Consider the following 72,089-nt stretch of genomic DNA (forward strand, 5'->3'; position numbering starts at 1 on the left):
GGCATGTGGGAATCTTCCTGGACTGGGGCACGAACCCGTGTCCCCTGCATCGACAGGCAGACTCTCAACCACTGCACCACCAGGGAAGCCCTACTTCACATTTCTTATGGAAAAATGATGAGTTAGGGTTGTAGTTTATCTGTTAATGTTTTAGGTTGACCAAGGAGACTGTAAAAAAAATGATGTAAATTAAGAAAAATCTTGCCATCAATTTCAGAATGAAAACCATGTTCCTCCTGATGCAAATCTCTGAAGGGTGTGTGTGTGTGTGCACGCGAGTGTGTCAGTGTGGGCAGCTCAAAAGCCAGCAGCCAAATAATAAAACTAAAAGGAATATTTACAGATCCATTGCATACAGATTTGTTGTCTAGGTTTTTCAGGGAGTCTTACTTAACTTTATTATTTCAGGGCTTTTGGCTCAATTTTGAATAAACAGTGCACATCCATGTGGGAGCAATGAGGAGGAACTGTAGCATCTGCTATGACTTTAAAAATAACTTCCTACTTATATAACTGAGATTTCACCAAAGATCAATGAGATTTTTCAAGTCTGAGACCTAAGGTTGTATAGCATGAAATAGTTCCTTTAGAAGCTGTTGATTCATGTAGCACTGCTATTTTGAAAGAAAAACATTCCTACCCAAGAAGCAGATGTTAACAGACCACAGCCCTAGAGTCATAACTACAGGTTACTGAGATCCGAGTTTGTGTTCTCAGCTTCATTTACAATCATTAAGAGTCTTTTACTTTTAATTACTTCTTTATTGATTTCATATCGCACATTTCTACTAGTCTGTACAAAACGTCAGCTTCAGTGGAATGGGCAGGATGGCATTCGCAACTCACTATCAAGCCGGCCTGCTTAGATACAACACAGAATGGTGCCTACCAGTCATTGTTTCTGGATGACAATGTTATTCATGATGCTGTATGCTTCTGAGACAAAAACCGCTTTATTGCTTTAGCAGCTAAGCTCTGTACTGTTTTTGAAATATGATATTGTAGAACTGTCTTTAGCTTTTTAGCTCTGGGGAGATGTGGAACATGTTGAAATCAGAACTTATTTGTGCCCCATCTAAAAAAAATATTCATCTGGGTTCTCTTTTAAACTTTCTTTGGAGGATGTTTTTCTTCAACATGAAATGTATCTGTAAGTGGAAATCATTTCCTGAAGAGTTCTGAGCTTTGACAAGTCACAATAAATGTCCCACTATCTCTAAGTAAGAGCTTTCTAAGTGTTACGTTATAAAGCCCAGTGTATAATAATGAATGTTAATCCTAGGCCCTTAAGCAATATTTTTTAGGGGAGATGGATTAAAAAGTGGGTACCCATCATCATTTTTTGACAAATTGTAAGATATTTCTGTGACTTTTCCCCTTTTTCTGTGTTCTCCTTTTCAGTTCTCTGTCAATGGCATAAGAAGTTGCTGCTCTCACGAGCTGAATCTGAGGTTCAGGGGAAACTGAATTAATGATGTATATTTTAAAAGAAAGGTTTGTAAAGGTCTTCCTGTATAAACTATCAAAAAGAAAGAAAAAGAGAGAGTGCACATATTTTGTAGGCTGTAGTATGCCTAGCACATATTTATGGTCTGTCATTCCATCATCTGGTCATTAGCAGTTGATTTAGCTGTTATGGTTGCTTTTAATAATTCCTGTCTCTTTTGAGTTCTAGAAAAATAATTTGTGTATCCTAATTGGCCATCTTTGCCTTATTTCTTTGAATTATGAAAATTTTAGTCATTCCTATACCCCAAATAATCAAATTACTGTGCTAATAAAAACAGATTGCATATACTTAGGCCACAGACTCTACTATCATGTGCTGCAAGAAACACTGTTGCTTTCCTAAATCACATTAAATGTAATAAAGAATTTCTTTCATGCATAAAGAAATAGGTCCTGAACAATGTTAGAGAAACATTATGCAATGTGGAAAAGAATGGGGCAAGGAATCAAGGAAATAGCTTGATAAAGTACTGACAGGAGTAAATTTAGAAAACTTCTACTTCTTTTCATTGAATATATAGATATATAAATTTAAACACTTCAATAAACATCAGATAATACTAGCTTACTTTTTGGTTATTTATTATACCCCTAATGTGTGCACAGAATTCTGCTGGAGGAACTCAGAAACAGTTAAAACTAAGACCTACAGTGTAATAGTCAAACCGGTGCCCAAATGTACATGTTTTCCAGGTGATTGGCTATACAAAATATTGTTTGATTTGGCAGATTTTCTCCAAGTTCTCTTAGAACCTTTACAATAGCTAAATGATGGGATATTTCTATTAGCTATCTATGAAGCTGACTATGAGGTTATTGTGACAGAAATTAAGTACTAGGAAATGACTTGCAATAACCTTATCATTAAACTGAGTGTGAGAACTGAAATTCTCCATGCTGACCCAATCCCAATCTTTGAATGGCCTTTTATTTAATGAGTGGTTTGTCTTCTTGCTTCATCTTTTCCATTGGTTATCTGATGCCTTCTCTAGCAGCAGCCCTCCGAGCATTGCAAATCAATATTCTGTACTCCCATTGTGTGCAAGGCCTCCTGTGTTAACTTTGAATCCACTGCTTCCACTTTGTGCCTTTATGGAGAGAAAAATTGGAGACAAAGTGTATTCTTTTTTTGCATCTTATCATTTTTATATTTTCTCTTTCTGTTGAAAATTTGCCATCCTATCAAATAAAATACAATACAATTTACAAAGTCAAACCAAACCCAGCATATTCACATATGGTAATTCCTTTCTGAATATTTCATCTATCCTTCAATTTGTAACAAGGCATTCTGGTTGTCAGTGCTGAGACTTATCAATGCAACTGTGTGCAGTTTAACAAACTCAGTCTCTCTAGTGCCTATCCCAGAGGTATTTTTTGTTTTTTTCTTTCTTTGTGCTCTGTGCAGGCAAAGACTCCTTTGCCGCCATAGAATCCTTGGGGATGTGATCGGCCTCTTGAGAGAAATATTCCTTTGTGTGAAGAAATGATCTGTCAGGATAGGCTAGGCTAGCAGCAAGTCCTAGTAGTGTTTGAACCATCACATCAAGAATTTTAGCAGCACCTGTATGCATTTGGAAGGAGAGAAAAGGGGATAAGTGTAAAAGAACTGTATTGCTAGGTCTCCAGCCCCTCTGTTCTTGTGCTAAAAAGAGACTAGATGAGGAGCCCCACGAGTGCTTTAAATTTGCTTCTCAAACTTTAGCAAGCATGAACATCATCTGGAAAGCTTGTAAACCAGAATTCTGAGATTCTGATTTGGTAAATTTAGAGTGTGGCCAGAGATTTTGAAATTTAACAAGCCCCCAGTTCATCTGATACTGCAGATATATGGACCACATTTTGAGCAGTTCTGCTGTAAAGCACAGCCTGTCAGATTTTAGTGAGCATCACAGTCAATTAAGATTCATTAAAACACAGATTGCTGGGCTCTGCCCCCAAGGATTCTGACTCATAAGTCTCAATGAGGGCCCAAGAATTTGCATTTCTAACAAATTCCCAGGTAATGTTGATGCCACTGGTCCCGGGACCACACTGTGAGAACCACTGCTCTAAAGAATGGAGGTAAATAGTCACTAGCACTGTGTGGGGGGGTCTGAGGAGTCTTAGTAGCAGCTTTGGGACAGAGCCAATCTGGAGACAGATTGAGGTGCTCTAAGTGACAGCTGTGACATTAAGGTTCTAGCAGTCCACAGGATTATTGGAGACATTTTGGAGACATGTTGCATTTTGTTCAAACCAAATTTTATTTGAATCTCAAAGAACAAGTATTGACCTAAAACAAATAGACTGCCAGTTATTTCTCTAGCCAAAAAATGTGTTGTTTTTTTTTTTAGGATTAGCAGAGAATTGCAATTTGGCGTCTGCCAAATTGGTAAGCCACAAGAAATCCCCCTGTACAGTAAGAGAAGAACTCTTTTACAGAGAGGAAAAAGGAAGTTGAGAGAGCTATAGTAAACACAGAGTCCACTTTTCATTGGCTGATTTGTTGTCAGGAAAGAGGAATCTTTCTTCTTCCTGTTGGGCTGTTATCTTCACAAGGCGTGAGAGCTCCTCCTTCTGGTCTCCCAACTCTGTTTAAATGAGGTTTCTGTTTATTAATTTTTTACTCAAGATAACTTCACCTAACACTTGGTTCGTAAAATTTAGAACAAAGAAAGTGCAGTGTTCCAGGCATGACTCTAATTATACTTAAGATAGTCTCCCTTTGGGGGATTCGTAAAAAGGTATAAGAAGAAAGAAGGCTAAGTGAAACACTCGCTTTGCCAGTATGAGTGACTAGATGGATGGGATGGGGGACAAACTTACCTTACTTAGGCCATGTGAGTAAAATAAAAGAAGGAAGGCTTTGGCTGTGATACTTTAATGAGAGTAGTTATGCTTAAAACACCCCCAAAGAACCCCATTTTCTTTATTTTTGAAGTGGAATACTTACCTCTTTACACCATAGTGTCAAGGGTAAAGTGTTTTCATCATATCAGGAGAGTCTCTCTCAGAATACTTCAAAGTATCAATAACTCTCTTAATAGTAATCTATTCATATGCATTTCTGTTCAATCTCAGAAATCAGTGTCTCTAAGGAAACCCTATATCCAGTGCTCCATTGGAATAAAACCTCTTTCTGTGACAGGGATATTCTCAACAGAAGGCTGGGAATCAGCCTATCATGGGGATGCTAGATCAGAATAACATGGTAGGAAAATGCCACACATCCTCCTGATGTTCTGATGTTGCTTCTTAGGTGAGAGACTCCCTCCCCAACTCTCTTCCCTCCCACACTGAGAATTCTAGCCAGCTTTATGGATGAGGAATATGTGAGAATCCTTAGGGATGTTGAGGTAGAGAAAAAGTAATTAAATACTGTATTTGAGCCTGGTGCATTAAGATTATGTTCATAGATTCCATCCACTGAGAGTTTTCATCAAGTCAGACTCTGCCTTTCCTTTAAGCCATGTATTTTCCTCTTGTGGGAAACTTGAGGAGATAGCTAAATGGTTGAGCAGAAAATATTCCTCCTTGCTCTAAATAACTCAAAGTGGAAATATGCCTATCAACTGTGGGTAAGTTGGGCTAACTTCTCGTATACAAAGAATGCGCATATCCTCATCAATACCTTATAGAGAAAGACACAACTACAATTTGACCCCCATCTGTAAAAATCCTTCAGGATACAGGGGGGACAGGACAATTGCAGCTTATGTATGTTTGCTTGAAGCCAGTGATTAAAATTCTTTCCCAAATTTGGGCTGATTCCTACTAAGTCAAGATTTGGAATTTGGGAACTGGAGAGCTAATATTCTGCTTCTCAAACATGCCCAAGTAATGATTGCTTGAATCAAGTACATCACTATTAAAGTTATGACAATCCTGCCTTTTGGTTCATTACCTTTTAAGAAGGTAATGAATTTGAAAAACATCCCATTGAACTTCTTTTAAAAAAAAATAAATTTATGTATGTATGTATGTATGTATGTGTGTATGTATGTATGTATGTATGGCTGCGTTGGGTCTTCACTGCTGCCCACGGGCTTTCTCTAGTTGTGGAGAGTGGGGGCTACTCTTTGTTGTGGTGCGTGGGCTTCTCATTGCAGTGGCTTCTCTAGTCGTGGAGCACAGGCTCTAGGCACACAGGCTTCAGTAGTTGTGGCTCGTGGCTCTAGAGCAAGCGCAGGCTCAATAGTTGTGGCCCACAGGCTTAGTTGCTCCATGGCATGTGGGATCTTCCCGGACCAGGGCTCGAACCCATGTCCCCTGCATTGGCAGGCAGATTCTTAACCACTGCATCACCAGGGAAGTCCCTGAACTTCTTTTTAACAATCTAAAATGAAGATAAATTTAGATAAATACCAAGAATTAATCATGAAAAGAAGATAGAGCAATATTGAATAAAAGTGATATGGTTTGCATATAAAACGCAGTTCACCTCAGTTCAACAAACATTTATTGAATGTATATTATATTCCAGGTACTGGTGACAGAGATGAATAAAGTACTGTTCCTGTTTTCAGTTAATCCCAGATAAGGGGTAGGGGGAACTGATATAAACAAATAATACAGGCAGAAATAGGAGGTAGAATGTGGTAGTGGGCAATGTATAGACTTTGGAGATAGACAGGTCTGGAGTACAATTCTGGGTCTTGCTTTAATTTTGTGGCTTTGAATAAGCTACTCTACTCTTCTAAAGTAACCTTTGTTATTTGTTTTATCATCTCTGGAACAAATGGAAGCTAATAATAATAAAAACTATGTATAAGGTACAAAGGTAATACAGTAGAGAAAATGATTTTGGTGAACTGATCAGGGAAGACTTCAAAGAGGAGGTTGTACCTCCAAAGTGTTTTGACACATGAATAGGAAATTTCCAGGTAGACAATATTTGTGAAAGGACTCCAGGTAGAGGAAATTACACTTTCAAAAGCATAGGAAGTGGAAACTGAAAAATAATAACAGTTTAATATTGCTGTTGCTTATTTGTGGATAGTAATTTGAGATGGGGCTTGAGAGGAGGCAGGGGCTAGTTCCTCATCCCAGCCTGTGCTCTGATAAGAAGTTTGGACTTGATCCTTTAGATCAGAGATGGAAGCTGTGTTTTTTTGTAAAGAGTTTTCTGTTTTGGTTTTGCTTGAGTTTTGTTTATATCACCCAAGGTTTAAAAATAGGGATATTTCATTTAAAATCCCAGGTTTTTTCTGACTTCTCTTAGAAATTTGCCACATCGAATCTGCATTTGCTCATGGCAACAACTGGGTGAAATAGAGGCTGCCCCCACAGGGGGGCATGTGCTTTCTTGCTATTGATGGGCAATGAGGAAACTTGGAGGTTTTAAGTAGGTTGGTTATATGGCAGGATATGTCATAGGGCTGTCTTTGTCTCTTCCTAACACAGTTGAGGGAGAGGAGGCCAGGAATCGAGAAGAGGTGATTGGACATAACACCTTCCAAGGACAGGTTAATGGAAGAGGGATTTGTAATGTTATTCAGGTTGGTAAGGACAGACATACTTTTTAAAAAAACAAAACAAAGTAAGGTTAAACATTACTCTAGGAGAGGGGATATGAATGTCATACATAAACCCTCTTGACTGTTACTGGCTGGAGAATAATCCTTGCAGGATAAGATCTCTGTTTTTTTTTTTTTTTTTTTTTTGGAGATACCTCTTAAGAAAAACAAAAATAAAAATTAAGCTGCAATACAAAATGGTGATCACTCCTAATGTCCTTTCTCACCTCTTGTAAGAACTGGAAGTTCCCCTTCTTCCCCTTAGTCAGCAGTAGAAGTAGATAGAGAATGAATGGTTATGGCTGACTCACAACTCAAAACCAGCAACCCTCAGCATACAACTTGGAGACCATAAAGATTTCCAAAATCCAAGAAGATGCCAGAAACCTAATAATTGCTGGGGGAAGGTTCACTATCCATGAAGGGAGGAGGAAGAAGAAGTTAAAAACTCCAGGCACAGGGGAGTCAAGAAGAGGGTAACATGAGGAAGAGAGAGGAAGTGGTCTGTGGGGAGACACTCTGCGATTGAAGGGAACATCCATGTGGACACATGCTGAAGGTCTAGGAAGGGACCTTCAAGAATGGGGATTAGATAAAATAAGGATGCAAAGCTATCCAAAGTCCACCCTGACCCCACCCTACCACTCTATACAATTTGTATTTTATCCTCTGAAACCTCAGGTAAATAGCTCTTTGGATCTTCTTTAGATTAACTGGTCAGAAAGACGAGAAAATACTCTCCCTCCAGCCCAGAATGACAGGCATCATCATCTTTCCTATTACAGATTGGGCAGCAAGAGGAGCCCCTTGTGGACTTCACACAACCAGAGAAGGAGGCAGAGTGCTTCGCTGACCATCTTCTTCATTCCCCAGAGGAGCAATACACACCTCTCCAGCTGTGGGCTGAAGATAAAGTGCCTGGGTTACAGATAAGATACATCGCTGGCTGAAGAGTACTGAGTGATTTGGTATGTGCATGTACAAGATTGGAGACAGCGGTTTAGAGGCTATCAATTAGAAGATTTTTGAAATAGTTTAAAGAAAGAGGAGGGCCTGAATTAACCTTAGGTATATGAATAGAAAGGAGATGGCTTCATGATATCTCATATCTCTGGGGCTTTGCATGTTCCTCTTACTTCACCTGGAGTAGATTGCCCTCACTCCCTTATCCATTCAAACTCAGTGCTACCTCCACTGTGAAGATTTCCTTAAGAATACTCAGATATTTCTTCTCTGTATACTTTCTACCCTATAAATAACTTAATTTTAACAAGGAGGTATTTTGTTGAAACCCTGTTTGCCTGCTCACCAGAATTTAAGTTTCTTAAAGCTAGGGCAGAATGTCTTTGAGAACTGTGATCACCTACATCAGCGTGACATAGTTACTAGGACTGAGAACAGAGACCACCTTTGTCAATATGAGTTAGTGTTTTGCGCCAGGAAACATTTGCCCAAAAAAGATAAGACTGTAAACCAATAAATAGTCTTACTATTTGCGTCAGGTAATTCCTGCAAATCAATTTATCTGAGACAACAGTCTGCTCATCTAGACAAATAGCTCACTTATCAAACAGCAGTTTATGATGACCAATTGTAAACTATTATGTCATGACCACTGCTCAATCCCAATCAGCTTTCTGCTTTGAAAGACCATTTTTCAACCACCTGAACCTAGACCCCTGACCCCTTATCAATATCTTCTCTTCTGTGACCCTGCTAAGACTGTCAAAGAGATATTCTCTCTTACTATAGAAAAGCACATTGTCTGGTGGTGATATTTTGGGGTATTCAGCACCGTTAGTCTTAATCCAGACTAGACTAGCATATAGTAGTGCTTAATAAATACCTGTTGAAAGAAGTATTGAACAGCGAAAATCAATATAACATGGTGCTTTGACTGGATGGGGGCAGGTGGGGAAAGAGTCAGGGAGTCAGAGATGCTTCCAAAGTACTAAGTGTTAACTTGCACCATCACTTAACATGGCAAAAACACAAGAGCAGATATTCAGTGAAAAGATGGTGATTTCAACTCTAGACATGTCGACTTTGCAATTCCTGTGATGTGGAAATAGAGATGTTCGATTCAGTGCTCATTGATGGAAGACCCCAGATATAAGTTTTGTGGGGGAGACAGGGAACTTGTTTTCTTAATCATTGGTTCTCAAAGTGTGGTCTTCAGACCAGCAGCAGCAGCATCACCTTGGGACTTGTTTGGAAATGCAAATTTTGGGGCACCACAACAGACCCACTGAATTGAAAACTGTGGATGGGGTTCAACTATCTGTGTTTTAATAAGCCTTCCAGGTGCTCTGATGCACCATAAAATTTGAGAACTATTGCCTTAGAGATTAATCACAACCACGAAGATCTAAGACAAGATTTTACCCAAACTTCTGATGATGTGCTTGCTAAGGCATGGTAATCCTGTGTTCTTTGCATGAGCAGGTCTTCTCTAACATGGTGGCCTGAGAGGCTGTATAGCAAAGCAATTAAATATCTTACTTACTGCATCTGAATCTGGCTATACTACTTTCTTCTTGTGTGCCTTAGGGAGTCAGTTACTTAACCTTTCTGAGCCTATGTTCCTCATCTGTAAAATGGGAACACTAATGATACCTACCTCATTGAGTTCTTATAATTAAATGAGTTAATATACATAAAGTGTTTAAATCTATAATAAGTTTAGTGCTTTTAAAATCTTTACTTCTTGAGAAAGTCACTGCCCTTTTATCTACTTAACTAAATATTTTCTGTCTTTACATGTTCACCTCAAAGCTCTCACCTGTTGAAAGCTTCTTTCTACTGGTTAGCCATAGCATTAATTATCTTACTTGACCCGTGGGAGGTGTTCAATAAATTATTAGTTGAGTGAATGCACAGTCTAGTCCTCATTTCCTTATTTCTTCTCTGAGTTTTATAGTTTTTATTATCAGTACTCTTGTTTTTGCACTAAATTATACATTGTTGTATTTATGCCTTGCTTCCTGATTATAAGCTCTTGGAGGGGAAGTATTATGTCTTGCTTCCTGATTATAAGCTCTTGGAGGGGAAGTATTATGCCTTACTTACCTTGTCCACCTACACAGCACCTGGCACAGTGTTGACAACATAAATGAAATTCAGTAATACTCTGTGAAAAATAAAGAACTGAATTTATTTTGGTCTCAAATCCATTTACTAAGTTTTTTGTAATTTCCTATCCCCCAACCCCTCCATTACAATTTCAAGATCTTAAATCTCTACTGTCACTTTCTCCCAAGAATCACAAGATGAAAAGAACAGGGATTCTTTTCCTATTTCTGTTGTCATCCAGTAAGATGACTCATTATTTTGAGTCTCCATGTCAATGTCATGTCTCTCTCTCTCTCTCAATACACCTGTAAGACTAAGATACACCTTTAAGACTCAATACACCTTTAAGACTAAGATATGCTGTTACTTACCTTTTATATAGCCTTATTTTTACCAGCAGCTTCCGTCAGCTTTCCTTTAACCTTTTTTTTTTAAACATCTTTATTGGAGTATAATTGCTTTACAATGTTGTGTTAGTTTCTGCTGTATAACAAAGTGAATCGGCTATATGTATACATATATCCCCATATCTCCTCCCTCTTGCGTCTCCCTCCCACCCTCCCTATCCCACCCCTCTAGGTGGTCACAAAGCACCAAGCTGATCTCCCTGTGCTATGCAGCTGCTTCCCACTAGCTATCTGTTTTACATTTGGTACTGTATATATGTCAATGCTACTCTCTCACTTCGTCCCAGCTTACCCTTTCCCCACCCCGTGTCCTCAAGTCCATTCTCTACGTCTGCGTCTTTATTCCTGTCCTTCCCCTAGGTTTGTCAGAACCATTTTTATTTTTTAGACTCCATATATATGTGTTAGTGTACGGTATTTGTTTTTATCTTTGTGACTTACTTCACTCTGTTTGACAGACTCTAGGTCCATCCACCTCACTATGAATAACTCAGTTTCGTTCCTTTTTATGGCTGAGTAATATTCCATTGTATATATGTGCCACAACTTCTTTATCCATTCTGATAAGCTCACTGCTTTGTGTAGCCCTGAGTTGAAATTCTGCTGGCATGGAGGATTGAAAATGTCCCTTCTTATATAGTTATGAAGCTCCTTTAAACATATAGAAAATTAGTATAATGTATATAATGAAAGAAGGCACACTTTGGAGGCAAATAAATCTGAGATCAAAATGTTAGCTCTGTTACTAATTTGCCATATGGCCTTGAGTAAACTACTCAACATGTCTGGGTCAATTTACTGGTCTATAAGCAGGGATGTAAATATTTACCTTATAGTGTTATGTGAGGAGATTAAATAAGGTAAATTATATATTGTACTCAGCATATGGAAGGTATTTAATTAGTGGTGAATATTATTACAAAGCAAAGGAAAAGAGCAAAATACTGTAAACTTCAGAAACAGAGTCTACTTTAGAGTCTATACATTGTCATTATCTATAAAATATGATCCCTGATATTGTGGACATTAGTTCAATTCTGAAATTCTATTTAATCAAGCATCGCCCCATCAAATCTCAAATCACTTTGCCTTTGACAATTGATCCTCAAATAAAGTTTTCTAACTAATTATGTAACTGAAGGGTCTCTCTCCCTAAGTGTGAAGGGAACCTACCATACTTTACCCTGAAAACTGTTCACTGCTCACCTTAGGCAAAGGCTGGCTACAGTTAACTGCTTATTCACTAACTAAGTCTGTTTCCTCCCCTGGGAAACCTTCAGTGTCCTTCCTTTAGGATCTGTTAGGAATAGTTTTTCTCCCCAAGGGCTCTTCCAATCATTTCATAAGACTCTAGTGGAGACAGTGAGAAACTGGAAATCCAATGTCATACTTTTTTTCTTCTCTAGAAGCACGTATATATTCAAAAGAAAAACAGAAAAGCTATTCTAGGCAAGCAAGGTCCAGTGGTCCTGGGTGACTGAGAGAGTTCTGAAGGGCTGTTTGGAGATAAAAATATAGTGAAATACAAACATGTCACATGGTTTCTAGGGATCTCTATCTATATTTTTTTCCTGCAACGTACCTGGAATAAAATTCCTGATTAAAATTCTGAATCCAATTGTAAGTACCACTAACTGATAGATAAGAATAGCTATCCTCATTCCTGCCCTCCTCCATCATCTCCTGCAAGGACCCACCAAGAGGGAAACGGAATTCTTAAATAACTTGGGGTTCAGAAGTGTAGGCAGAGAAGAGCTAGGGCTGGTTTATAGAAGTTGACTTCAAAGAAGGACTCATGTCTAGACAGAGGGCAGACTTTGCTGCAGGCCTTCTTCACATTTCTTCTTCATATTGCCAAATAGAGCTTCATTTTTATTAGTAAACTTTCTATATTTTAAAAGGGGTCTAGAAACTCAAGTCATTCACACACAGACATGAATTACTTACTTGAATTCAATTAAGTTATTACTGTCTGGTTGTCTACATTATGAAACCTATCACAGATGTGTGATAGTTTGAATAGAAGAGTGAACCATTGACACCTATAAATAATGGTTAAACTGATTAAGTTACAGCTAAATATACTTTGTGCTGTAATTAGTTTTTGTTCTCTGTCCCTCCTTCTCCTATGGAGAAAAGTGAAGGAGTATTTTTCATTTTCATATAAACATGGTTCTCAGTCCTTTCACTTATGACTATAAAGAAGTATGTGTGGAGTCAGGAATAGTCAGAATGTTCTCACTTCAAATTTAATTTTCATTTATGAAGGTGCCCTACTGGCATTTGCACTTCCAAGTTATTTCCATGCTCTTTCCCTGTCATGGTTTCATCTTTTGCCTTAACATCCCTTTTAATATCTTGAAAAATTAGCCTACATTTACTTCTACTTCCTCTCCCTCATTTGTTTTTCAAATCTTTGTAATCCAAATTTTGACCCCACCATTTTACTAATGCACTTCTCAGAGCAAAAAGTATCCTCCTGTTAGTTAAATTGAAAGCCTCCTCTCTGTTCTCATTCATTCAATTTTACTGCAGAATTGAATCATCTTCTCATAGCTTCAATTTAGTGGTTTTTCTCCCATCTCTTAGAACATCTGATTTACTCATTTCTCTTCTAGTGCCCATCCTTCAACGTTCTTTCACAGCTTAAACCAGTGGTTCTCAGCCTTGGCTGCACATTTTAAACATTAATGATGCCTGCATCCCCCTCCCAGAGTTTCTGATTCAGTTGTTCTGGGGCGTAGCCTAAGTACTGGCTGTTATTAACAGTTCCCCAGGCATTTCTAACACTCTGCCAGGAATGAGAACTGTTTTAAACTGTAACTCAGATTTCAGGGGAGCCTCTTAACTATCTTGGAGGCTCAAACAAAATTGGCTCAAGCTCTCATCCCATGGGAAGGCTCAGGACCTCTTTAAGATAACTGTAAATCCTGAGGGCTGACATTCTCATGGCCTTCTGGTTCCAAGTTCCTAACCTCCTGAACGTTTGGTATCATTTGCATCTCACCTTCTAAATCAACTGGTCCTCTTGCCTTTGGCTCTACACAAGTCATGATGTAGAACTCAGCCTCCTTTCTTTGCCATCTCCATGAACCATACATTGAAGACAGTTTTATGGTGGCAGACTTTACTGCAGGTTTGTCAGTGTCAGGATTTGGGGTCAATGTAACAGTTTTACATTAAAGCAAATAGACAAGGGCAATTTCTATGTAGACTCCAATCTCCAGCCATATACCTGAGTTTTCCCTTGCCTGCAAAATCCTTCTCACACTTTAATTATCCTCATAATAGTATGAGGATAAGTAATTTAATTAGTAATTTAGATTTCCATTCCTTTTGGTACCTCTTAGCAGGAGTCTTCTCTTACTACTGTTTTAAAGTGGAATGGGGTAGTATGTAGATTAACTTTTACTCTGATATAAATAACATCTCCTCATGCCTCTTTCCTTACCCCTACCTTCCTTAGAAGACAGAAGTTCCTACATTCACTTCTGGTTTTAAACTTTTTTTTTTTTTTAATCCAGCAGCACATGGCTTAGTGATCCATTACTATGGTAGGCAGAATCCTAAAATGTCCCCTCAAGATTCCCATCCTCTGGTTATTCAATCAAACACTTATGTAGGTACTGCTGTGAAGGAACTTTGCAGATGTAATTAAGATTATGGACCTTAAAATAGGGAGATAATATTGGATTATCCATGTGGGTCCAATCTAATCACATGAGCTCTGAAAAGCAGGGGTCAACAGACCAGAAAGGCCTGCCAAAGACTCAAGAACATGAAAGATCTTTATGTGTGATGAAGACATTTCAATCAATGATATACTGGACTTCTAGGCTAGGTTGCATAGTAAATGCATGATTTGTTCACTCACTCCCTGTGGTCCAAATGTATAGCAGCAATGGAACATAAAAAGAAAGAAGAGAAAGATCCAGTTTCAAAAACAAAATAATCATCGCTATGAACTGAGAAAGTAATAAAGCACAATACAGTGAACAGGGCTAAATCTCCAGCTTATTGGTCTCTTGAGTCATTTGTGCCTGAGATGTGGAATCTTGTAGGGTAAAGGGTGGAGGAAGGTAAGTCAGAAGTCAGATGTTGGGGTTAGATTGTCTCCCTTATGAAAGGAACCTTAAAAATAACACACTATACCTGATCTCTGCTTTAGGCTTTGAGAAAGTTGTGGGCTTAGGGAGGCAGAACGAAATAGACATAAGACATGGGACCAATAAATGAGGCAAGTTATCCCTTGTTCTGTGACCAAACCGGCAAAATCTACAATATTTCCATAAACAGGACCCCAAATCACTGTGATAAGGTCCTGGTTGTGGTTCTGGAGGGCTGCAAGAGGCAACTGCAAAGTCAGTAGACTGCCAGGGATATTGCAGACGGGGTGAAAAATGAAAAGAGAAAAAGCCTCTATTCACAATGTATTTGTAATTTGTCTCCACCTCTTACCTACTCCCCGCCCCCACCACCAAGTAGTCTAGAAGAAATCTAATGCCAGGACAGATAGATGACAAAATCAATGGTCAAAGCAGAAATTTACTCCGGATTAAAAATAAAAATTTTAAATAAGCATGCTTAGAATGTTCAAAGAGATGAATGAGGCATAGTTTCCATTTTTAAAAGACAACAGATTATTAACACCAGACAAAAATGAAATAAAATAGGTAAATATGAAATAGAATTGATTATAAATCTTAGAAATGAAAAATACAGTCATTGAAATAAAAAAGTAATTACTTCAGTTATCTGTTATAGTGTAAAAAACTATCCCCAAATGTAGCAGCAGTCTTCCGATCATTTTGGGTCTGGACCTTAGGCAGTGCTCAATTAGTAGCATTTGCGGGGGTGACTTAGTTGGCTGCAGTCAGCTGGGCTATAGGGTTCCAGGAGCCTTCATTTACAAGCCTCAGGGTTTTACCATGTGGCTTTTTCTCTCCCCCTTGTGTCCTTTCATTCATTAGTGTAGTCCATGCTTCTTTAAAGTATGGCGGCTGGTTTCCTTGAGAGAGTATGAAAGCAGAAGCGCCAGACCTCTTAAAGGGCTGGAACTGGTACATGCCTTTTGGGCTACAGTCTACTGGTCAAACAAGTCATAGGACTGATGCAGATTCATGTGGAAGGGACACAGACTCAATCTCTTCCCGACAGGAATAGCAAAGTCTCACAGCAAAAAGCATGTATACATATATACTACCAAATGTAAAATAGTTCGCTAGTGGGAAGCAGCAGCATAACGCAGAGAGATCAGCTCCGTGCTTTGTGACCACCTAGAGGGGTGGGATAGGGAGGGTGGGAGGGAGGCTCAAGAGGGAGGGAATATATGCATGCATATGGCTGATTCACTTTGTTGTGCAACAGAAACTAACAGTATTGTGAAGCAATTATACTCCAATAAAGATCTATTTAAAAAAAAAAAAAAAGAACGTGGGATGGGAGGTAGTGTGTGATCATCTTTGGAAACACAATCAACCACAGCAGTAGATGGGATAAACTTCATAGAGAAAAAAATTAGTGAATTGGAAGATTGTATTGAAGAATTAACCCAGAAAACAGCATGAAAAATAGACATAAACAAAATGAAAGGGCAGTTAAGAGAATAGATTGATGGTTAGAATAGTGTTGAATGAATGACAAAGAAGCAATATTTGTTGAGATACCTGCTAAAAATTTTCCAAAACTGAAGAAGTAATGAGACCTAAGGTCAAAGTAACTGGATAACAAGCAAAATAAATGGTGATAAATCTATACCTAGATATACTATAATCAAACTGCAAAATGTCTGAGAAAAAAAATGATTTAAAGCTCTTGGAGAGTTACTCTACAATGGAATGAAAAATGAAACCTAGACTGTTACATTCCAGAATGCAATGGAATGTATTCAATGTACTGAGAGAGAATAATCTTCAGTCTAGAATTTGTATCTAATTAACTATAAATCAAGAATGCTGGCAAATATAAGACATTTTCAGTCATCGTTAGCCTTAAAAAATTTATGATCCAGGCTCCAGTTAACTTTGCAAGACAAAAAATGAACTGAAAGCAAAGGATACAAGAAATAATAGAAATCACAGAAATTGATAATATATGTTGGTAAATTTAATTATATACAGTTAAAACAAATAATTGTACTCTTGTGTTTTGAAAATTGTTGATATTAAAATTTTAAACAAAATAATAAGATGGGGTGGTGTTGTAAAAGACTGCCAAGGTTCTTGTCATTGTCGGGAGAATCAAAATGTGGAATAACTGTAGGCTTTGTGAGAACAATTTATGGTTAATTACATATGTTAAAATTTAAGATTAAGATCTAAGATTAAAAACCAGCAGAGTTTTGTGCAGAAAATATAGAATACTTTATCAAATCAACCAAAGATAAAGAATTAAAAAGAAAAGATACAGGAAGTTAACAGAAAAAAATAAAGATGTCAGAAATAAGTCCAAATATATCTGAAATCACAATAGTAAAATTAGATTAAACTCATTTATGAAAGAAAGATGGTCAGATTAGATTTTTAAAAATCTAACTGTATGCTGCTTACAAATAAAAAGCTGTGTAGCAAAAAATATAATTTAAGGCAAAAAGGGTGAATAGACATAGTAGCTCTACATAGTAATACAATGAACAGTCAATCACGAAGACATAATAATCATAACTCTTTTTTCATTCACATCAAAGCCTCAAGATATATAAAACCCGGGCTTCCCTGGTGGTGCAGTGGTTGAGAGTCCGCCTGCCGATGCAAGGGGACGGGGGTTCGTGCCCCGGTCCGGGAAGACCCCACATGCCGCAGAGCGGCTAGGCCCATGAGCCATGGCTGCTGAGCCTGCGTGTCCGGAGCCTGTGCTCCGCAACGGGAGAGGCCACAACAGTGAGAGGCCTGTGTACCGCAAAAAAAAAAAAAAAAAAAAAGATATATAAAACCCAAACTGACAGAATTAGAAAGACAACTGGATAGGTCCTCAATCAAAATGAGATTTTAAAGGTATTCTGTTAGAAGTGGGTAACTTATGATGTCACAGACAAAAAATTAATAATGGTGTATAGCAGAACTTTTGTGTGCCCCATGGGTTACCAGTATGCTAATATATTGTCCTCACCTTGTGATTGCTGAGTGGCCCTGGAGCACCTGGAACATCCCTCCACTCCCTAGAGTTATGAGCTTCTTAAAACATTTATAAAACTGATCATGTACCAGCTCAAACTGGTGAGAAAACATTAAAAAAGAAAACATAACATCTAGCATAGGAAATGGAACCAGAAACTTAGTACATTCATACACAGTTTCTAGGTATTTAAATTGGTATAAACTCTCTGCACTGTAATTTGGCAATGCTTTTTAGGAGCCGTGGAATTTTGCATATATTTTGATTCAGCAATAACAATTCTAGAAAGTTTTGTTAAGAATATAATTATACAAATGGGCAACTATATATGCATAAGGATGTGCATCATGGTGTTATGTGTAACAGGGAAAAATCAAAGATAACCTAAATGTCCAAATACATGAGATTGGTTTAAATATATATGCAATTATATGATAGAATAACATGTGGTATTAAAAGAGAGAAAGAAATGAACCAGCAAATATACGGTGTTTGTAGCACAGATCCCCTAACCTGGACTTGTGGGGACATTGCTAAATGGATCAAAGCCTTCTTTCTCACTTAGAACATGGTCTCAGAATCCTCAGTATCAAACTCTAAGCAGCCATAATCAGGACCAGAAATAAAAGGAAACATGAAACATATGAGCCATACCTATGTTAGAGTAATAGCTAATGACATAGAAAAATGTTCATTGTGTATTGTTAAGGGAAAAATGTAGTCTACAAAGGAGTATGCACTGATGATTACATTTCTTTAAGGAGTATTCATGCTTACATATGTATAGATAAAAATGTTGAATGTTAAAAGTAATTATTTTCAGGTGATGGGATTCTGTGTGATTTTTATCTTCTTTCCTTTATTTTCCACAGTGAAGTAAGAAAAGTAAAAGAGTTTTACTCATTTTTTAAGCCCAGCCTCTAAAAATCCTTCCTTATATTGAATCAATTTCTCCCTTGACTCCCTTAGGTTTCTGAGCCTCTTTCATCACACTTATCACAGTTTGACCTTTGCTAGAGTAATCTGTGTATGTGCCTCTTTCTCCTCAACTAGATTGGACACTCTTGAGTGTAGTGATTCATTTAACTCAACGAAAGTGTATTGCTCTTAATAGGTGGTAGGACACGTTTTGTTGAATTGAGTGAATGAACCTTTGGAACACATTTTCATCTAAGTCAGATAGCAATAATTCCTTATACCCTATGCTCAAGTACAGAGTCAGTAATTGGAAACTCTGATTCCAAGGGTCTGTGGAACCTTGAGAGAGGAAAGAAACTGGCTTGTCAGGCTTAGTGAACTTGAGTCCCTTTGTAGAGCTCTCCCCATTCAATATTTTCATCTTGTGCAAACAAAGTCGGATATTTTATTTTATTTTCACTGTGTGGAACTTGGCAGGATGAATTATTTAGGCAATAATTTTTCAGTTTTCCATCTGTAGCTGAAGAAGAGTTCACCTTTTCAAAGGTTCTTAAAGACAGCAAAGGTAGACTGTTTTCACCTCTGAAAGACTAGGGTGTGTTACTGTTAAGAAAGGTTGAGCTGGAATAATTTCTCTACAGGGCAGAATACTCAGTGATGTGGTAAAGCAGTTCCCTACTCAGATGCCTTGTCTGTATCTTCAGAACTAATTTTTGGTAGAAGGCACGTGAAAGAGGAGGTAATCTAAACTCAGGACCAAGTAGAGTGGGGGAGAGAAACTTCTGGTTCCTATTTAATGGAACAAAGAACTTGGGAAGCTAACCTGGGCCTGAAAAAAAGGTACTGGAGCTGAATAATAGAAGTTCAAGAGAAGTAAACTATTATTATCAGCTAATTTTTTTGTAAGTTAAGGCTTAAACAATGACAACAAATCATAATGCTGGAGTCCATCTTGTTCACTGTTTTGCTTTTATATTGGTCATTGACAAACCTTTTCAAGAAAGAAAAGGCCTTCTTTTTAATGATCTTCAAAGAAGAAATGTGTGTAACCTTTCTTGGTAAACTATTCCAGAATTGAGCAACACATACTCTAAACAGGGAAGGGCATTACATGTATAAATAACTGACAGTAAAATGAAAGACTAGGCCCTTTTGTTCTATGCTTGGTAGATATGGGATTAGTGATCCTGGTTCTCAGTATTATCAAACTTCTTTTTTTTAACTTTTTATTTTATATTGGAGTATAGCTGATTAACCATGTTGTGATAGTTTCAGGTACACAGCAAAGCGACTCAGCCATACATACACATGTATCCATTCTCCCCCAAACTTCCCTCCTATCCAGGCTGCCACATAACATTGAGCAGAGTTCCCTGTGCTGTACATGACAACTGATACCAGCACCAGAGTTATAATTATAAGGGAGATAGCAGTAGGAGACTTAGATGTGCCTAAAGTTTACTGCAGTCTTTCCAATTACTTGTGGGTGGTTAAAGCAGTTATTTGACAGGCATGAATCATTATGCCTAAGTCCATAAGTAATTTTGTGTAGGTCATGGAGCTGCGTCCAAGCAAATACAATAATAAATTTTCCCACTTTTCTCCACGTTAAATAACCTGGCCCATTTTTCTTCAGAAGTCTTCACTTTATTTTTATTTATTTATTTATATAGAATACAATTGACTTTTACATATGGCTTTTGCATCCCACCAAATAACTAAAAAGCCTCGATAAATTTGCTTTTTAGTTATTTTTGTTCTTTTGTCCCTAGATTATTTGATTGTAGAAAGTAAATTACAATATAATCAATGAATAAAGACAGTTTTGCATCTTCTTTCAGGTATTTATGCCTTGTGTCTTTTTCGTACCTTAATTCACTGGCAAGCATCCCTCGTACCAAGCTGAGGTAAGAGCAGGCATCTTTACTTTGTTCTTTATCTTAAGGAGAACATATTATGTGTTTTACAATTAATTGTGACAGTAGCTGCATTTTCTGCAACAATTTTGACTATGGCATTTCTCCTTCATTCTGTTAGTATGGTGAATTTCATTGTTAATATGTGGATTTCATTTGCATACCTGGAATAACCCCATTTGGTCATGATGCATATTTCTTTCACCATAATGCTGGATTCAGTTGGCTAATATTTTGTTAAGAATTTTGGCATCTGTGTTTATAGGAACTATAGGTCTTTAATTTTTCCTTTTTTGCTTTGTTTTGTTTTATTTTTGGTCTGATTTTTCTATCAGGGTGATAGGGTAAAATGTCTAATACAATGTACCAGTAAACCCTTCTGTGCATGCTGTTTATTGAGTGACATTTTAAATTGTGAATTCAATCTAGTAAATATAAAACTATTCTGGTTTTTTAATGCTTCTTATTTCTGTTTGTGTCTTAGGAAGAATTTGCCCTTTTGGTTATAATTTGCCAAATTTCTTGGTGTAAAGTTGTTCACGATATTACTTGTTATCCTTATAAATTGTGTAGTGATATCTTCTATTATATTTCTAATATAAATCATGTGTTTTCTAGCTTTTGTTCTTAATGTGTCTAACAATATGTATATAAATATTATGGACTGTTTTAAAAACCCAGCTTTAGTTTAGTTGATGTACTGTATTTTTTCTCTGTTTTTTACCTCCTTGGTTTCCACTCATTTTTATTTCTACTTCCTTGTATTTACCTTGTGTTTAATTTACTCTTTTTCCCCCAGCTTCTTTTTTTTTTTTAACATCTTTATTGGAGTATAATTGCTTTACAATGTTGTGTTAGTTTCTGCTTTATAACAAAGTGAATCAGCTGTATGTATACATATAACCCCATATCTCCTCCCTCTTGCATCTCCCTCCCACCCTCCCTATCCCACCCCTCTAGGTGGTCACAAAGCACCGAGCTGATCTCCCTGTGCTATGCAGCTGCTTCCCACTAGCTATCTATTTTACATTTGGTAGTGTATATATGTCCATGCCACTCTCTCACAGAAATCTTCACTTTAAAATCTTTAGTTATAAAAACATGAGGTTTTAGAGTTGGACAGGAATGCTAGAATCATTTACTAATCTCATAACTTTCCAGGTGAGGAAGTTGGAGGACTAGAGAGTTTCAGTTAGTAAAAGAGCTAGCATAGAATACAAGGTTCCTGATCTTCGATCCTGGGCTTTTAACACCACATCATTATATTGCTCTGCCTCTTCTGCTCTACCACGGGTTTTCATTAAGAGATATATGTACACCAGTGATACACCAGATGTTGTTCATGGACCTGTGTTGATTGAGGAATGTTTGTAACTGGTTCATGATGAGACAAGTAAAGAAATTGAAAGTAAGCATTTAGAAACTTGTATAAGCAATTTGACAGAATAGTTTATGTCTGTTGAATGTAATAATAAACAACTTGGACTTGTTTTTATGTCTGGTTTTATAATTTTGTTTACCTTATAATTTATTTTAGAGTATCTTCTAAAAGCATCGTTCTTCAATGGATTACAAATAAAAATCAGTCTTTTCACCACAGATGGATTGAGAAGCACTGGTCTAAGTAGGTCACTGGGTTTTCATAACAAATAACAAGACATTAATGAACAGGATGCTTATAAACTTATAAAAGTAACCAAAAGAAGTGAGTTTAGTATTTCTATTATGGTAGGATCTGGATACTTTGAGTAGTTTACAGGAAATAAGACAGGAAAAGCTGAAGAGCACTGAGCTATGTATGACACATTTTCATAGCACTATTCTAATTACCCTTCAGTTTTTAAAGTTCTTTTAGAAATGTGATTTTTTTTGCAAAGGTCAAAGGTCAAGAAATCTTTTAAAATTTTGTAGCATATAGGACAATTATTACATACTGTGACTCCAATAGATTTTCCACTATATTTTTTAAAATTAATTTTTATTGGAGTATAGTTAATTTACAATGTTGTATTAGTTTCTGCTGTACAGCAAAATTAATCAGTTATACATATACATATATCCACTCTTTTTTAGAATCTTTTCCCATATAGGTCATTACAGAGTATTGAGTAGAGCTCCCTGTGCTATACAGTAGGTCCTTATTAGTTATCTATTTTATATATAGTAGTATGTATATGTCAATCTCAATCTCCCAATTTATCCCTACCTCTGCCCCTTTCCCCCTTTGTAACCATGTTTGTTTCCTACATCTGTGACTCTATTTCATTTGTACCTTTCTTTTTAGATTCCACTTATAAGCAATATCATATGATATTTCTTTCTCTGTCTGACTTACTTCACTCAGTATGACAATCTAGATTGTCCACTATATTTTTTAATATAGAATCGTCTACTCTCTTTTTCCTCAATCTGACTTTTCTTCCCACATATGTTAGTACCTGCCCCAACTTACTTAACCAAGTTTATTGTAATCACTAGTCAAATTTTATCCTGATTGTAAAAGTTCTAATTCAGTCTTCTGGGCTTTCTTTCATCTCCAGATTCAGTAAGCGTAATTGTCTCTATAATCTAGGTCAAAGAAAAATGCAAGGATGCTTGAATGCAGTATCAGTCACAATGAAATATTCTTGGATAGCTCCTCCAGGGTTGATAATGACCTACTGATAACTGGTCCCTCAGATACTCTAACCATTTATTAACCCATATAATGCAGTAAAGGCAGACTCCCAGCAACCTTAATTACCTGACACAGCTTAAAACTGTGAGTGGTGGGCTTCCCTGGTGGCGCAGTGGTTGAGAGTCCGCCTGCCGATGCAGGGGATGCGGGTTCGTGCCCCGGTCCGGGAGGATCCCACATGCCGCGGAGCGGCTGGGCCCGTGAGCCATGGCCGCTGAGCCTGTGCGTCCGGAGCCTGTGCTCCGCAACGGGAGAGGCCGCAGCAGTGAGAGGCCCGCATACCAAAAAAAAAAAAAAAAAAAAACTGTGAGTAGTGAATGAAAGCTATCATAAAAGCTGCACATGGTTCTAAATACCAGGTTGGAGCCTGGAGCTGCACCAGGTCAGAGTGTAAAGTCTTGGTATACACTCAGGCTGGACACTGATGCTATTCTTTTTGCCCTGAATAGCCTAGTCACCCTGTACACCGACCCCTCAAACACCACTTCCTCTATCAAGTCCACTCTGAGACCTTCATTCTCAGTGCGCTAACAAGGTTTGCATGTATTTCTATGTCTCTGATCTTACTTTGTTGTACTATTTTGTTTACATATCTGCCTGTCAGTCCTTTCCAATGAACAGATAGAAGGCAGGGACTATGTTTTATGTATATTTGTATCCTTAGCACTTGTACATAATAAGCATTCCACGGTGTTGAAGGAATGAAATCTGATTTCACCTTCAGTTCTGAGGTATAAAAACACTCATACAGCCCCACCTATTGTATTTTTCCTTAGTAAAAAGCAATCTCTCTGACAAGTCTTTACTTTTGTGTGTGTGTGTGTATGGCTGCACTGGGTCTTTGTTACTGTGCACGGGGCTTTCTCTAGTTGCGGTGAGCAGGGGCTGCTCTTCATTGCAGTGCATGGACTTATTATTGCGATGGCTTCTCTTGTTGCGGAGCATGGGCTCTAGGCGCACAGACGTCAGTAGTTGCAGCCCATGGACTCAGTAGTTGCAGCACGTGGGCTTAGTTGCTCCGAGGCATGTGGTATCTTCCCGGACCAGGGATTGAACCCGTGTCCCCTGCATTGACAGGTGGATTCTTAACCACTGTGCCACCAGGGAAGTCCCACGTCTTTTACTTTTATAATCGCATTTACTTGTCATTAAATGACACCATTATCATTCCCATTTCACAGATAAGAAAAGTGAATCTTGGGGAGATTGTGTAAATTGCCCAAGATTCCACTACTTGTAAGAAACAAAATGAGGATTTAAACTTAAGATGTTTGAATACCAACTTTGCACATGTAACTGTGCCTTAATGTCTCTCTATGGATGTTTGGGTCCCTTCCCAATCTCCTTCCCTATGTTATCTACGAAATTCACTGGTGGGAGAAGAGTAGATCTCATTTTCCAGCTAGGTTTGTTAAATTAGCAGGTATTATAGCTGACATGTGTGGATTTGTTTTCCTATATTTATGGAGAACATCATGCAGAATCTTTTTTTCTTATTTTTATTTTTTTTGCAGTAGGCGGGCCTCTCACTGCTGTGGCCTCTCCCGTTGCGGAGCACAGGCTCCGGACGTGCAGGCTCAGCTGCCATGGCTCACGGGCCCAGCCGCTCTGCGGCATGTGGGATCTTCCCGGACTGGGGCACGAACCCATGTCCCCTGCATCGGCAGGCAGACTCTCAGCCACTGCGCCACCAGGGAAAGCCCCCATGCAGAATCTTTTAAATAAATTTGTAAGAGATTACAATCTGTATCTCTGCCCTAACATATTAGGCCTGTTACCTTAGCATAGATTAGATTATTATTTTAAAATTTATTATTTAAAAAAAGCAGGTTAATACCCATTGCCCTGTTCTCTATAAGGATCTTGCAAATCATTTTGGCTTTGATTTCTTCTCAGTATTCTTTTCAGCTAAGCTAATAAGTTTTTTGCTCTAATTATGCAATTTTTCCTTTTTAAAATAGAATCACCTTTTTTGTCTTCTGAAATCTGTTCAATCTTGTTCAGATGCTCAAAAACAACAGCTAGTTGACCCATAAGGACCCTGATAATTTTATAAACAACTCATTATGAAAGTAATCAGGCACTTCAGACTTGAACCCATTTAATTTACTCCTAGGAATCCTCCTACTGTGGCTTAATTTCTTGACCTTCTATCTTTGGTAAATCTGTTCTGTTTCCAATTACAGTTTATTTTACTAACATGATTTTTTAGTGTTTCCTATGATCAAATCTCCATTGCACTATAGCAGAGAATAAACTATGTACCACTTTGTCATCCCTGTGGTAAGATATGACCTATTGAGCCAGAGTCATGTTTTCCTATAAGATAGCAAATCCTTGTCTTTCTTATTCTTCAGGTGACTGGAACTGACTACAGAGTGGAAAATGTCTTCTCTATTTTATATGTTAATGCTTCTCTGATACATTTTTCCCCATGAAGACAAAACAGAAACCCCATAATGTGTTGAAAAAACTAGGTATTGGTAACTCACTGGTGAATGAATGTATAAGTGAGTGCTTGATGTGAAGTTTTGAGTTGTATTTTTATTTAAATTACTTTCTGCAATATTTGAAGCTATTTACTTACCTTGATAATCCTGCTACCCAAGAAGAAGCAACAGTAAATTCAGTGTATTTAAGTGGAAGCAACAGATTGAATTTTGCCAAATATTTGATTATTAATGCTGCAATTAGCCTTTTTTATTCCTAGTGGAATTTAAATAATGAGAATTATGTTGTTGATATGTTATCAAATCAAGAAGCGGAATATTTCTTGAGCATTTCATAACGAGAGGTTTCGGCATTAAAGATGTTTATTTTATCATGTAGGTTTACTCATACAATATAGTGTGATGCATTAGCCAGGGTTCTCTTGAGAAACAGAACCAATAGGGTGTGTGTGTGTGTGTGTGTGTGTGTGTGTGTGTGTGTGTGTATGTATATATATATATGTATATATATGATATTTATTTTGAAGAATTGGCTTACATGATTGTGGAGGCTGGCAAGTTTCAGTTCTGCAGGGCAGGCCAGAAGGACACTCAGGAAAGAATTAATGTTGTAGCTCCAGTCTGAATGCAGTCTACAGACAGAATTCCTTCTTCCTTTGGAGACCTCAGTTTTTTCTCTTAAGACCTTCTGTTGATCAGATGAGGCTCACCCATATTATGGAAAATAATCTGCTTTACTCAAAGTCTACTGATTTAAATGTTAATCACATCTAAAAACTACTTAAACAGCAACGTCTAGACTGGTGTTTGACCAAATATCTGACCACCATAGCTTAGCCAAGTTGACATGTAAAATTAACCATCACAAGTCGTCATGTTTTTAACCTGTTCTTAATTATTTCAAAATTCACCACAAAATTTAAAGACTCAAAATAATTAAAGTAAGAATAACTTTCTAGAATGGATACCAGAAAATTTTATAAAATCCCATATAAGAAAAGAGACCAAACTGAGGCCATTTTTCTCTAGTCCTCCTACTTCAGGCACAAGTGTTTACGAATGTGGAGATGCAGTTTGAAATTAAGAAGTTAGGTGACTGTAATGAAGACTGTCTGAGCTAAACATCAACATGAGCTAAATAACAAAGGTTATTGTCATTTCCCCAAAGCAGGAATAAGCATCCATCTATGAATTTCTTGCCTTCCATATTAAGTTGTAAATGGCTTATGGACAGGGATTACATATCACTTTTTCTCTGCAGCTCATAGATCCCAGCATATGGTTGGGCAGTTTAAGTGGAAAAGTTAATCTCTGAAAAAGTTAACCCACGGATTCAGTAAAGCCAAAAGGCCATCAAGGGCAGAGTGAAGTGTAGGAAATTGAGTGATTGTTGGGCTAGTGAGGGAGGAGATCAGGTACTATGAGTGGTGATGGAATAAGAGATGTTTGGAAAAGAGGCTGTTGTTGGAAAAAAGGCAGTGAACTAGACACCTTGATCATAGAGTAGTGCTTTTTGACAATGTGATTCCCCTTAAAGTGCAAATGTCCTGAGGTAGAGGTAAGTGTATATCACTGATGTGAGGAAGAGCAAGAATACTGTGACGTTCAGGTGGCTCAATTCATGCATACATCGTATGTTACTTGGGATGATGGCAGAGGATATGGATTGGGAAGAAAAATGTGAGCCAAGCACCATGTTATCTAGAAAGGTGGGAGAAGTTCATGAAAGTTATCTATGAAAGCAGCATTGTCAGTATTAAGGTAATTGACGGATGTTTATGAAGGTGATAGAAAAAAGCAGCACTTTTGGAAGGCATTAAGGCTTTCAAGAATGGGAAGCCCAGAGAAGGTGTTTTTTTATGATTCTTAAATGGCACCGGGAATGAAAAATTATGTCAGTTCAAGGGCTGGTTTGGAAGAAGCAGGACTAAAGTAAAATGTGTGTGGACTGTCTTGAATGAGTGTTCAGGGAATGCAACTGAGCTAAAAAGTCTGGATTAAGACTAGCTGGTTTCAGGACTTCCCTGGTGGTGCAGTGGTTAAGTATACGCCTGCCATTGCAGGGGACTCGGGTTTAATTCCTGGTCCGGGAAGACCCACATGCGTCGGAGCAACTAAGCCCGTGCACCACAACTACTGAGCCTGCGTGCCTAGAGCCCGTGCTCCACAAGAGAAGCCACCACAATGAGAAGCCCACATTCTGCAATGAACAGTAGCCCCCACTTGCTGTAACTAAAGAAAGCCCACATGCAGCAATGAAGACCCAATGCAGCCAAAAAAAAGACTAGTTGGTTTGGAGAACAGCATTTCAGAAACTATGAATTGGGAATAACAAAGGTCATATATTAAAGACACAATCTTCTTTCCTAGAAACACTGGGAGATTTAATGCTTTATGAACCTTGTTAGATACACACACACACACACACACACACACACACACACACACACACACAAGCATACACACATACTCATCAGCAGTGCCTCAAATTCTATAAAAAAATTTAGAAGTAAAGTTAAAATTATGAAGAACAGCAGAATGTCTCATTATTTGCTAATTTTAAAGGACATTGATTTCAAACAGTATTTGCATATAAAATATTTTAAAAATTTAAATCTTTGTTAAAAAGAGTTCCAAAGAACGTTGTTATATAATGCTAAAATATGTACAAAGTATTACACAGCCTTTAGAATCAAATTTCCTGTCCCGTGGATTAAAAATGTTGTCATGATAGATAAGATTTGGGAAATAGGATGCAGAGTAAAAGTGAAAAGAAAGTGGGGAAAAAACCCCACGATATTCTCTAATGTAGTAATCAGATACCTTGTATCCTGGTTTGGATCCTATATGAATAAGTCATCTCAATCTCAGTACACATTTTAAAAACTATCTCATACACAGGGAACTATCCTTGGGTCTGAATTTCCATAACGAATATTTCCAAGTTCCTCTACCTTCCTTCCCCGCCAGCTCAAACAATTCTACAAATGTGTGATTTTAATATTTTTGTTCCATTATTTAAAACAACCTACGGTGTATTTACATATGTTGCAGTTGTAACCATGAATGAAAATTTATTGTATCAGGAGAGATTATTACTGTCTATAGTCCCCCAAAACAAAAACAAAACAAAACCAATGGGTGTGTCCATTCCATTCTTGACGTCATAATTAGACATAGGGAGGATAAATGAGACAATGAAGGGAGATCTTTGAGCTCTGAGGACAGCTGCTCCATGCAGTCAAGACATCATTATTATTAATTACCTGTATTCATTTTCAAACCATCTGTTTTCAAACATGAGCACTTGTGGCCTGATTCTCCTCTGTTAGTGCCCACCCCCCAGCGTGTTTCAATATTTTGAAATATTCAGCTGATTTCAAAAGAAGCAACATCTTGTAGAGATGGATGGTGCTGGAACAAAGGAAAAACATAACCCATTTCTTTGATGATTCTTTTAAGATTATTCACTCATATATTAAACTATTTTGAATACTTTGCTGCTGGTATTATGTTAGGTTTTTTTTTAACTTAAAAATAACTAAATAATGCCATCTGCTGGTGAAAATAAATACATTAATATCTGGACAATATTTCTAGAATTTTTCACATTTCCTTCTTGTATTGTAATAGCTTTATTGCTGTAATAATTTTTAATGAATTGACTGAGATCTTTGGGAAGTAAAATGAAGATTTGACACATCAGATACCAATAAATAGTTTGGAATATATCTAGCCAGATACAAATGTACAGTGACAAAATTCCCAACTCAGAAATTCTTTTCTCCCATAAAGAGTGATGAGAAATTGAGATGATTGTATAAAGCTGTGAAGCTGGTTCTCATCTTAAGTAATTAGGGTGATAATTTTCTGGTATCTGATGTTATCATTTACTCTGTGGTCACATATTAAAAAAAAAAAGAGATCCACCTATGAAATTCTTGTGGGAGATGGGTCAACTGCCTGAAGAGATATGATGTTTTCCTGATTCCCTCTGAATTTTGCTCACTCCTGCAATCCAGTCATGTCTGAAGCCTAGTGGGGTAGACTTGCTGGAAGGTTTTTTTTGTTTTGTTTTGTGTTTTATGCATGAAAGTCCAAGGAACCTGCTGTATGAACCCAATGGGGTTGAGGATGAAACTGGAGGCCAATGTAAATGAAAAACTATATTTTACTTATCTTTTCTATCCTTTAAGAACTAAAGTATGTCCTAAGAGAGAACTTATCGAAATGGGAACTGTCTCCAGGCAACAAAGTTGATTCCTCTTTCTATTTCACTGAAAATTGGATTTTTCTGGGAGGACAGGGAATAGGTCTGGCACAAAGACAGTGTTCAACAAATGTTTGTTGAATTAAATAAAAATGAAGAATGCTTCTTCCCTTGTAGCCCTCATAAGAGGAGACTTCAACCAAAATGAAATTTCTAGTATTCCAATCTACCACATCACTTCCCTGCTTAAAAATCCTTCAATGGCTTCGTAATCAAGTACAAACTGCTTCCAGAATCATTTGCAATCTTGTCCCTGCGCACTTTGCTTGACTCATCTCCTCTCACTCCTCACACCCTCACTTCACTTCTCTGTCCTAATACAAATGTATATCCATGTACATGCATGTGCATGTACACACACACACACACTTTGAATAGATCTACTCATATGAGACTACTTGCCATTCCCCAAGGCCACTACATTCTGCCAAGCCTTTGCTCACCAAAGCACCCTTTTTCACTTTACCTTGTGAACTCTTTTTTTTTAAACACTGTGATTTTTAAAAAATATTTATTTTAATTAATTAATTTATTTGGTTGTGCATGGTCTTAGTTGCGGCAGGTGGACTCCTTAGTTACGGCTTGCCGGCTCCTTAGCGTGGCATGTGAACTCTTGGTTGCGGCATGCATGTGGGATCTGGTTCCCTGACCAGGGGTCGAACCCAGGCCCCCTGCACTGGGAGCGCGAGTCTTAACCACTGTGTCACCAGGAAAGTCCCTACCTTGTGAACTCTTAATCATTTAAAAATATTTAGCTCAAATACTACCTCTGCTATGAACTTTTTCTTGACTTTCTTTTGTGGACAATAGTGGTTTTTTTCTCTATGCTCAAGAAACCTCATAACACACTCCAAAATAATACAGTTGCTCTGCTAAAATTGTTTCCATGGACATCGTCTTCGCTATACTGTGTGTTTCTCAAGAGCAGTAACTGTATTCTATTTTTAAAAATCATATTTGCTGTTTTGAATGGTAATTGACCCCATTAAGCACTTATTAAATGCTTGTTAAAGGCATGTATGATAGCTGGTAAAAATCAAGCTCCAATATGCAACCTCTCTTACTTAATAGAACAACCCACTGCATAGCTCTTCATAGCTACCCAGGTTGCTATGGTCCTACCACTAAGTTCTTACCAATAAGATGTGACTGAACAAAATATGTTTTGTTGCTACTTCCTTGCTACTTCCTTATTAGGATACTGCTTGCTCTTCATTTCCTTTGTCTTTCCTGCTTCCTACTAACTGAGAAATGGTGACAACTGAGCAGTCTTGAACCCAGAGGTGAAAACTCATGTTGAAGTTGGCTGAACTTCCCTGACAGCCTGGGAACCTACATAACTAGGTGACCAGACCACCAGACCACCCTACTCTGGGTTGTCATTTTAGAGAAAAATAAATTTCTGCCATATTTAAGCCATAATATTTTGGGGTCTCTTTGTTAGAGCAATTCAGCTTTTACCCTAAGTAATATGGTTAAAATGAAAACTATTTTCTATGATGCTGAAGCCTTATTTTCTTTAGTTTTGTACCATAAAAAATAGTTTCTGTTTTTATTTTGTATTAGGGTACAACCTGAAAATATACCATGAGAAACATTTAAATATTACTTTTAGTGATGAGCTTCAAGATTTATCAAATTTCTCAAATCATACTCTAACATTATCATTCATTGTCTGTTGAACTCAAATCATAATATAAAATGAAAGCAAAAATTAAAAAATCCAATTCAGAGTACAGAAACTTTCCTTATAATCTTTAAAAAGGCCCTCTATTCTCAAGACTCTGCATTACTCTCAACTTCTGCATCTTCTTTCCAGGCTTAGGGACTAATAATCAGTTTCAGGCTCAGCCTTGCCTCATGTTCTAGGAAAATCTTGACCTTAGGTAGGAGAGTTGATGGAACTCCAGACCAAGAGTCAGGTGTTAATTGCTAGCATGGTATTAATACTTGCCCTCAGCACCAATTCAGATTCTCATACTTTTTATTCTGAAAACACAATATCCATCCTTCTTTCTGTCTCTGATATCTGCAATCATGTTTTAGAAAACTGAATGGTAACTCAAATACTATAAGACCAGAGTCCCTTCCTTGCAATTCCCAGGGACCTTTGTCAGGATACAGTCCATCGATCCAGATCATATGACAGTGCTTGACCTGCTTATTAGAAATCCCCACTCTTTGGTGATTTTCCTCCAGTAAGGACCACTAGATATCTATTGGTATAGTCTGTACATATCATCCTTTGCTCATCATGAGGCTATCATTATACCTACAGTCTGGTTTTGTCTCCTATCCCACCCCAGTGTACAATGCTTTCAAATAAAAAAGTCCTTATTTTAGTATGCCGTTGTTCACTGGAGTTAATGGTTCAGTCATGATAATGTCCTGACATATGATGCTGTTGGTGAATTGCTTTAATTTGTCTCTGCTCTGCATTTCTTGCCTTTTTTTCCTCATAAATTACTCCTTTTTTCCCCTTTTATTACCAGATTCTCTTAACATCCAGCAAGGCTAGCAATCAAATGTCTCTCTTCTCACTCCTTTTGCCTTTTTACAGGAGTGGGCATGTGAGGTATGCTGAACATTAAGAGGCCTCCTTTCGCTGGCAACATCAGTTGATCCAAAGATGGGAAAATGGCTTAAGCAAAGCCCCAGTATCTTTTCAGGGACTGATATATTTGCTAGAGGAGACAGAGTTTTTCCTCTCTCCTTCTGAGATTTCAAGCAGTAAAGGCATTTAAATGTGGAGATGCTTGATGGCAAAGAAATGAGGAATGGGTACCTCATAACATCTTTTGAACAGACTAATATTTTTTGCTGTTGCTGCCAATAAATATCCAACAGATTTGAGCTGGATTTCTTTTATTTTCAAGGAAAGTAGTCTAGAACAAGGGTTGCAAACGATGACCCCACCATCTGTTTTTGTAACTAGTTTTATTGGAACACAGGTACATCCATTTGTTTACATAGTATCTGTGGTTTCTTTCTCGCTACAATAGCAGAGTTGAGTAGTTGTGCCAGAGGTTGTATGGCTCACAAAGCCTAAAATATTTACTATAGGGCCCTTTACAGCAAAAGTTTGCCAACTTTGGTTGCCTTTAAAATAGACTTTCTTAAAGGAACTTTTTCTTTTTGAACGATTTAAAGCATTTTCAAATAGAACTTTTTTTTCTTTTTCCATAAGCACTATGTTTTTTCTGAAGTGGGCAGGATAAAAAAAAAATTATAGCTTGAATGTATGATTCAAAGTGTGGCACCAAATAGTAGGCAATTTTTGTATTGTTGGTTTATGCTTGCATATGCTTTGTTGATTTCTAAGTGACTTCTATCCATTTGCCTTAGGTATAATCAAGTTAGGTATGCCTTAAGAATTCTATACATTATAACAAGGCATGTACTACAGGTGCAGTTTATTTTTGAGGTGATATTGGCACTTTTTGAAACTTTTAATTAGTAAAACCTATTTATAACTTGTATAATGCATAATGACCTGACCCATCTAGGGCTGTCCAGTATGGTAGCCACTAGCCACATGTGGCTATTGACACTTGCAATGAGCCAGTCTGAATTGAAATATGCTAATGGTGCAAAATACATAACTGATTTTAGAGTTACCATGAAAAAAAAGGAATGTAAACTATCTCAGTGATAAATTTTTTAATATTTATTAAATTTTGAAATGAGATTATTTTGGATATATTGAATTAACAAAAATATGTTACTGAAACTATTTTTTACTTATTTCTTTCAAACTTTTAAAAAAGGGATACTAAAAAATTAAATTTACATTTGTGGCTCACATTATATTTTTATTAGACCATGTTGATCCAGAATTACAGAAACACTTAGAATGACTGAAGATTAAAATAAACTCTTATAACTTTAAAGTATTTTAAATGTTTTTTTTAAATGAGTATTTTTGTAGGATAGCATCTTTTTTTTTTTTTTTTTTTTGCGGTACGCGGGCCTCTCACTGTTCTGGCTTCTGCCACAACACAGGCTCCGGACGCGCAGGCTCAGTGGCCATGGCTCACAGGCCCAGCTGCTCCGTGGCATGTGGGATCTTCCCGGACCGGGGCACGAACCCATGTCCCCTGCATCGGCAGGTGGACTCTCAACCACTGCGCCACCAGGGAAGCCCTAGGATAGCATGATAGCATCTTTAATGTTATTATTTTCTATTCTCTGGAGAATAGGAAACAATGAGTATGTTATGAATATGCATGTACTGTTGAACAAATATTTACAGTTGACCCTTGAACAACACAGGGGTTAAATGTGCCAACCCCCCACACAGTCCATGTATCCATGTATAATTTTTGACTCCCCCAAAACTTAACTACTAATAGCATGCTGTTGACTGAAATCCTTGCCGATAACATAGTCAATTGACATATATTTTTTGTGTTAATATGTATGATATACTGTATTCTTGCAATAAACTAAGCTAGAGAAAAGAAAATGTTAAGAAAATTATAAGGAAGACAAAATATGTTTATAGTACTCTACTGTATTTATTGATATCATAAGTTTATGTTGTCTGTTTTCAAGATAGTCTGTCAATGTCTACATCAATATTGTCTTATATGATACTGTAGATGTTATACGTATTACTAACATTAGATATCAAAAATTAAAAGATAATGTGAAAAAGAAATTCACTTTATTTACAGTTATAATGATTCATGCATTGATAAAGAAGAAGCAATATGATTGCTTTATGGTAGCCAGTATAACTGATACAATTGCTTCACAGTAACCTAGCTTATACACTAATAAATGAATCGTTATAAAAATTTTACGGCAGGGACTTCCCTGGTGGCACAGTGGTTAAGAATCCACCTGCCAATGCAGGGAACACGGGTTCGAGCCCTGGTCTGTGAAGATCCCACATGCCGTGGAGCAACTAAGCCTGTGTGCCACAACTACTGAGCCTGTGCTCTAGAGCCCATGAGCCACAACTACTGAGCCCACATTGCCACAACTACTGAAGCCCGCGTGCCTAGAGCCCATGCTTTGCAACAAGAGAGACCCGTGCACCACAACAATGAGTGGCCCCCCGTTGCCGCAACTAGAGAAAGCCCATGTGCAGCAATGAAGACCCAACACAGCCAAAATAAATAAATTAATTAATTTAAAAAAATTTATGGCATACAGTATTAGTCATATGCATAATACAGTATTGGAAATATTGTCACTTTTTTTAAAAAACCACTTACCTTTGATGATAGGCTGATAAGCAGTTTCTCCAATTATGAGAGAGAGGCATACTATACAGTAATGTAATTCTTGGAAAGCAAAGTTTTAAAAGAGTAAGGGACTTCCCTGGTGGCACAGTGGTTGAGAATCCACCTGCCAATGCAGGGGACATGGGTTCAAGCCCTGGTCCCGGAAGATCCCACATGCCTCCGAGCAACTAGGCCCGTATGTCACAACTACTGAGCCTGTGCTCTAGAGCCTGTGCTGCGCAACAAGAGAAGCCACTGCAGTGGGAAGCATGCACACTGCAACGAAGAGTAGCCCCCGCTCACCGCAACTAGAGAAAGCCTGCGCGCAGCAACGAAGACCCAATGCAGCCAAAAATAAATTAATTAAATAAATAAATTAAAAATAAAATAAATGAGTAAGAATACTAAGACATTATTAATTTTATATCACTCACCTTAAATATCACTCACCTTAAATCACTTAAAAATCACCTTAAAAATCACTCACCTTAAAATGTGCAGAAAGAGAAGATGCACTCAGGCAGTGTTTCTAGGATGATGGCAGTATGGGAGGAAAACTGAAATGTGCTGGTGAGAGAGAGTAAGAGAAAGATGTGCTATGTGGGAGAACAGCCATAATAATAACAACAACAATAGTAATTTGGAAACTAGAACCAGTGTACAAAGTATACAAATAAAACCAATGATGCTCCAAGAGTTAAAACCACCAAACCAGAGAGAGCAGAGTCACAGCAGATGTTTCACATGACGACTCAGAACAGGATGACTGACCAAGAGAGCAGAACAAGTGTGAGGTGGAAAAACAGCCCAGACCTGGACCTTTTGGCTCCTGAACTTGAGTCCACACCTTGTGTCAGAAGAATTAGTGAGGAGATTGGTTCAAGATTGCGGAGTAGAAGGACATGCACTCACTCCCTCTTGTGGAACACCAGAATCACAACTAACTGCTGAACAATCACTGACAGGAAGACACTGGAACTCACCAAAAAAGATACCCCACATCCAAAGACAAAGGAGAAGCTGCAATGAGATGGTACGTGGGGCGCAATCACAATAAAATCAAATCCCATAAGCACTGGGTGGGTGACTCACAAACTGGAGAACAATTATACAACAGAAGTCCAACCACTGGAGTGAAGGTTCTGAACCCACGTCAGGCTTCCCAACCTGGGGGTCCAGCAACGGGAGGAGGAATTCCCAGAGGATCAGACTTTGAAGGCCGGCAGGATTTGATTACGGAACTTCGACAGGACTGGGGGAAACAGAGACTCCACTCTTGGGGGGCACACACAAAGTAGTGTGTGCATCAGGACACAGGGGGAAGGAGCAGTGACCCCACAGGAGACTGAATCAGACCTACCTGCTAGTGTTGGAAGTTCTCCAACAGAGATGGGGGATGGCTGTAGCTCACCACAGGGACAAGGACACTGGCAGCAGAAGTTCTGGGAAGTACTCCTTGGCATGAGCCCTCACCGTGAGCCCTCCCAGCGTCCGCCATTACCCCACCAAAGAGCCTCTAGGCTCCAGGGCTAGGTCTCCTGGGTCCAAACAACCAAAAGGGAGGGAACTCAGCCCTACCCATCAGCAGACAAGTGGATTAAAGTTTTACTGAGCACTGCCCACCAAGCAACACCCAGCTGTACCCACCACCAGTCCCTCCCATCAGGAAGCTTGCACAAGCCTCTTAGATAGCCTTATCCACCAGAGGGCAGACAGCGGAAGCAAGAACTACAATCCTGCAGCCTGTGGAATGAAAACCACATTCACAGAGAGATAAACAAAATGAAAAAGGCAGAGGACTATGTACCAGATGAAGGAACAAGATAAAACCCCAGAAAAACAACTAAATGAAGTGGTGATAGGCGACCTTCCAGAAAAAGAATTCAGAATAATGATAGTGAAGGTGAGCCAGGACCTTGGAAAAAGAATGGAGGCAAAGATTGAGAGGATCTAAGAAATGTTTAACAAAGACCTAGAAGAATTAAAGAACAAACACCCAGAAGAATTAAATAACAAACAAACATAGATGAACAACACAATAACTGAAATGAAAAATACACTAGAAGGAATCAATAGAACTGAGGCAGTAGAATGGTTAAGTGACCTGGAAGACAGAATGGTGGAATTCACTGCTGCAGAACAGAATAAAGAAAAAAGAATGAAACGGAATGAAGACAGACTAAGAGACCTTGGGGACAACATTAAACACAACAACATTTGCAATATAGGGGTCCCAGAGGGAGAAGAGAGAGAGAAAGAACCTGAGAAAATATTTGAAGAGACTATAATAGAAAACTTCCCTAACATGGGGAAGGAAATAGCAACCCAAGTACAGGAAGTGCAGAGAGTCCCAGGCAGGAAAAGCCCAAGGAGAAACATGCCAAGACACATAGTAATCAAACTGACAAAAATTAAAAACAAAGAAAAATTATTAAAAGCAACAAGGGAAAAATGACAAATAACATACAAGGGAACTCCCATAAGGTTAACAGCTGATTTCTCAGCAGAAACTCTACAAGCCAGAAGGGAGTGGCATGATATATTTACAGTGATGAAAGGGAAGAACATAAAACCAAGATTACTGTACCCAGCAAGGATCTCATTCAGATTTGACGGAAAAATCAAAAGCTTTACAGACAAGCAAAAGCTAAGAGAATTCAGCACCACCAAACCAGCTCTACAACAAATGCTACAGGAACTTCTCTAAGTGGGAAATATGAGAAGAAAAGGACCTACAAAAACAAACCCAACACAATTAAGAAAATGGTCATAGGAACATACATATCAATAATTATTGAAATGTGAATGGATTAAATGCTCCAACCAAAAGACACAGGCTTGCTGAATGGATACAAAAACAAGACCCATCTATATGCTGTCTACAAGAGACCCACATCAGACCTAGGGACACATACAGACTGAAAGTGAGGGGATGGAAAAAGATATTCCATGCAAATGGAAATCAAAAGAAAGCTGGAGTAGCAATCCTCGTATCAGATAAAATAGACTTTAAAATAAAGAATGTTACAAGAGACAAGGAAGGACACTACATAATGATCAAGGGATCAATCCAAGAAGAAAATATAACAATTATAAATATATATGCATCCAGCATAGGAGCACCTCAATACATAAGGCAAATGCTAACAGCTATAAAAGAGGAAATCAACAGTAACACAATAATAGTGGGGACTTTAACACCTTACTTACACCAATGGACAGATCATCCAGACAGAAAATTAATAAGGAAACACAAGCTTTAAATGACACAATAACCCAGATAGACTTAATTGATATTTAAGGACATTCCATCCAAAAACAGCAGATTACACTTTCTTCTCAAGCACACATGGAACACTCTCCAGGATACATCACATCTTGGGTCACAAATCAAGCCTCAGTGAATTTAAGAAAACAAATCATATCAAGCATTTTTTCCGACCACGCTATGAGCTTAGAAATCAATTACAGGGAAGAAAACGTAAAAAACACGAACACATGGAGGCTAAACAATACGTTACTAAATAACCAAGAGATCGCTGAAGAAATCAAAGAGGAAATCAAAAATACCTAGAGAAAAATGACGATGAAAACACGATGATCCAAAACCTACGCGATGCAGCAAAAGCAGTTCTAAGAAGGAAGCTTATAGCAATACAATCCTACCTCAAGAAATAAGAAAAATCTCAAATAAACAATCTACACTTACACCTAAAGGAACTAGAAAGAGAAAAACAAACAAAACCCAAAGTTAGTAGAAAGTAAGGAAGAAAGAAAGAACAGAGCAGAAATAAATGAAATAGAAACAAAGAAAACAATAGTAAAGATCAATAAAACTAAAAGCTGGTTCTTTGAGAAGATAAACAAAATTGATAAACCTTTACCCAGACTCATCAAGAAAAAGAGGGAGAGGACTCAAATCAATAAAATTAGAAATGAAAAAGGAGAAGTTACAACGGACACTGCAGAAATACAAAGCATCATAAGAGACTGCTACAAGGAACTCTATGCCAATAAAGTGGACAACCTGGAAGAAATGGACAAATTCTTAGAAAGGTATAACCTTCCAAGACTGAACCAGGAAGAAATAGGAAATATAAACAGACACATCACAAGTAATGAAATTGAAACTGTGATTAAAAATCTTCCAACAAACAAAAGTCCAGGACCAAATGGCTTCACAGGTGAATTCTGTCAAACATTTAGAGAGGAGCTAACACCCATCCTTCTCAAACTCTTCCAAAAGATTGCAGAGGAATGAACTCTCCCAAACTCATTCTGTGAGGGCACCATCACCCTGATACCAAAACCAGACAAAAATACTACAAGAAAAGAAAATTACAGACCAATATCACTGATGAATATAGATGCAAAAACCTCAACAAAATACTAGCAAGCAGAATCCAATAACACATTAAAAGGATCATACACCATGATCAAGTGGGATTTATCCCAGGGATGCAAGGATTCTTCAGTATATGCAAATCAATCAATGTGATACACCATATTAACAAATTGAAGAAGAAAAACTATATGATTGTCTCAATAGATGCAGGAAAAGTTTTCAACAAAATTCAACACTGATTTAGGATAAAAACTCTCCAGAAAATGAGCATAGAGGGAACCTACCTCAACATAATAAAGGCCATATATGACCCACAGCCAACATCATTCTCAATGGTGAAAAACTGAAAGCATTTCCTCTAAGATCAGGAACAAGACAAGGATGTCCACTCTGACCAGTATTATTCAACATAGTTTTGGAAGTCTTAGACACAGCAATCAGAGAAGAAAAAGAAATAAAAGGAATCCAAATCAGAAAAGAAGAAGTAAATCTGTCACTGTTTGCAGATGACATGAAACTATACATATATAATCCTAAAAATGCCACCAGAGAACTGCAAGAGATAATCAATGAATTTGGTAAAGTTGCAGGATACAAAATGCACAGAAATCTCTTGCATTCCTGTACACTAATAATGAAAAATCTGAAAGAGAAACTAAGGAAAAAATCCCATTCACCATTGCAACAAAAAGAATAAAATACCTAGGAATAAACCTACCTAAGGAGACAAAAGACCTGTTCTCAGAAAACTGTAAGACACTGATGAAAGAAATCAAAGATGATACAAACAGATGGAGAGATATACCATGTTTTTAGATTGGAAGAATCAATATTTTGAAAATGACTATACTACCCAAATCAATCTACAGATTCAGTGCAATCCCTATCAAATTACCAATGGCATTTTTTACAGAACTAGAACAAAAATCTTCAAATTTTTACAAGAAACAAGAAAGATCCAGAATAGCCAAAGCAATCTTGAGGGAAAAAAACGGAGCTAGATGAATCAGACTCCCTGACCTCAGACTATACTACAAAGCTACAGTAATCAAGACAATATGGTACTGGCATAAACAAATATAGATCAATGGAACAGGATAGAAAGCCCGGAGATAAACCCATGCACCTATGGTCAACTAATCTATGACAAAGGAGGCAAAGATATACAATGGAGAAAAGACAGTCTTTTCAATAAGTGGTGCTGGGAAAAGTGTACAGCTACATTTAAAAGAATGAAATTAGAACACTCCCTAACACCATTCACAAAAGAAACTCAAAATGGATTAAAGACCTAAATGTAAGACCAGATGCTATGAAACTCTTAGAGGAAAACATAAGAAGAACACTCTTTGACATAAACCACAGTAAGATCTTTTTTGACCCACCTCCTAGATTAATGGAAATAAAAACAAAAATAAACAAATGGGACCTAATGAACCTTAAAAGCTTTTGCACAGCAAAGGAAACTATAAACAAGATGAAAAGACAACCCTCAGAATGGGAGAAAATATTTGCAAATGAATCAAAAAACAATGGATTAATTTCCAAAATATATAAACAGCACATGGAGCTCAATATTAAAAAGAAAAACCCCAATCCAAAAATGGAAAGAAGACCTAAGTAGGCATTTCTCCAAAGAAGACATACAGATGGCCAAGAGGCACATGAAAAGCTGCTCAACTTCACTAATAATTAAATAAATGCAAATCAAAAGCACAATGAGGTATCACCTCACACCAGTTAGAATGGCCATCATCAAAAAATCTACAAACAACAAATGCTTGAGAGGGTGTGGAGAAAAGGGAACCCTCTTGCACTGTTAGTGGGAATGTAAACTGATACAGCCACTATGGAGAACAGTATGATGATTCTTTAAAAAACTAAAAATAGAATTGCCACATGACCCAGCAGTCCCACTACTGGGCAAATTCTCTGAAGAAAACCATAATTCAAAAAGACACATGCACCCCAGTATTCACTGTAGCACTGTTTACAATAACCAGGTCAAGGAAGCAACCTAAATGCCCATCGATAGACGAATTGATAAAGAAGATGTGGTACATGTATACAATGGAATATTACTCAGCCGTAAATAGGAACAAAAATGGGTCATTTGTAGAGATGTGGATGGACCTAGAGACTGTCATACAGAGTGAAGTAAGTCAGAAAGAGAAAACCAAATATCGTATATTAACGCATATATGTGGAATCTAGAAAAATGGTACAGATTAACTGGTTTGAAAGGCAGAAATAGAGACACAGATGTAGAGAACAGATGTATGGACACCAAGGAGGGAAAGCGGGGTGGTGGGATGAACTGGGAGATTGGGATTGACATATATACACTAATGTGTATAATATAGGTAAGTAATAAGAACCTGCTGTATAAAATATAAATAAATAAAATTCAAAAACAAACCAAAAAAGAATTAGTGACCAAAGGAAACTATCTTTGGTTTAACTAAAGAAGTAGAAATATACCTAATTTTATATTTAGCTGCATATGTTTAAGATCTTAACATTTCTGTAATCAAAATCATAATGTATTAGGTTTAATCTCTTGAAATTGCCAATATGCACTGATTTTTTACCTATAAAAACTACTATTTCACATGGTTCAAGCTAATGAATATGAAGATATTCTCAAGCAAACGCTTTTGTTTTGTTTTAAAGTCCATGTTGGAGATGCAGGGAGAACTTTGGTCTTTACTCCTGGAATTTGTGACTTATGAATTTGGTGCCATCTGGGGAAGTGACAATCCCTGAGGTGTCCAGCCTGCCTCTGGCCCAGATGTGAGATTAAACTGGGGAGAAAGAAAAGTTCCAGAATTTCATAGGCTGAGGGAGGTCGTTATAGCTTCTGTACATGTTTATTTCTTCTTATTGCTTCGTTTTTTATTTCCAACTCATTTGAGTTTGGGTTCCAGATTTGTTTTTCTTTGTAAACTACACTTTGAAGTTATTATCTGACCTATATGTTTGCTTCTCTTAAATGAAATGTAAATTGGCTTATTGTTAATTTCAGGTAATTTGTTTTGATTCTACTTTTCATCTCTGTTTGGCCATGTTTTTTGCAGCTAGGAACAGAGAAGCCTTGATGTTTAGAATCTTTTTCTTTAAATAAATATGCATTTTAGTATTATAAGTAAATAACTAAATAGATAAATATCACTCACCTTATGCCTCTGTAAGAATAGGCTATCCACTTTAATAAAGTCTTGCTTACAATGTCTACATGATAAATACTTAGGCAATGATGATGTTGATGACAAAAACTTTTCATAGAGTTAAACTGTATGTCATGATGATGATTTACCATTCATTAAGTGGAAGTGGATCATTGTAAAAGTCTTCATCTTCATTGTCTACATGTTGAGTGGGCCGATGAGGGCTGAGGAGGGGTGGTCTTCCATTTCTTAGGGGTGGCAGGCATGGAATTGGTGGAGGAGGTGGAAGGGGAGGCAGCAGAGAGAGGCACATTTGGTGCAACTTTATGGAAATAACATTGTAATTTCTGTCTGACATGTTTGCTTTTTTATTTCTCTAAAAATATTTCTATAGGTACCAATCCTTCTTCCACTCTTTGCTTTAGTTTTAGTGCCTGCATCATAGAAGCATCCATGTCATAAAAGAAGTCAAAAGCAGTCTTGAATAACTGGAAACCTTCTGCCATATTGTCTAATGTCACTTTGTTTCCTGGCACTTCTTCTTCTACATCTTCTTCCTCCTCGTCTGGCACTGGTTCAGAACACTCACCTCCATCAAGTCACCTTCTGTTAATTCCTCTGGTGTTGCTCTTTTTGCTCTTGAATTCCTCCAAGATCGATATCTTGAAATCCTTCAGCTCCCAACTTTTTTTTTGCAATATCCACAATCTCTTTCATGATTTCCTTGATTGGCTCTGTCATAGATCCTGTGAAGTCATGCACAACATATAGACAAAATTTTCTACAACAGCAATCTACTGATTCGGACCTGATGGCTTTCACAGCTTTTTCTAGAACAATGATGGCAATCTTCAATCTTGGCAATCTTCAATCTTCAATAGTGTAATCCTCAGACTTTCATGATGTTCTCTTTATTGTTTTTTTTTTTCCCCTGTAGTGTTGACAATCTTTTCCATAGACTACTATATGTAATGAGCGTTAAAGGTCTTAATGATCCCCTGTTCTAGAGTCTGAATTAGAGATGTTGTGTTTGGGGGCAAGTGGACCACTTGAGTGCTTTCAGTGTTGAACTCATGGAGTTCTAGGTGGCCAGACGCATTGTCCAATATCAAAAAAACTGTAAAAGGCGGTCTCCTACTGGCAAAGTATTTCCTGACTTCAGGGACAAAGCATCTGTGGAACCAAACTGGAAAAAGGGTTCTCATTGTTCAGGCCTTCTCGTTGTACACCCAAAAGACTGGCAGCTGGTGTTTATCTTTTCACTTCAAGGCTTGGGGTCTAGCAGCAGATAGATAAGGGCAGTTCTGATCATAAACCTGACTGCATTTGCACAAAACAGTAAAATTAGTCTATCCTGTCCAGACGTAAATCCTTGTGCTCACTTCTCCTCCTTATTAATAAATGTCCCTTGTGACATTTTTTCCAAAGTAGGGCATTTTGGTCTACATTAAAAACATGTTCAGGCACATATTTGTTCTCCTCAATGATTTTCTTAATGGCATGGGAACTTGTCAGCTCCCTCTTGGTCAGCTGAAGCTGCTTCTGCTGTTAAACCTCTTTCTAAAATTATCAAACCATCCTTTGTTGGCATTAAATTCTCCAGCATAGATCCTTCACATTCTTCTTGCTTTAAGTTGTCATATATGACTTTGCTTTTTCTCAAATCATATTAGTGTCTATAGGTATGCCTTTATTATAGCAACCTGCATGAGATAAAAAAGGTATTTCACAAAAAGTGCAACGTTTTCATGCCTGCTGGTGTAGCTGCAGTGACGGCTTCACAAATATTTTTTCTCTTTTTTTTACAATGATCCTTACTGGATTTATTTATCTTGAAATGGCAGACAACTGTGCTGCAGATCTCAATCTATTGTACACATCAAGCAATTCAAGTTTTTCTTGTAATGTCATAATTTTTCTCTGCTTCTTAGGAGCACTTCCAGCATCACTAGTGGGGCTTCATATGGGACCATGGTGTTATTCAGGGTTTACAGTATTGTACTAAGCATGATGAAAAATATGAGAGAACCGCAAGAGATCCCTTTTTACTGCAACATGCAATTTACTGGAGAGATGAACTGCTCACACGATGACTAGCATCACCTGGCATTTTAAGCCAATACTAGCAACACTTGAGCTCACTGCATGAGCAACAGGAGGTGGTTATGAAATTATTACATTAGTGCAGTATGTACTGCAGTTAATTTTGTGCAGTTGCAATTTAATACTGCATCTTTATGTTTGTTTACATTTCTCTTGACTGAAAATGGCACTATGTACAGTCTATCAGTGTTTTCATGTGTAAGTTTTGATAAATTTTAACTTTTTGTAATAGGTTTGTGTATGCTTTATAGCAATAAATGATAAAATAGACTGGTACCTTCAGATATTTTATGCATTCATAACATATCTAACTTTTTCTTAATTTTTTCAATGTTTCTAGGCTATGCGGTTCATCTGCAAGTTTTTTAAATTGTCATCAAAAATCTCCACAAAAATTGTCAAATATGTTTATTGGAAAAAGATCCATGTATAAGTGGACCTGTGAAGTTCAAACCCATGTTTTTCAGAGGTCAAATGTAATTTGTGTATCATGTTGATAAAATGTGAGTCCATGAAAAAAATCATTACATATGTAGGATTAATTATTAGATACTAATAGCTTCTTATTCTTCAAACTAACTTTTTAAAAAAATTATGCAGAGGGCATAGAGGAGCATGCAGAATGTTGGTTAGATTCTTTTTTTAAAAACCTTATTCTGTTTTTTATTCAAGTAAGTCTAAATATATACAAATGTCTGAACATTGTAAATATGTAAATTAACTTTTTATTTTATCTATTTCCAAAAACTTAGTTCTGTGAAATTTCTTATGATGAAAATATAGATGGACTTTTCCTTCCTATTCATTTGGTGTGTTGCCATACTAAAATTGATATCTGTAAAATGGGGATGATGGTTGAAATGGAAGCTGTTCAGAGATTCCAACCAAATGGCTCTCTTCTAGATTTGTTTGATTAATTTATGTTAATTTCTATTTTTAATTTAAATGTACCAATAATGCCTGAAGTGAATAGCAATGCACCTGCTCTTTCCATTCTAAGTGAAAGCAGAAGTCTGGAAAGCATAATGAGTTCAGTACACATTTTATATATTCCATTCACATCTGAATGGATTTAGCGTGTGTTTTGTCAGTGAGTCATTTCTGAGAAAGAAAGGTAGCTGTTAGGATATGAAATCATGGCTTCAAACTCCATATACCTCACTTACCATCTCAATATGAAAGCAGTATTTTTAGCTTCCTATTGAACCTCTGTGGCTGTGAAAGGTGTTTGCCTATTAGAGATGAACAGAAATCTAATAGTCATTAGATGGTTTTCCAATCATTTCTCTGCACCATGACCTTTTGTTGAACAGATAACATATAGGTCATGAAGTTTTACTTGAGTTTTAAAATAGATTCATAATACAGTCTGTATGGTTTAGACATTGATAGGTCCCTGGCTAAACAAAGGCCATGGGTATTATTCATGGGTATTGTGCAAAATTTTTGACTATTTACATTTTAGTCTGTATAATTTAAAATTTGAAATTCCCAGTCAATGATCACAGAGAATGTATTGAAAATTTTTAATAATAAATTATATAGATTTGTTTTAGATAATAAAATACATATCTAGATACTGATAAGGAATTACAACAAAAATAGATTTTGCAAAGGTGTTGTTAAACTGCAATCACCATTTTAAATTAAATTTTTAAAATTTTAGATGTTTTCATTGTGGGATATTATGTGAAGGGATAATACAGGGGTCTCTCTGTTATTTCATACAGTTGCCTGTGAACTTAAAATTACCTCAAAATTAAAAATTTAATTAAACTTAGCACTAATAAGAGAGCCCAATAAGATAAAATACAAAATCAACAAAGAACAGTCAATAGTTTACTTTTCCAGAAATAACCAATTAGAAAATAAAAATACCTCACTTGTAATAGCATCAGCAACAATAAAATGCTATGGAAGAAGCCTAATAAGTAATGTTTAATATTAAGAACTTAAAGAAAATATAGGGACTTCCCTGGTGGTGCAGTGGATAAGAATCCACCTGCCAATGCAGGGGACATGGGTTCTATCCCTGGTCAGGGAAGATACCACATGCTGCTGAGCAACTAAGCCCGTGTGCCACAACTTCTGAGCCTGTGCTCTAGAGCCCACGGGTTGCAACTACTGAGCCCACAAGGCACAACTACTGAAGCCCACCCACCTAGAGCCCATGCTCTACAACAAGAGAAGCCACCATGAGGAGCCCGCACACTGAAATGAAGAGTAGCCCCTACTTGCCACAATTAGAGAAAGCCCACATGCAGCAACAAAGACCCAATGCCCACAAAAATAAGTAAAAAATTTAAATCTTTTAAAAAAAAACTTAAGGAAAATATAAAATTTTGCTGAAAGAATTAAAAGAAGGCATGAATAAATAGGTATATGATGATCATAAAGACTGGAAGATTCTGCACTATAAATAAATCAATCCTCTTCAAATTAAGCTATGAATTCAATGTGATTTCAATTAAAAAAATCCCAAGGTGATAAACTTTTAGAACAAAATTACAAAATTTCTAAATACAAAAGTATTCTGAGAGAGAGAGTAGGATAAAATAGATCACAGTGAAAGATATTTATATAAAAGACAATTTTACATATATATGAGCATGTATATCTATAAAATATTATGACAGAAATGAGGCCAAAATATTGATAATATCAATAAATATAAATGGACTTATGAAATTGTCTCCAGGATGTATTAAGTGAAAGAAGCAAAGTGAAGTAAAATATGCATTGTAGCATTAGGTGGAGACAACTGGATAGAAGGTAGGATTCATAAGCTGTACCTTGTAGACTTGGAGTCATTTCTTTAAAGAAGTTGTGTATTTTATGTAATTACAAAACAGTTAAATAAAAAACAACAAATGAACTTAAATTTTTGTCTAGTCGGTGGCATAACTACACAAGTAGGAACTATTCCAAAAATTGTAAGACAGAATGATCTTTTTATACATCATCAGAGGATGATGTATAAAACATCTGAGAACAAAATAATATGCAAAAATTTCCAGTGTTTTCAAGGTTATTGTGGTGGTTATTCTGAGATTATTGAGTGTGTAGTGTTGGATAAAGCAAATGTATAATTTTTAATTTGAGAACTGGGATTTTTGGCATGAGAAAACTATATCTAGATTTAAATTCAGTTAGTCTAGGATTTTAAAATGAAAGTATCAGTATGACCTGCTGAGATATAGTTTTGTTAAAAAAATATTTCTAGCTCTGGCCATTGCAAACCTGTAGAAACAGTGAGCAGCCCAGTAACAATAAACTTTTCTGGTGCCCCAGACTGAGGTTTCTAAATACAGTTTTCCATCAAAAGGAAACAGAGCACCTGGAAGAAATGGCAAATTCCAGGTCTGAGTCAGGAGATGTACAAATTGATTTTGTAACTTCCTATTACATTAGATAGCAAAAATGATGTGAGAGACTAGTCTGATCATATCTAAAGAACTAAAGTAATCATCTGAATAGGTTTCCACTGGTCAAAGAAGGCACAGTAATGAGTTGAAACGCAACAAATATACATTTATATGTTATTATTAATTAATATATTATTAGTTAATATATCACTTACCCATCCACCTGTAGTGACAATTTTCTAGCCAGTTTATTCCTCAATGTTTCTGCATCTTTCACAACACTTAAATTGTACTACTAATTTGAATTGAGGGCTACCATATCTTTCTTAGTGAAAAGAAAAATATTTAATAACTTCTTTCAGTAATCTGTAACCTACAATTGTCCTTCAACCAGAATCAAACTGCTTCTCAAATAGGGTCTTGCTATCTTTGTCTATCCTTCTGCAGAATTCTGGAATTTCTTTTTCAATAAAATTCTTCAGAACCATGCAAGCACAGGTACACAGAACTCTGTGTCATTTGTGTATGTTATAGGTTATGTAATTGGCTTTTCTTAGATACCCAGACAAGTACCCTTCAGTGGAGCTAGAGAATCTTCCATGGTGCTGTGGACTAGTAGCCTACTGGGGGACTCCTACTCTAAAATGCCAGAGAGATAGCTATTTACCTAAAATCTTTAACAATAAAGAGGGAATTAACTCAAAGATATACCATTATTTAAGAAGCTGACTTTAGCCTTTAATAACCATAAGAGGATTGTCATAAGCCTGGCTAAATTCCCTAAAAATTTAGAACTAATAAAGTTCTGACTATTTTGGAAAAGGAATCTAGAATAATATAGATCAAGATTTCCCTAATTTATTAACCAAACTAATAAACACGTTGAGTATCTCTCAGAATTCCTGAGAGATTTGAGGTATGTCCATTCTTTGAAACTCCTGGTATCTTAATGAAGAGGTATCAATACAGAGTAACAACATTGTGATATGCTTTACAGGCTTCTATTGATCAAATGCAGACTTTTAACACAAACGCAATTCTCTGACTCCACATATAAAAACTTCTTTAGTGATAAATGGCAAAAGGCTGCATCTGTGGCTCTGCATTTGTGAAGCTTTATAGTGGTCCTTAGCATTCGCTTCACCGGGAAGCCTAAAACCCAGGTTTACTCTCTATTCTGGTACTTACTTTTTTTTTTTAACAACTTTATTGGAGTATAATTGCTTTACAATGTTGTGTTAGTTTCTGCTGTATAACAAAGTGATCAGTTTCTGCTGTATAACAAAGTGAATCAGCTATATGTATACATATATCCTCTTATCCCCTTGCTCTTGCGTCTCCCTCCCACCCTCCCTATCCCACTGTTCTGGGTGGTCACAAAGCACCAGGCTGATCTCCCTGTGCTATGCGGCTGCTTCCCACTAGCTATCTATCTGACATTGGGTAGTGTATATATATCAATGCTACTCTCTCACTTCGTCCCAGCTTCCCCTTCCCCCTCCCCATGTCCTCAAGTCCATTCTCTAAGTCTGTGTCTTTATTCCCATCCTGCCACTAGGTTCATCAGAGGCACTTTTTTTTTTTTTTTAGATTCCATACATATGTGTTAGCATATGGTATTTGTTTTTCTCCTTACGACTTATTTCACCCTGTATGACAGATTCTATGTCCATCCACCTCACAACAAATAACGCAAATTCGTTTCCTTCTACAACTGAGTAATATTCCATTGTATGTATGCGCCACATCTTCTTTATCCATTCATCTGTCTGTAGACATTTAGATTGCTTCCACGTCCTGGCTATTGTAAATAGTGCTGCAATGAACATTGTGTCACATAACTCTTTTTGAATTACGGTTTTCCCAGGGTATATGCCTAGTACTGGGAGTTCTACTTTTAGTTTTTTAATGAACCTCCGTACTGTTCTCCATAGTGGCTGTATCAACTTACATTCCCACCAACAGTGCAAGAGAGTTCCCTTTTCTCCACACCCTCTCCAGCATTTATTGTTTGTAGATTTTTTGATGATGGCCATTCTAACCGGTGTGAGGAGATACCTCATTGTAGTTTTGATTTGCATTTCTCTAATGATTAGTGATGTTGAGCATCCTTTCATGTGTTTGTTAGCAATCTGTATATCTTCTTTGGAGAAATGTCTATTTAGGTCTTCTGTCCATTCTTGGATTGGGTTGTTTGTTTTTTTGCTATTGAGCTGCATGAGCTGCTTGTATATTTTGGAGATAAATCCTTTGTCAGTTGCTTCATTTGCAAATATTTTCTGCGATTCTGAGGGTTGTCTTTTTGTCTTGTTTATGGTTTCCCTTGCTGTGTAAAAGCTTTTAAGTTTCATTAGGTCCCATTTGTTTATTTTTGTTTTTATTTCCATTAATCTAGGAGGTGGGTCAAAAAGGATCTTGCTGTGGTTTATGTCAAAGAGTGTTCTGCCTATGTTTTCCTCTAAGAGTTTTATAGTGTCTGGCCTTACATTTAGGTCTTCAATCCATTTTGAGTTTATTTTTATGTATGGTGTTAGGGAGTGTTCTAATTTCATTCTTTTGCATGTAGCTGTCCAGTTACCCAGCACCACTTATTGAAGAGGTTGTCTTTTCTCCATTGTATATTCTTGCCTCCTTTATCAAAGATAAGGTGACCATATGCACGTGGGTTTATCTCTGGGCTTTCTATCCTGTTCCATTGATCTATATTTCTGTTTTTGTGCCACTACCATATTGTCTTGATTTCTGTAGCTTTATAGTATAGTCTGAAATCAGGGAGCCTGATTCCTCCAGCCCTGTTTTTCTTTCTCAAGATTGCTTTGGCTATTTGGGGTCTTTTGTGTTTCCATGCAAATTGTGAAATTTCTTGTTCTAGTTCTGTGAAAAATGCCATTGGTAGTTTGACAGGGATTGCATTGAATCTGTAGATTGCTTCAGATAGTACAATCATTTTCACAATGTTGATTCTTCCAATCCAAGAACATGGTATATCTCTCCATCTGTTTGTATCATCTTTAATTTCCTTCATCAGTGTCTTATAGTTTTCTGCATACAGGTCTTTTGTCTCTTTCAGTAGGTTTATGCCTAGGTATTTTATTCTTTTTTTGCAGTGGTAAATGGGAATGTTTCTTTAATTTCTCTTTCATATTTTTATCATTAATGTATGGGAATGCAAGAGATTAATGTGCATTAATTTTGTTTCCTGCTACTTTACCAGATTCATTGATTAGCTCTAGTACTTTTCTGATAGCATCCTTAGGATTCTCTGTGTATAGTATCATGTCATCTGCAAACAGTGAAAGCTTTACTTCTTCTTTTCTGATTTGGATTACTTTTATTTCTTTTTCTTCTCTGATGGCTGTGGCTAAAACTTCCAAACTATGTTGAATAAGAGTAGTGAGAGTGGGCAACCTTGTCTTGTTTGTGTTATTAGAGGAAATGGTTTCAGCTTTTCACCACTGAGAATGATGTTGGTGGTAGGTTTGTCATTTATGGTCTTTATTATGTTGAGGTAAATTCTCTCTATGCCTACTTTCTGGAGAGGTCTTATCATAAATGGGTGTTGAATTTTGTCAAAAGCTTTTTCTGCATCTATTGAGATTATCATATGATTTTTCTCTTTCAGTTTGTTAATATGGTGTATCACATTGATTGATTTGCATATATTGAAGAGTCCTTGCATTCCTGGGATAAACTCCGCTTTATCATGGTGTATGATCCTTTTAATGTGCTGTTGGATTCTGTTTGCTAGTATTTTTGTTGAGGATTTTTGCATCTATATTCATCATTGATACTGGTCTGTAGTTTTCTTTTTCTGTGACATCTTTGGTTTTGGTATCAGGGTGTTGGTTGCCTCGTAGAATGAGTTTGGGAGTGTCCCTCCCTCTGCTCTATTTTGGAAGAGCTTGAGGACAGGTGTTAGCTCTTCTCTAAATGTTTGATAGAATTCACCTGTGAAGCCATCTGGTCCTGGGCTTTTGTTTTTGGAAGATTTTTAATGACAGTTTCAATTTCAGTGCTTGTGATAGGTCTGTTTATATTTTCTATTTCTTCCTGGTTCAGTCTTGGAGGGTTGAGCTTTTCTAAGAATTGTCCATTTCTTCTAGGTTGTCCATCTTATTGCTATATAGTTGCTTGTAGTAATACCTCGTGTTTCTTTGTATTTCTGCAGTGTCAGTTGTTACTTCTCCTTTATCGTTTCTAATTCTGTTGATTTGAGTCTTCTCCCTTTTTTTCTTTATGAGTTTGGCTAATGGTTTATCAATTTTATCTTCTCAAAGAACCAGCTTTTACTTTTGTTGATCTTTGCTATTGTTTCCTTCATTTCTTTTTCATTTATTTCTGATCTGATCTTTATGATTTCCTTCCTTCTGCTAACTTTGGGGTTTTTTTATTCTTCTTTCTCTAATTGGTTTAGGTGTGAAGTTAGGTTGTTTATTTGAGATTTTTCTTGTTTCTTGAGGTACGATTGTATTGCTATAAACTTCCCTCTTAGAACTGCTTTTGCTGCATCCCATAGGTTTTCAGTTGTGTTTCCATTGTCATTTGTTTCTAGGTGTATTTTGATTTCCTCTTTGATTTCCTCAGTGATCTCTTGGTTTTATTTAGTAGTGTATTGTTTAGCCTCTAAGTGTTTGTATTTTTTACAGTTTTTTTCCTGTAATTGATATCTAGTCTCATAGCACTGTGGTCGGAAAAAATACTTGATACAATTTCAACTTTCTTAAATTTACTAAGGCTTTATTTGTGACCCAAGATATGCTCTATCTTGGAGAATGTTCCACAAGCACTTGAGAAGAAAGTGTATTCTGTTGTTTTGGATGGAATGTCCTATAAATATCAATTAAGTCCATCTTGTTTAATGTGTCATTTTAAGCTTGTGTTTCCTTATTTATTTCCATTTTGGGTCCATTGATGAAAGTGGGGTGTTAAAGTCCTCTACTATGGTTGTGTTACTGTCAATTTCCCCTTTTATGGCTGTTACCATTTTCCTTATGTATTGAGATGCTCCTATGCTGGGTGCATAAATATTTACACTTGTTGTATCTTCTTCTTGGATTGATCCCTTGATCATTATGTAGTGTCCTTCTTTGTCTCTTCTAATAGTCTTTATTTTAAAGTCTATTTTGTCTGATATGACAATTGCTACTTCAGCTTTCTTTTGATTTCCATTTGCATGGAATATCTTTTTCCATCCCCTCACTTTCAGTCTGTATGTTTTCCAACTTCTGGAGTGGGTCTTCTGTAGATAGCATATATACAGGTCTTGTTTTTGTATCCATTCAGCCAGTCTATGTCTTTTGGTTGGAGGATTTAATCCATTTACATTTAAGGTAATTGTTGATATGTATGTTCCTATTACCCTTTTCTTAATTGTTTTGGGTTTGTTATTGTAGGTCTTTTCCCTCTCTTGTGTTTCCTGCCTAGAGAATTTCCTTTAGCAATTTTTGTACATCTGGTTTGGTGATGCTGAATTCTCTTAGCTTTTGATTGTCTGTAAAGGTTTTAATTTCTCTGTGGAATCTGAATGAGATCCTTGCTGGGTAGAGTAATCTTGGTTGTCAGTTTTCCTGTTCATCACTTTAAATATGTCTTGCCACTCCCTTCTGGCTTGCAGAGTTTCTGCTGAAAGATCAGCTTTTAACGTTATGGGAATTCCCTTGTATGTTATTTGTTGCTTTTCCCTTGCTGCTTTTAATATTTTTACTTTTTATTTAATTTTTGATAGTTTGATTAATATGTGTCTTGGTGTGTTTCTCCTTGTATTTATCCTATATGGGACAGTCTGTGCTTCCTGGGCTTGACTATTTCCTTTCCCATGTTAGGGAAGTTTTCAACTATAATCTCTTAAAATATTTTCTCATCCCCTTTCTTTTTCTCTTCTTCTTCTGGGACCACAGAATTTGAATAATTTGAATGTTGGTGCATTTAGTGTGTCCCAGAGGTCTCTGAAACTGTCCTCAATTCTTTTCATTCTTTTTTCTCTATTCGGCTGTGTGGTAGTTATTTCCACTATTTTATCTTCCAGGTCACTTATCCGTTCTTCTGCCTCAGTTATTTTGCTATTGATTCCTTCTGGAGATTTTTAAATTTCATTTATTTTGTTGTTCATTACTGTTTGTTTGTTCATTAGTTCTTCTTGGTCCTTGTTAAACCTTTCTTGTATTTTCTCCATTCTATTTCCAAGTTTTTGAATCATCTTTAGTATCATTACTCTGAATTCTGTTTCAGGTAGACTACCTGTTTCCTCTTCATTTGTTTGGTCTGGTGGGTTTTTACCTTGCTCCTTCATCTGCTGCATATTTCTCTGTCTTCCCATTTTGCTTAACTTACTGTGTTTGGGGTCTCCTTTTCACAGGCTGCATGTTTGCAGTTCCCGTTTTTTTTTGTTGTCTGCCCCCAGTGGGTAAGGTTGGTTCAGTGGGTTGTGTAGGCTTCCTGGTGGAGGGGACTGGTGCCTGTGTTCTGGTGGGTGGGGCTGGATCTTGTTTTTCTGGTGGGCAGGGCTGTGTCCGATGGTGTGTTTTGGGGTGTCTGTGAAGTTAGTATGATTTTAGGCAGCCTCTCTGCTAATGGGTGGGGTTGTTTTCCTATCTTGCTAGTTGTTTGGCATGGGGCATCCAGCACTGGAGCTTGCTGGCCATTGGGTGGAGCTGGGTCTTAGCATTGAGACAGAGATCTCTGGGAGAGCTCTTGCCGATTGATATTACATGGGGCCGGGAGGTCTCTGGTGATGCAATGTCCTGAACTTGGCTTTCCCACCTCAGAGGCACAGGCCTGACACCAGGCCGTAGCACCAAGACCCTGTCAGCCACACGGCCTCTTGCTGTTCCTTTATGTCCATGGTACTAAATGAACATCCATTGCCTGAGATGGAGGAGGCTGTCAGTCAACAGATTGGGGCTGAGGGACGTGTTCAGGTGTCTCCTTATAAGAAAGGTCTTTCTTGACTAGCCTTATTGTAGCTGTTGTCACCACCTCATGTCCCTCTGATTCATCTTCAGTGAATCATTCATGCTGCTGCCTGAGCATCACAGCCTTCCCCATGCCAGTTCCTCATCACGTTCGGAAGATATGTGCCATGGAAGAGGAGATCTAGGTTACGTTAAATGGTGCTTAGGGATTTCCCTGGTGGCACAGTGGTCAAGAATTCGCTTGCCAATGTGGGGGACGTGGGTTAGACCCCTGTTCCAGGAAGATCCCACATGCCGCACAGCCTCTGCTGCTTACTTTCGAATATGTCCATGGGCAAGGAACCCAGTCTTTCTTGCATTCAGCTGCTACAGCAGTGAACTTGGACTAAAATACTTATGCTAGAAAGGGGCTGAATCATATCATCTCTTCTACTCAAAAAATGTGTGATGTTAAATCATTCTTCTATTAAGGCCCTTGGTTCTGCTCCTCTGGACAACTTTCACCCTGAGTGTGGGCGCTCATCATCTTAGTTTGTCCCTCCCTCTTCATTATCACTGATCTGCCGGCTGGCCTAAGCCTCCCTAAATTGTGTGAAGGGACAGATAACTGGGTCCTTCACATTCAGCACTTCCTGAAAATCCTCAGTAAAATCTATCTCTTGAGTATACCTGAGTCTGAAGGAAGGGGCCTGGGAGCTTAGCATTTCTCCTCTGGTTTCCATCTAAATCATTATGTTTGTGGAAAAGATATAAAACCATTCCAAGTAGCAAATAATATACTTTAAAACCTGTTTTCTAATAATAATTATTTTATGATTTAAAATGATAATAGGTTAAGAATATCTTGACAATGTTATTTAATTGATATTTCAAGAAAAAAAGGATTAAAATTTCTTCAGCATAGGGCAGTAATGCTCTCAGTTTTTGTTTTTTGCTGATTCATGCTATTTATGACCAATATAGGGAAGCAAATTAATCATTGTATTTAAAGAGTTGACATTAACAATAGCACTTAGAATAAAAGCAATTTGATTCTACAAATTAGTTAGAATACCTGATATTTTATAAAGGGTTTTCAGCAGCGATAACCACCACTACTACCTTGAAAAATTTCCATGGTGTTTACAAAGGTCTTAGAAATACACAACCAATGAACCTCAAAAATTAATCTCATTAACTCAAAGTCCCTTTGGCCAATCACTTCCTGAGGGGATAATGGAGTTTCTAAGGACACCATAGAAGCCTTTGTTACAAACAATATTAAGTGCTGATTTAGAGGTGTTCTGTAGAGAAGAGAATAAACTAGTTAGAATACTTGATACCTGTTTCAGATAAATATGTTTAATCAATTGGAGACAATCTGTGATCAATGACACATTTTTTCCAATCTAGTATAAATTTTAGGGTGTGAACTATGTAATATCAAAACACTGAAAAAGATTTGTTTCTTCTACTTTTGATTTGCCAGGGAAAGTATAGCAGTCTTTGTTTTGTTTAAGTAACCCTAGAATGCCTATGCCAAGACAAAATTCAAGTTCTGTCCCCAATGAAGGAGATAGGACTTATATATAGCGTTCTAACCTCCTACAAAGAAAGAGTTTAGATATCTTTAGTTGTTATTTTGTTGTTAATTAGTTCTTTTTTAATGACAAACAGAGTTATATACAATTAAAACATAATTTCTTCAATGAATAAAGTTAAGGCTAAATCTTTGGGCACATTCATACTAATTTTCTTAGAGCAAATTTTAGAAGCAGCATTATGCATATTTTAATCAATGAATACAAATGAATGAAGCATGCTCTCCAAAACTTTAGTCATTTTATGTTTCCTCTGGATTTTATGAGATAACCATTTCCCATTTCAAAGGGTGGGCATTTTTTTGGGATGTATTTACGTGTATCTGGGCAATATATAAAAAGAAAAATAATAGAGCTTTAGAATAAATGAGATGTTTTCCCATTATTAATATTGCATTGCACTTTGAGGAAAAGAGCTCTGTTGAAGAGTATGCAATTCATTCAGAGGATGTGCTAATGACTACAAAGAATTTATATGAAGCTAAAGGGGAGAAAAAAATCACATATTTTTAATAGATTTGCCTTATATCCACATGCAAAGAGATAATAGTACCCCTTTGTTTTATGTATACATGAGTACCTTTTAATGGATGAAATAATCTCTGCTAAATATTGTAAACATGATATATTAAAAAAAAAGAGATTTGCTGTTTGCTTCAGAGCTATGAAAATGAAGAAATTTCATCAGTGGTTATTATCTGGCCTATATGAGGGGAATAAACCAGATATGAGACTATAAATACTGGATTGCATTAATGGGAAGAGAATAGCAAAATTAGTGTATTAATTCTCATATATGCAGTTCTGTTATAGACTGCATTTTAGTTTTAGTTTGGTTTACTGTCATAGAATATACTTACCTTTAATTATTCAGTGCTCAATGTTGATAAACTAGAAAATCTTTCTTATCTTAATTTGACATAAATCAGTACTTACCCCACTTTCCAATTCTTATTCTATTGAAATAAGTATGGGAGTTGTGTGATGTGAGGCAGTAAAAAGAACCCAGGAGTTTAGAAACAGAAAGACTTGGGTTTAAAATTTGAATCTGGCATTTATTAACTATGTAAATTTGGTCAATTTCACGTGTAAAAGGGCTCATTTATATACTTTTATTGTTTATAAATGAGAGATTTATTTATAAATGAGAGCTGATAAAGATGTATGAATCTTAATTGTTGCAAAACTACTATGTTACTCAAGGTAGGGTAACTGATACAAATTGAAAAAACTTTTGGTGACTTAATATAAGCTTATTTCTTGCTTATGTCAGAGACATAAGTCATTGGGTTGGGGGACATCTGTTGCTTCTGCCATCCCCCAGTATATCAGAGTCCTCTGCTGGCTGAGAGACCAGAGTGAGCATGAGGAGTCATATTGGAGATTTTAGTGAGCCAGGCCTGGATGTTGCATAAATCACGTGCATCCACATTTCACTGGCCAAAATTCAGTTGTATACACAAATAGGCTAGATGTGGGCTCAATAAAAAGAAAGAAGAAATCTGGTGGCTATCTAGCCAGGCTCTGTATACTGACCTAAGTGACCTAGGTCAGTTTAACTGATCTAAGTAATCTATGCCAATTGACTTAAACCAGTTTTGCTTCTCACAAACATTAGGGGGTTTTGTTTGTTTGTTTTAAATAGACATCATTAGACTATAATTATAGTAATGTCTACAGGTTTTTAATCCCTGTTATGCTTATCTTTGTTTTCCTGTATTTAACATGTCTTCTATCTGTCCATTTTAAAGATTTTATTTTTACATGACTAGTTTTTGAGAGTTTGATTATGATGTTCTCTGGTGTTATTTTTCTTATTTTATCCTGTCTTGGGTTTGTTGAGCTTCTTGGATCTGTAGATTTATAGTTTTCATTAATCTGGACATTTTGGTTCATTATTGCTTCAAATTATTTTTCTTTGCCCCTATCTTCTCTACTTCCAGGACTGCCATTATATGTGCATTAAACTGCTTGATATCACCCCATAGGTCACAGATACTCTGCTTTTTTCCAGTATTTTTCCTCTCCTTCATATTCATAAATATTTTCTATTGCTACTACTTTTAGTTCACTTATCTTACTATTGCAGTGTCTAAACTGCTATTAATCCTTTTCAGTTAAATTTCATTTTAGATATTAAACTTTTACCTCTAGAACTCCATATGGTCCTTTTAACAAATTTTCTATTTATCTCAATATATTGATGTTTTTCTTCAAACACTTGTAGATAATTATAGTAGCTATTTTAACATCTTTGCCTTCAAATTTTATCATCTCTGTTGTTTGTGTAACTGTTTCTATTGACTGATTTTTCTCCTGGATATGGGTCACATTTTCCTGCTTCTTGGAATATCTAGTAATTTTTTGTTGGATGTAGGAAATTTTGAATTTTTCACTATTGAATGTTTAGATTTTGTTGTCTTCCTTTAAAGAAAGTTTGAATTTTGTTTTTATAGGTAGTTAACTTAGTTCAGTTTAGTTTGACCCATTCATGGCTTGTTTTTAAGCTTTGTTTAGTGGGTCTAGGGTTTTCTTTGTCCTAGAATATTTTAGTCCCACCACTAAGGAATTGACCTTCTGGATCTTTACTGAATGTCCCAAGGATCTACACTCTGGGTAGTTGGAAATCAAACATCTCCCAGTCCTGAGTGAGCTTTGGAATGATTTAACTCAGATCTGCAGCTTCTCCTTTCCAGCCTGTGCAGATTTCTTGGGTTTTCTGTGTAGCTCTTTCTTCTCTGGAATTCTGCTCTGCAATTTCCAGCTATCTCAGTCACTGAACTCTGATTTTTGAGTTCTTGAATGAGCAAACTGATTGCCTTGCTGGGTATCCCCCTTTCTGTGCCGATGTTCAGAATGTCCCTCTGAAAAGAAGCTGGTTAGTTATAGGACTTAAGTCATTTGTTTTCTTTTTCTCAGAGATCAGATTTTTATGTTGCCTGTAGTCCAGTGTCTGAAAATCCTTTAAAATATATTTATCTAGTTTTCTAGTTGTTTATGGTAGGAAAGTAATTAAGTTACTGTTACTCTATCATGGCCAGAAATGGACATCTTAATTCAATCATTTTTGTGCCCATTATCTGAAATATATTATTAATGTTCACTTTAAAAAAAAAAGATTTCCTTGTCTCTAAGGGCAGTCAACATATTTTTCTTTATTGCATGCTCTTATACATATTGAATTAAAAAAAAAACTATACCTGACAGATTTGTCTGTTTAAATCATTCTTTCTTATAAACTCCTTTTACAACATACTCTTAACATTCTCACTTTTAAAAATTCAGTCTTTAATCCTTTTCCTTCTGCTCATTTTCTGGTGAAAAGGTGAAGTCATGAATAATCAAGACCCTTCCTTAAAAATACAATAATTATCAATTTGAGACAGACTTCTCGTGGGTGCTGTGGTTACAAGTAATGAAAAATGCACACAATTTCAGCTTCTAGAATAGAGGATTTGCTTGTTTCACACACTAACACCAGTAGCAATCATTGTGGCCAATTGGTGTTGATGCAATTCTAATCAATCATAAAGGGGATTGATAAAAACCAAATCAGATGTACAGATGATTTTCTGCCTACCTAGTGCTTTAAGATACTCTTCGAGTCCCTAGTTCATAATATATCCTCCTTTAGAGTATTATATTAAATGAACCAGGTTATTGGTATTTTTAATTAGCTCATGTGTCAAAATGTTTAGCTCTATTTCTTTTTTTGTTAATTGTTACTCTGTATTTGTGCATATACAATGGGGCAGGCACTTGTTTCTGAAAAAAATAGATGAGTGGATTATTAAATATGTTTTCCTTTAATGGCCTTAATTCTTTAAAAGTATATATTTACCTATGTTCTGGTTACAGTATGCTGGTGGACCTGATGCAGATAAAGATTTGCTAGGTTATGTTTATTTCTTTACATTGTATCTACTCCCCAAACGATTTGAGGTGACTAATATCAGGTATAAGATTATCCAAATGCTTTTTGAATTCACTGAGCCTGTCATTAGTTTTCTTTTCTTTTTTTCCTTTCTAATGGAAGAATACATGAACAAGAAGCGTTAATTCTGCTGGCACCTATTGAGTGCCTACTGTGTGGTAGGAACTGCTTTATATGGTTAGCCATGAATAAGAGACAGATTTTTGCTCTCATGGAGCTCACATCCTATTGCCAGGAGATGGAAAAGGAAAAAACACACAAGCAAGCATGCACAGGAACAAATAAAAAATTAAAGTAGCAATAAGGACCATAATATAAAATAAAATAAGGTAGGTTTTAAAGTGACTTCTCTAGAAGGTAAATACTCGTTGAGGAAGTGAAAATTAAGCTGAAATGTGAATGACAAGAAGTTAAGTATGTGAAGTTAGATGCAGGAAAATCTAGTGCAAAGGCCCCAAGGCAGGTGTGTTCCAATAACAACCATCCCTCTCCCCAAGCAAAAAGAGAAAGAAAAAGTGAAAAAGTTAGTGTGGCTGGGCGGAGCATTGTAGGACATGTGAAAGCAGGGACCAGATCTTATGAGGTTTTGAAATCTATCATTGAAAAAACTCTTCTGGACAGTCGGACAGTTTAGAAAATACTTTATTTTTAGAATATGTTAGTGTGGAGTTTTGACTTTTCCATATGTGATTTATGGATACCATTTTCTTCGTATGGCTGCATTTTCTTGGGTTGTTAATCTACAACTAATTTTGAATGTCTGGAAACTCTGTGACCCAATGAACACACTTAAATGTCTTTCCCAGTCACTTCTTGGCTCAATTTGCACCTGTCAAAAGATGGTGAGCATTGGACAGCCGTGCACCTTACTGATACTTATGATCCTAATCATCTTTCACACTGGATTAAAAGGTGTATGATGAGTGACTCCAAGTTCTTTAGGCTGTAATCAAAGTTTGGCTCTTGTACTTTAATGAGAGCATAGCCAGTTGGTTTCTCTGCATATTACATATGCCCATTTGCAGTTCTAAGCTTCTAAAGGATTGGGCAGTTTAGCTCTAACTACCATTAAAATTTCTACCATAATGGCAAGTGTGAACATGCTTATTACATTGCTGCTGCTACTGAAAAGCAGAGATGGTCAAAATCCCAACAACTGTAGTACCAGCTGTAAATGATTCTATATTAAGAAAGTGTTTTTTTTTCCCCCAGAACAACTATGAATGGAGAAAATGGAACATATTTTTGTGTCCATCTGTTTGTGGCACAGTTTAGAAAAATATTTTAAAGTGATTTGAGGACTAGTTTCTGGTACTCCTCCACACTGTTTCAAGTATTTCATAATTTGGCAGCCATTTAGAACACTTTGGATGCATTTGGCTTAAATAGCTCATGTATATTGGTTCTAGAATATTCAAATATCATTCCAAAGGGCAACATTCTATTCCTGCATGCATACTTCATAACCCCTGTTGTTAATGCAAAGAAACAAATGCCCACACACAGACAGACCCATATGAGCTATTTGCATTACCATGCTCTGGAGTCTGTGGTAATTTTTCTTACTTTCAGCTGACAACTTTTCAGCTTATCAACAGATAACTTTGTATTGATGATGTCAACAATTAAAGAGTTAAGTGAAATTAGAATATTTGAAAAGAATGTCACCCTCTAGATAAACCATTAACAAGTCTTTCATAAAATCTTTGGTCTATGAACATCATGCAAGATTGGACAGAAATCCTAAAAATTGAATCTCTCATTTTCAGCTGCCAAAGGTAAATATTGCCTCAAGAAAATGTATTTAATGTTTTACAACGGCAATAATGTTTCTAAGAGAAATTCAGTCTCCTTAGTATTTCAGCACAAGTGTAAAAGCTCACAGTCTGGCTCTGTCAAGATTCCTCATTTGTAAAACTTACTTTATTCTTCTGCACAGAAAGAACAAAAGTGCTTTCAAAAGGTTTATCTGTGAAGGATCCAAAAATATCTTTGAGAGGATTTTAATTTAACTTCTGAGATTAACATTCACAGCTGTGATTTGGCAAGTGTTTTTCCTCTTCCAAATACTTCATCACCTTTCTCGGGTTATGAAAAGTGAGTTTGAAAAAGATCTTATTTGTGAACTTTGCTACCTTTCTTTAGTGTTAAGAGTGACTTTATGTGAGAACAACTGGCTGAGGCTCTAATACAAATTTATCCAAGAAACTAAAAGCAGTCAAAGAATATTTGTTGATTTCCTATTATGAGTTAGGCATGATGAACAAGATAATATTCCTGCCTTCAAGTAGTTTATTATGTATTGAGGGATTGGAGCATATAAAAGAAAAATCCAGTTAAACGTGTATGTGTGCATGTGTGTGTGGTGCAGTTAGAGGGAAGGCTTTCTGAAGGAAGAATTTCTAAGCTGAGATCTGAATGATACATAGGGGTTGGCTAGAAGAGGAGTGTGGAAGCTGAAGGGAAGGGTGTCTCAGGTAAGACCAGCGTATGCAATAGGCTGGGGTTGAGAGAACAGGGTCCATTCTGAGAAATGAGAGTAGTGCAAAATGACTGGATCATCAGGTGCATTTTGTTAAGACTGGTGTCTTAACTCAGCCTGCTACAACAAAATACAATAGACTGGGTAGCTTAAACGACAAACATTTATTTCTCACAGTTCTGGAGGCTGAGAAGTCTAAGGTCAATGTGCTGGCAAATTTGGTTCTTGGTGAAGACCCTCTCCTTGGTTGGCAGACAGCTGCCTTCTCATTTTATCCTCACGTGGCAGAGAGAGGAAGTTCTGATGTCTCTTCCTCTTCTTATAAAAGTATTAATCCCATCATAGGGGTCCACCCTCATGACCTCATTTAAATCTAATAGCTTCACAAAGCCCCTCCCTCCTAACACATTGCATTAGTGGTTAGAACTTCAACATGAGAACTTTGGAGGGACACAAACTTTCAGTCCATAACAAATAGGATTTTTCTCATGGATATCAAAACATGTTAAATTACTAATAATTATTAAATTATTAACTATTTGTTATTAATTTAACAATAGTGTATAGGACCTTATTGCTAAGTGCTCAATAAAAATCTTTGAGTGGAATAAGAAATCTGTAAAACAATTTCTGTTCCCAGTTCTCCTCCCCAGAAAACTTAGAACTAGAATTTTAGATGTTTTTGTTCTTCTTAAAGTAATTTCCTAGTATTTTCTCTGGTTTAGTGAGCAACAAATAATATTCCATTTTTGACTGGAAAAGAATGTGCAAACTCTGGAGAGGAATGGTTTTTTGAACCAATACTCTGAATAATGGGCTTAAGTGAAGATCGGAACAAATTACCTTCAACTGCTTAACCTTTTAATTGGTCAAATAAAGATAATTATCCTCAGTTGTCTCCTTTCCTTCCTTCTTTTAATCTCTATTTTCCCTAATAGTAAGGAAAGCCACAATGAAATGTAACTAGGCAAGAAAGCATAGTTTAGATCTGCTTATATGAAAAAACAAGGTTAGAGATCATATCAGAGTCCAAACAGGAGATAGTAACCACACAATAACTTGAACAGGGAAAGTTTAATATACTAATTATTAATTATAACAGAGAACTGACTATTAAGATGTCGAGAGAACTCTAAAGGCTATCAAGGGCTAATTGGGAGTACCAAAGAAGGGACAAACTTGAAGGGGTGACTCCTCCCCAAGGCTGGGATTCAGACCTCATTAGAGAAGGGATGGCTGTAGCCCACTTGATGATAGAGAAGTTCATAGGGTTGCCTGGGCCAGAGCTGGCCTACATTCCTCAGGCAAGTAGGAGGTGTAGGTAGCCTGAGGCTGGGAGAGTGGATAGCTAAAGGAGTAGAGGTATGGGTGGCACAAATCTTGGGGTATGTTATGTCTGTGTCATGAGGGTCTCAGCAAGGTGGTCACTGGACTGGGTTTAGAGCTGTGAGTTTACCAAGTGGCTCCATGCTTTGGGCATGTGCCAAGGGCAGGATGTCTGCTGAATGTCCCCACCCATGCACCTCTGGCTGTGGCATGGTAGGGAAAAGAAGAAACAAGCAGAACCCATATGGGAACCAGAAGGAGAATCTCCCTTCTCCTGTAATATCCTTCCAGTCCTCTCTATTGAAAAAAAAAAAAAAAAAAGGCTTAACATGGTGTTCACTGCGAAGGAGAATTGCTTAGAGGGTCTAGCTCCATTGTCATTGATGAGATAATGAAGGATATCTTTGGAACTGAGAGGCAACAAATTAATATGTCACAAGGATAAGTGGAAGATAAATTGGCAAAGGCAAATTATAATCTTAATTTTTCTTTGACTAAGGGAAATACATAGATGTTTGTGTATGAGACTGGTATTCCTCTCACCATGGCACCCTCTAGTACAACAGGCCTGGAATTTGATCCTGAGACAATATTGCTATGGTGAAAATTTCCAGTGACTTTGGTGCTATTTTTCTTTATCCTACCCCCCACCTGCATGTACATATACATACACACTTCACCCAAATTCTAATTCCCAGCTCTGAAGTTATTAGATTAGTAATTAGATTAGACCCAATTGCCTGTTTGTCAAAGTAGGAATTAAATATGTCCTCATAGTGTTGTAAGGATTACAGAATAATGCTTGTGAAAATACATTTTAGGCACTTAAGTAAATGTTTGTCTAACTCAGATCCTTTGTAATTTCTAACTCAAAGACTATACAATAGTATATAAATTGAAAGGATTAGAGCTGGTTTTTAGCTTCTATACTTGGAAGAAACCACAGAAAATCCTAACGGAACTGGCTTCAAGAAAATATTAGGAGCATATCTATGTTTTGCAATTAAATTGATTTAGGCTTTGTAAACTGATTGAAATCACAAACGCGTTTTCTAAAGGTCTCAAACTTCTATAAGATAAAAATTATTAATTGCTATTCTATTTACATAGATGTTTGAAAGTTAGTTTAGAGTTGATCAATCAGTCAGTCCCTCAATGTGGTTATTTTTAATAAGGTTTCCCCGTTCTGCTGAGTAATTACCTCTCATTGAATATGTACACCTAGGTAAACACACACACACATTTATTCCAATGAGCAAAAAATATTCTTTGTTGAAAAGTGAATGATGATGTTTCCCTTCCAAATTCCAGCATCAGTCATATTCTCTGTTATTTTTACATCTTCCAGTTCTTGGTGCTTCCCAGTAATGTACCATATTATTGTAATCAAATTGTGCCATTTCTTCTACTTGGAATGTCATTGAAACCTTATGCATCCATCAAGCCTTCACTGATAGTGCAAGCCAGAAGTGATCCCTCAGGCTTTTGACTCCTCCCTCACCCCCTAGAATGTGGTCTGCACACTTCTTTCATGGGTGTTTTCCTCATGCTTATCGGCTTGTATATATTTGCTGTGTCCAATTAAATGCTCTTGAATGAGAGGGTCAATATATCCTTTGTGTAATACACAATGTAATATGGTATACAATAGTTGGTACCCAATGACATTTGATTATAATAATAATAGTAATATCTATAAGGTAAATGATATCAAACTGATTATAGTAATACTACTATTAGCTATATTTAAAAATTTAATTTCTCAAAGCTAATACTTTCAGAGGGTTCAAAATTCAGAAAGTATAAAGAGCTGTATGATGAAAATGCTCCCTCCTCCTCCTTCCACTCAATTCCCCTCCAGATAGGTAATAAATGTTATTAAATTTTTAGCTATTCTTACAGAGAAATTTTATGTATATATAAGTTTAAACATATATATATATATATATTTATCATATGTTTTAGAGCAGCATTGCCTCCTGCCTGTTTTTTTAATTGAGATAACATTGGTTTATAGCATTATATTAGTTTCATGTGTGCAACATTACACCTCTGATTACACTACAGTGTGCTCACGGCCAAAAGTTTAGTTTCCACCCATCACTGTACAGTTGACCCCCTTTACCCATTTCTCTTTCCCCCCACCCCACTTCCCCTCTGGTAACCACCTTTCAAATTACCCTAATTTTTAAAGGTATTCATCACTTTGCTTTTTCACCTTAACAACATATTTAGGATACCTTTCCATATAGCGTATAAATAATTATAACTAACGTTTATTTAGTGTTTATAATGTACCAGATTTTGTTCTCAATGTTTTACATGTGTTAACTTATTTAATCATTACAATAACCCTAAAAGGTAAGTAGTAGTATTATCCCTCTTTCACTAAAGGAGAAACTGAGGCACCAAGAATTTAAGTAAACTGCCCAAGAACACATGGCTAGTAAATAGCACAACTTAATGTTAGAATACTGACAGTATCAGATCTTTGGTTCATGTTTTTACCACTTATGCTAAACTGAAATTTGCAGAACTTCCTCATTCTTGTTTACAAGAGAGGACTGGATTGGATATTGGATATTTAACCACTGCCTTTTTTAATGCTCACTATATGCTAGGCACAGGGACAGTCACATTGCATGACTGAAGGAGGCACAATTCACATGGAATTCTCTATGGCTGGATCACACTAGGTGTTGTGTGATGTGGTTACCCTGGAAGGCACCTTCTAATAACTCATGAAAAAAATTAGGTTAAGATTGGTAATTTGCCCAAGATTACATACAGTACTAGTAAGTGGTAGCATTAGGAACTGAACAGTATCTGCCTGACATCACTCTGAACCACTATACCAGCTTCCTCAATTGCTTTCAGGCTTCATATCCTTAGCAAAGAGAAAACTTGTCTTTTAGGCTGTAGGTGATGTAGAAAAAACAGTGGTGCCATCTCTGCTGAGTTTCCATTAAGATGATCATATAGATTCTCTGAAGATACCTCTTTACATGTCCACTACTCCCTCCTCAAACTTGCTTTATCTATTCCATTCCTATACTTCAATCATAAGAGGAGATATTTGAGGGGCTCATTTGGGTAAGACAAATGTTCATCTTAAAATATGGATTCTGGAAACTCAAGCTTTAAATGACATATTAGACGAGATGGACTTAGTTAATATTTACAGGACATTCAATCCAAAAACAACAGAATACACTTTTTTCTCCAGTGCACATAGAACATTCTCCAGGATAGATCATATTCGGGTTACAAATAAAGCCTTGGCAAATTTAAAAAAACTGAAATCATATCAAGTATCTTTTCCAGCCACAACGCTATGAGACTAGATATCAATTACAGGCAAAAAACTTAAAAAATTACAAACCCATGGAGGCTAAACAGTATGCTGCTAAATAACCAAGAGATCACTGAAGAAATTAAAGAGGAAATCAAAAAATACCTAGACACAAATGATAATGAAAACACGATGACCCATAACCTATGGGATGCAGCAAAAGCAGTTGTAAGAGGGAAGTTTTTAGCAATACAGTCCTACCTCAAGAAACAAGAAAAATCTCAAATAAACAACGTAATCTTACACCTAGAGCATTTAGAGAAAGAAGAACAAAATAAAACCAAAGTTAGCAGAAGGAAAGAAATCATAAAGATCAGATCAGAAATAAATGAAAAAGAAATGAAGGACACAATAGCAAAGATCAACAAAACTAAAAGCTGGTTCTTTGAGAAGATAAACAAAATTGATAAACCATTAGCCAGACTCATCAGGAAGAAAAGGGAGAAGACTCAAATCAACAGAATTAGAAACGAAAAAAGAGAAGTAACAACTGACACTGTAGAAATACAAAGAAACATGAGGGATTACTACAAGCAACTATATAGCAATAAAATGGACAACCTGGAAAAAATGGACAAATTCTTAGAAAAGTACAACCTTCTGAGACTGAACCAGGAAGAAACAGAAAAAATAAACAGACCAATCACAAGCACTGAAATTGGAACTGTGATTAAAAATCTCCCAAAAAACAAAAGCCCAGGACCAAATGGCTTCACAGGTGAATTCTATCAAACATTTAGAGAAGAGCTAACACCTGTCCTCAAACTCTTCCAAAATAGAGCAGAGGGAGGAACACTCCCAAACTCATTCTATGAGGCCACCTTCACCCCGATACCAAAACCAGACAAAGATGTCACAAAAAAAGAAAACTACAGGCCAATATCACTGATGAACATAGATGCAAAAATCCTCAACAAAATACTAGCAAACAGAATCCAACAGCACATTAAAAGTATCATACACCATGATCAAGTGGGGTTTATTCCGGGAATGCAAGGATTCTTCAATATACGCAAATCAATCAATGTGATACACCATATTAACAAATTGAAAGAGAAAAACCATATGATCATCTCAATAGATGCAGAGAAAGCTTTTGACAAAATTCAACACCCATTTATGATAAAAACCCTGCAGAAAGTAGGCATAGAGGGAACTTTCCTCAACATAATAAAGGCCATATATGACAATCCCACAGCCAACATCGTCCTCAATGGTGAAAAACTGAAAGCATTTCCTCTAAGATCAGGAACAAGACAAGGTTGCCCACTCTCACCACTCTTATTCAACATAGTTTTGGAAGTTTTAGCCACAGCAATCAGAGAAGAAAATAAAAGGAATCCAAATTGGAAAAGAAGAAGTAAAACTGTCACTGTTTGCAGATGACATGATACTATACATAGAGAATCCTAAAGATGCTACCAGAAAACTACAAGACCTAATCAATGAATTTGGTAAAGTAGCAGGATACAAAATTAATGCACAGAAATCTCTGGCATTCCTATACACTATGATGAAAAATCTGAAAGTGAAATCAAGAAAACACTCCCATTTACCACTGCAACAAAAAGAATAAAATATCTAGGAATAAACCTACCTAAGGAGACAAAAGACCTGTATGCAGAAAATTATAAGATACTGATGAAAGAAATTAAAGATGATACAAATAGATGGAGAGATATACCATGTTCTTGGATTGGAAGAATCAACATTGTGAAAATGACTCTACTACCCAAAGCAATCTACAGATTCAATGCAATCCCTGTCAAACTACCACTGGCATTTTTCACAGAATTAGAACAAAACATTTCACAATTTGTATGGAAACACAAAAGACCCCGAATAGCCAAAGCAATCTTGAGAACGAAAAACGGAGCTGGAGGAATCAGGTTCCCTGACTTCAGACTATACTACAAAGCTACAGTAATCAAGACAGTATGGTACTGGCACAAAAACAGAAATATAGATCAATGGAACAGGATAGAAAGCCCAGAGATAAACCCACGCACGTATGGTCACCTTATCTTTGTTAAAGGTGGCAGTAATGTACAGTGGAGAAAGGACAGCCTCTTCAATAAGTGGTGCTGGGAAAACTGGACAGGTACATGTAAAAGTATGAGATTAGATCACTCCCTAACACCATACACAAAAATAAGCTCAAAATGGATTAAAGACCTAAATGTAAGGCCAGAAACTGAATTACAATTCTTATGACCCCAAATAAACTCTTCTTATTTGCAGTCTTCTGCATTATTTTGGTTGACAAAAACTAGTCTAGCATGCTATGTTAGAAAGCAAATGGACTTGTCTCCTATTCCTTTGTTCCTCTGAGACTTTACCAAAATGATGTGGAACTGTATCCTCTTCTCCAAGAACAGTGGAGGCTCTAGATTTCTGTACCAAAGGGATTAGGGGCACAAACTGGTTGGAATTATTGGAAGTAGGAGGCCAGAGATCTTGCCTTGAAGTTGTACTTGCTCACTGTGATTTACTTATATTTTATGTTACAGACAAATGTAGCAAAAATTCTTAGATACTTTTATGTTTAAGGTTAAGAAAATGTCAACTGTTTATATCAAATAATATTAATATAAAAATTATAATCATTGTTTTTATTTGGAATGATTTTCAGGGATAGTGGATCTAGCAGAGCTAAAGTTTCCCAAAGTTACCCTTTGGTTTTAATTACCTTCATGAGATCTTCCATATTGTTTTCACTTCCATCCCAACGCTGTCACCTGCTCCTCTGTGCTTCTACTGTACTTAATATACTTTTCTGTTGTAGCTCTTATCACTTAGAGTTGCAATTATTTCTTTATACCTTCCACTAGATTATTTGCTCTTCAAGAGCAGAAATCTTATCCTTTTCATTTTTGCATTCATGGCACATAGAATATGCTCAATGTCAATGTTGATTGAATCAGATATAGAAAATGAATGAAAGTTTGGATCAACCTCTGAGATGACAGTGTCCAAAGCTCTGCTTACCCCTTCCTCAGTGAAATTCATAAAAATTAATAAAAAGAGGGTTTCCCTGGTGGCGCAGTGGTTGAGAGTCTGCCTGCCGATGCAGGGGACACTGGTTCGTGCCCCTGTCTGGGAAGATCCCACATGCCGTGGAGTGACTAGGCCCGTGAGCCATGGCCACTGAGCCTGCGCGTCCAGAGCCTGTGCTCCGCAACAGGAGAGGCCACAACAGTGAGAGGCCCACGTACCGCAAAAAAAAAAAAAATTAAAAAAAAGAAAAACCAACCATTTAAACCTTCTGGATATGGTCCTAAGGACAAATAACAAATGAGGAAACATCTATTCAACATCTATCAACATTCTGTAAAAAAAAAGTGAGAGTTTGTGATATTTGAACCAAGACTCCTCCCTCTTTTCCTCCCTCTCTGCTCAGCAAGGTGAAGATTCCACTCTAGACTGCTGCACCCAAGAACAGAGGACGAATTCTTGCCCCAGCTTCTAGTCAGAGGGCTTTTTTACCCTGGAGGAGCATGAATTCGGTGCTTCTTATTCTGCCCCTGGCTACCTGTTGCTGAGGCTAAGCTCTAGGTGATTGCTAATGAGAGGTGGGACTCCCATCTTCCAACCCTCGCCCACTTATGGAATGGAGGTACAACTTTGAGTACAGAGTGCTGAAAATACTGGGATTCTGATTGTACTTGCCCCAACTCATAAGGTAGTGGTTCCATGCAAGGAGACGCAAGCTGAGAGAACCTTGGCTGCTGCCCACCCTTCACCCCCATACTGAGTACTCAGCTTCTAGAGTGGGGTGGTCATGCAGAGAGAAGCTTGTCATTGTTACCACCCCTAGCTCCAGAGCCCTGGCTAAGAGAGTTTGCCTGGGGGAGAATCAATCCACAAAACATTTAGCTCCTAATCTCTTCCCAAAGGAACTGACCTCATTTGCAACAGCATGGAAAAGTTCAAGCCTAGAAGCACTGTAAAGAACAGTAGAGATCTTGGTGAAAGGCAATTGGGAGGTGACTCTTGGATTTAATGACGATAAAGCCTAGACTGTTGGCTGAAAAGTTTGCAGGAGAGAACTAGAGAATAAGATAGCTGGGAGAAGCCTTCTGGGGTTAGAACAAACATCAGATACTGACCACAGACTCTATCTCTTTACAGGAAGCACCATTTAATTGGATTAGTTTGTAGAACAATAGAGTAATCAGCTGGCAATTAATGGCATTTAACAGCTGGGTGTGGTCAGTGAAAGAGAGGAAGAAAGCCATACAAATACTGTTATCGCAGAGTGACTGTGGGCATACCTAAAGCTGTGCCTTCCTAAAAAGCAGCAACAGAATTTTAACATTGAGTATGTGTATGTGTATGGTGGTGGTGGTGGTGGTGGGGTATGCATGGGGACTAGACTATATTAAAATAATCTAACCAGTTACTAAACAAATTTAAAAAACCAAATGACAGTAACAAGCCCCGGAATGGGGGTAATCAGTACC

General features: G+C 37.0%; 1 long non-coding RNA gene across 1 annotated transcript; it reads right to left on the bottom strand.

Annotated features, from left to right (window-relative positions):
* Positions 1 to 2,686: 2,686 nt before the first annotated feature.
* On the bottom strand, positions 2,687 to 37,964 carry LOC117197239 (uncharacterized). Its single transcript, XR_004477768.2, has 4 exons — positions 36,422 to 37,964; positions 35,549 to 35,618; positions 10,077 to 10,137; positions 2,687 to 4,082 (listed from the first exon to the last, which is right to left on the bottom strand). It is a non-coding gene; the product is annotated as an uncharacterized LOC117197239 (long non-coding RNA).
* Between the last annotated feature and the right edge of the window lie 34,125 nt (positions 37,965 to 72,089).

Source organism: Orcinus orca, chromosome 3 (assembly GCF_937001465.1).
Source record: "Orcinus orca chromosome 3, mOrcOrc1.1, whole genome shotgun sequence".
NCBI lineage: Eukaryota > Metazoa > Chordata > Mammalia > Artiodactyla > Delphinidae > Orcinus > Orcinus orca.